Source organism: Ooceraea biroi, chromosome 2, assembly GCF_003672135.1.
Source record: "Ooceraea biroi isolate clonal line C1 chromosome 2, Obir_v5.4, whole genome shotgun sequence".
Taxonomy (NCBI): Eukaryota; Metazoa; Arthropoda; class Insecta; order Hymenoptera; family Formicidae; genus Ooceraea; species Ooceraea biroi.
In genome coordinates, this window is record NC_039507.1 from 11,229,308 (window position 1) to 11,301,396 (window position 72,089).

At 38.2% G+C, this 72,089-nt stretch overlaps 2 protein-coding genes and 1 pseudogene across 2 annotated transcripts; 2 read left to right on the forward strand and 1 right to left on the reverse strand.

The window, feature by feature from the left end:
• The first annotated feature begins 21,525 nt into the window (after window positions 1–21,525).
• Window positions 21,526–22,149, forward strand: LOC113563665 (extensin-like). The gene has a single exon (XM_026975598.1). It carries the CDS (start codon window positions 21,526–21,528, stop codon window positions 22,147–22,149), a length of 624 nt encoding a protein of 207 aa, XP_026831399.1.
• A 581-nt stretch (window positions 22,150–22,730) lies between these two features.
• LOC105287002 lies at window positions 22,731–24,065 on the forward strand (annotated as a pseudogene).
• A 19,703-nt stretch (window positions 24,066–43,768) lies between these two features.
• Window positions 43,769–46,528, reverse strand: LOC113563666 (golgin subfamily A member 6-like protein 22). Its single transcript, XM_026975599.1, has 2 exons — window positions 46,046–46,528; window positions 43,769–43,885 (listed from the first exon to the last, which is right to left on the reverse strand). Exons 1-2 carry the CDS (start codon window positions 46,526–46,528, stop codon window positions 43,769–43,771), a joined length of 600 nt encoding a protein of 199 aa, XP_026831400.1.
• Window positions 46,529–72,089: the final 25,561 nt, after the last annotated feature.

Sequence of the window (72,089 nt, forward strand, 5' to 3'; positions counted from 1 at the left end):
TGACAAACAAAAGCAAAATGACGAAATGTAAATATTGATAGTTCCCTACATTATGTTATAGCAGTGTATGATTTATTGTGTCCAGGGCAAAACGTAACAATATTGAATAATAAATTTTTTACAAAAGAATTGAGCACAATTTTTATTATTTCATACTTTCTTCATTTAAATACTTTGAAAATGCTTTGATTTTTCTGCATTTAATATTCTATTTGCTTGTTAACAAAATAGTTATACTAATAAATTCAATTTGTTGAAAGGTGTATGATTTATTTTGTCCAGCACTGTAGATAATACTAGATGTAACCGGGAATCAAAGCTACGTTCTTTGCGCTCAAAGATTTCGCGTCATGAAAAAAGCGATGGTCATGATTTAGCAGTTCAGATCAAAGAAAAAAGCGAAGAAAAGAATATTGAAAAGAAAATTCAAGTTTTATCGCAAAAAACCGTTGACAATGTTCACGACTCAGTAGAACAGCATATAGCGTAGCTAAGAAGAAGAGAGCGTACATCGAATACGAAGAAATTGTGAAAGTGCAAAAATTGAATGGCTTGGATCTTGGAATCTCTCTACATTTATGGAAAACGGGTATAAGAATGATAGATTTTATTGCTGACGAAATGCGACGACGGCTTGTGGAATGTTTAATCACGGCAGATGCGAAATTTAGTGTGCTTAGTGATATGTCAACTACATTATCAAATAAAAGTGTATTAATTTTGTACTTACTTTCGTTTTTCGACACGAACGAGCCCATTTATACATTTTTCGACTTAATCGAATTAAACTACCAAAATGCAGAATGCATTGCGAAAGTTATCTGGAATTGCTTCGAAAAACATAGTCTTCCCGAAAAATTTGTTATAAAGAACATGATCGCGCTTGCTACTGATGGAGCTAGTGTGATGATTGGTAAGAAAGCAGGTGTCGTGACTAAAATTCGGGAAAAAATTCCTGGACTATTCACCTGGCATTGCATGTCACATCGCTTAGAACTCTCAATAAATGATGTTAGAAAAGATGTTGGAGGTGTAAATCGTTTTATATCTTTTATGGATAAATTGTATTCGTTTTATTCAATGTCGCCGAAAAATGCACGAGCATTGCATGAAATATCCGTTGCACTTGGCCTGCAATTTAACAAAATTGGACGAGTACTAGGAATCAGATGGCTATCGAGCAACTTTTGAACAGTTAAAGCTGTTTGGACATCCTGTGGCGCAGCTATCGCTACGCCACGGTGGTCGTACACGGCAGCTAACGCTCGCGACGCCTGCGGCCCCGCGAACCGCCATACGCGAGCCTCCACCGAGCGCCACTGCCCCACCGAGCACTGCGACCCCCGAACCACGGGTCCGGGGGTATATAAGCGCGAGCCGCGAGACCACCGGCACCATTCCTCGGCCAAAGCTCTTCGACTCTGGCCTTCCTAAGCCTGCACGTTGACCAGCTACTCCGCCTAAGCCTGCACGTTGAGCAGCCAACCCGCCTAAGTCTGCATGCTGAGCAGCAACTCCTAAGTCTGCGTGTTGAATAGTACTCCGGCCGAGCCTGCATGCTGAACAGCACGTCCACCTAAGCCTGCACGTTGAGCAGCACACTCCGCTAAGTCTGCGTGTTGAGCAACACTCCGCTTAAGCCTGCATGATGAGCAGCAAGCCGACCGCCTAGCCGTGACTCCGATTCCGCGACTCCGATTCCGTGACTCTGATTCCGCGATTCCGCTTCAGCGACTCCGCTTTAACACTTAGTTTAAGATCAACCGCGTCTTCCGAGTCTCCGCAACTCCACCGCCTAGTGATAAGCCTCCGCGTACATGTACAACCAATATATAACAGAATATATTGATTACTTTTTCCTAAACCGGCTATCAATTCACTAAACCCCTCTGTCGCCACGATTTCACCGACTCTGGGTACCTCGCGAGCTGTCCGCTCACTCGAAGCACGTTACAAATGGCGCCCGAACAGGGACCTCGGCGACAGGAATAGTGAACTGATATGCCAAACTGACATACCGAGACCGGCTGGATTCACCGACTGACGAAAGCCGAATTAGAAACCGAATTGGCCAACCGACCGACGGGAACCGAGACACGTTACGGGAACGACTCCTCGCGTTCTGGCTGGAGAATAGCACCACGCGACACAATCCCGCCGGGGCTGGGGAAACCATGGCCCAAGAGAGACCCGCCACACTATTGGACACGTATGGAAATGGGGATGTCAATTCGATGGTCGAAATGGGGTGGCGTTCTTCGAACGGCTAGAGGACCTCCGAACCGGCTACGGTATGACCTGTCAACAGCTTCTGACATGCCTGCCGCTCCTGTTCAAAGACCAGGCGCTACTATGGTACCGCAACAACCGGGAGGACTGGCGCAACTGGGGAGATTTTGAGGCCTGTTTCCGAGCATATTACGCTCCAGCCACCACCCCCTTTGAACTCGAGGAAGAGATAGCGCGACAAAAACAAGGGCCCTCCGAAGCCACCCCAGACTACGTGACGACCATACAAACACTGATGCGCCGACACAAGGGCATGACCGAGACAACGCGTCTAGAGAGGATATATCACAACCTCCGGCCCGAATATAAACTGTATGCCCGGCGAACGGACTTCACCACGTTGCCGGAGCTGCTAGCCCGCACCGATGAGTACGAACGAGTCCGAGGGGAGGAGCGAATGGGTCCAAGCAAGTCAACCGCCGACCGCCGGGCGGCTGACAAGCCCCTAGCCGCAGTATCCGCCACGTACAACACCAAGGATTGTTGTTGGAATTGTGGTCAGCGAGGTCACACCAGACGGTTTTGTAAGCGGGCCGCCAAGAAATTCTGCTCCCAGTGTGGGAAGGAAGGCGTACTTACCCGCGACTGTCACGGGACGGGAAACGCCCGACCGTCCGAGGCCGGCGGGAGTGGTGCTCGGGCCGACAACGCCAACTCCCCGCAGTAAGGCCATCACTACGACGCCGCAAAGAAAACAGGCCACATGTGCGGGTACGACTAGCCGGAGAGTACCACCGGGCCCTGCTAGACACGGGGGCTCTCGTACATGTCTGAAGAGATGGCACAACGCCTCCGCCATCGCGGGCACGAGCAACCCATTCACACCACCGCCCGACTAGCCGACGGGCGCATTCGGAGCATTCAGGTGAAACTCCGCATCTGGGCCCAAGTTGGATCCTATCAGGGGAAACACGACTTCTTGGTGCTGCCCGGACTGCGGCCCACCTATCATCCTCAGGATGGACCTGCTAACCAAGGCAGGATTCTCGTGGGACTTCACCGGCCCGGGCACCGCCGTGGAGGCGATCGAAGATTCCACCGGGATCGCGACCTGCAACCCCGACCAGCAGAGGCAGCTCGAGGCCCTGCTTCAAGAATACCTGCCACAATTTGAGAAAATTGCCGGACCCACCGACCGCGCCGAACACCATATCCGTCTGGAAGAGGGGCACTACCCTATTCGACAGAGATACCGCACGTACAATCCTGCCATGCAGGAAATAATCGACAAGGAAATCGACGCAATGCTAGCCGAAGGCTGCATTGAACGCGCCAGCAGTCCGTGGAACTCCGGCATAGTCCTCGCCAAAAGAAGGACGGGCGATACCGCTTCTGTATAGACTTCCGCCGCTTGAACGCAGTAACCAGACGCGACGCATACCCCTTGCCACCGATACAACATATCCTGGATCAGCTCCAAGAGGCACGATATTTATCCACCATTGACCTCCGCAACGGATACTGGCAGGTGCCACTCCATCCAAGCAGTCGACCACTGACCGCGTTCGCCATACCTGGGCGAGGGCAGTTTCAGTTCAGGGTAATGCCGTTCGGCCTGCATTCCGCCCCCGCAACGTTCCAACGTCTGCTAGACGAGGTCATTGGTCCCGACATGAAACCCCGGGCCTTCGCCTACCTGGATGATATCGTGATCCTCGGAAGGACGTTTGAAGAACATCTTGAGAATCTGCGCGAAGTACTTCTCCAGGCGGGACTCCGGATCAACATCGACAAGTGCCACTTCGCCCGGGACAGTCTCCGGTACCTCGGCATATCGTCGACCAAGACGGCTTGAGAACCGACCCGGAAAAAGTACGGACCATCACGGAATTCCCCACTCCGAGCATCTAAGGGAATTGCGACGGTTCCTCGGAGTCGCCTCGTAGTACCGGCGATTTGTGCTCAACATCAATTAAGTCAAAATCAATTAAGTGAACAATTTAATATAAAAGGAAATAAGGTGTTTAACCCAAATATATTAAGAAAAGAATAAATCGTTAATTAATTATGAAATACAAAGTAATATTACACATTGGTAATTACATTCGATAAGTAAGGGAATTATTGAATTTATTTAAAGCGAATATTTTATGTTTACTGAGCATTAATTTAAGTATATAATTATTACGGCATGGTTTATAGATTTCTGTTGAATGGGCTTTGGGCGAGATGGTAAGGTATTTTTGAACGAACACCACTATAATGTAAGCACAGTTAGGTATGAGTGGGGTGGGCCATATTATAGGTGTGGTATTTTCTTTAGAGAATGAAGTGATTGGGTTATAGTTGAGAAATTTCTTGGTTTATAGTTATATTTTTAATTTGAGATCTCTATTATTATGTTATTTAGGTTGGTGAGTATATAATGAATTGTTAGGGTGGTAGGTTCTGTTTTATTATGTATCATGTGTGAACCGCGGGAGCGAGCCGAAATAGTTGCATTGTAATCTGGCTTGGGGTTTTAGTAGATACCAGCGCAATGTGTAGTGTAGGGTGTTGTGTGCAGGGTGACACGTGTGACACGGATTTTATATGTCTTATGTATATTTGCGTTTTAGGGCCTTATTCGCTGCTGGACTGATGTATTCTTGGGGGGGGTGAGAGACAAGTTGATTTGGTTGGTGCAGATGTTTATAAGTTTGAGTGTGAGGAGTGGATCTTGTGAACGTGAATGCAAGTGTGTTAGTATTGAGTTTGTGACGGTTTACATTGTTAGTGTGAAGTGTTCTTGGATTCGGAGAGTAATTGATTTCTACTATATTAATTTCGTGGTATCGTATGATTATTATTGGTTGGAGCGGGTCTGAGGCTGTGTGATGGTTATTTTAAGTTCGGGCGAGTGGAATGCTCGAGTGTCTTATTAATGTATGGGTTATTGGATAGGCGGTCGGTACGAGCGAGTATGAGAGTAGCATGTATATTTGTGAAATGCGTGTATAGAGTGTGGTGTAGAGAGGTATATGTGAGATCATTTGTGTTGAGGTGTGTCATGTTGACTTAGTAATTTTTGGAAGTTATGCTATTTTTGAGATGTAGAGGTGAGCTGTGGAGCGAGACAGGAGGCGGTTGGAGGTGAGGCGGTAATTGGGGTTAATTGTAGAATTGATGTTGAAGAGCTGGTGCGGACGGAGATATTATGTGTCTGAGTGATGACTAGTATTTTATAACGATGTCAGGTTTGACTTGTTCGGTTCACCTTTGATTGATAATTAATTTTTTTCCAATTGGATCCTTTTAACATAGATCAAGAGTGGTGGTTAGTGATGAGGTGTCGGAGCATAGGGAGTATCGGATTGCTGTGCTAGAGGGTTCTATATGCTGTGCCATGTTGATTTTCGGAGAAGAGCTTCCGGTTGAGTGTGAGAGGACAGCGATAACAGAGTGGAGCGGAGGAGGTGAGTGGTGTGTGTGAGGCTGAGAATTTTCTCATGTTGGAGAGTGCTTATCGCGGCAGGAATTGGTATTCGTGTTTCTTTGTGTTGTTAAGGCGTTGGACTCACTGTTGCGTTGAGCTCATAGTTCGTCCTCCCTACTAGAGCGTGTCAGCGGCGTTGTGACGAGCTTGAGAGTCTGACGCGATTTAATAGTCTTTCTCGAGTCCACCGTGATGATGTCTCGTGCGGATTATAGCGGTGAAGGTAAACCTATGTGAGTTTAGATTGGGCGTAGTAGGTCCTCTGCGTGAGCTGTTATTTTTTAGTATTGTGTTGGTCTTAGTTGGATTGAGCCGTGTTGAGGTGCCCTACTGATTATGTTGGGTCAATCCGTGTCTGCGTGCAGCTGCAGGAGCCTGGGTCCCCACGCGATCGATGAGAGTTTTTGAGTATCAGTGTTACGTGGGATGCAGCGAGCCGAGAGAAGAGACATCTAGTTTCTTTTGTCACGGACGAGCCCTTTGTGTGAAAAGGACCGTGGTTTGAGTACCACGTGTACGCGTCGTTGTTGTTGGACGTTAGCGAGCGTGTGGTCTCAGGTAGCTACGACCTTACTTTTAATTAATTAGTGATGGAGCTCGCTAGTCGTAGCTAAAGTTTCGTGCTGAACTAAGGCGTAAAAGGTATATATTCCGTCAGAGAGCCAGGTGAGTTTGAGTGATGTGGAGCGTTATACGTGCTGCGATTGGTGTACTTCTATTTGTTCGTGTGTGTGTGCGTGTCTACAAGTCGATCAAGTCTCGTCCTGACGTGCTGAGGGTTAGATTTTGTGCGTACAGCGTCTTTGTGAGGTAGAGGTGGTATTTCTAGAATTCATTTTATGAGCCGTTGCGCGTTGCTCGTAGTGGGAGCGTTTAGGGTGGTGGGTAGGCTGAGTTTTCTATCATTTAGGTGGCGATCAGGTGAAGTGTTTGACGAGAGTGGTATAGAAGTCTTCGCATTACATGTGATTGTACATCTTACGATGTACTTTGTATATGATTTGGTTCGAAGTTTATTAGAGGTGAGTTGTCGAGACGGTTACTTTTCGCGTGTCGGCTGTGAGGGTTCAGATTTTTTGTGACATCTGTGGCGTAATAGTAGTGTAGATGTATTCAGTATATGATAACCACCCTATATTGGGATAGTTTGGGGGTTATTGGTGGTAGGTGGACGCTTGTGCTAGTTGAGTTATCGCTGTTCGTGTATGTGTGTGAGTGTAGATTTACTTTGATTAATTTGATTGTTCATTAAATATACCCTTCAATTATTATTGTTTAATCATTGAGAATAAGTTAGTGTTACTACAGTTGCAATTAACCATAATTTAACTTAACTTTTGTTCAGAATCGCTCGCCAGCGTAAATTCGCAGCGAAGCGTCATCCTATATTGAATATATAGTGCATGAATGCATTAATTATATCAATTTTATTTGTGCGAGGCATACCCATTTATTTCAATTATATTTAAAGCGTTAAATCGCTTTTTCCCTTTTGATACCATTAACAGCGACTTCATTCGCTGTGAGTTATCCTTTGAAAACAGTCGAGAGCGAACATTCGCTTCCATACCTGTCATATACCACGGCGTGTATAGCCCATTTTCTCATCCTTTAGCTCGGTATACGAACATATATGCCTCATTACACAATTAAGTCGTATTTAATATTTAAGTGAATTAAAATCAAATCATACCATTATTTGAAGGATAATTCGATTATAAACATTAATTTAACATTTGCATTACAAGTTTATTACATTTGTGTACTTAAATCAAGTGAGCATGGTAAAAAGTTCGACTCACACTAGTGACAATAGTACGACTTACGCTAGTGACAATTACGATAGTGACAATTACGCTAGTGACAATTACGATAGTGACAATTACGCTAGTGACAATATTAAGGAATTGCTGACTTACCATAAGGCAGTGCACGGTGAATTAATAATTTTAATCTTGGTTACAGTATATCACTAACAAGATTTAAGTTTAATAAATTACATAATTTTCGTTTATTGTATTGTTAAGCACGAACATAGATTCATTCGTCTGACCAATTCCTTATGTATACTACGTCTGACCAAATCATTATATATTCTACCTGATACATTCAATTTAGTCACAGGAGGTATATTTTATTTAATTACCAAATAAAGCATTACGAAATAATGAATAACAGTTAATAACGAATTACAATCTATATTAATTTGTTTTAAATCATTATTTATTCTTCAACTCCATCACGTGTATGAGCATAAAAGTGCTCGTCTCCTTACTTTGTGTTACATTCCACTTAAAGAAAGGCATAGTAACCTGCCTACTTTTTCTTTGAGATATTTTATTTTATCAATCCTTTGCATATGAGCATTATTATTGCTCATCCTTTTCATTTTTCATTAGCAAGAGCGAAGTGACGCCCTTATTTCCATATTATTCCACTGTCATACACTACACAGCGACATAACGCTGTGAATTTCTTTTCAATATTTTCCTATTCTTATACCATAATTTTGTTGAAGAAATAAAAGAGATAATAATTTAAATTTATTTTTCATTTATTAATTAATAGGGAGATACCAAGTTACAATCAATATTGATTACAATATTTTCCTTTTGACAATCACAATTTTATCACCGTAAGAGTTAATCGCAAGCTCTCTCCATTCCCGGGTAAAGTCGGTGTATGCAGATTGACCCATAATCAAAAGAGAGCACCTGAAATCAAATCACCTGAGGGATAGATTTGGGACAGGTACCTGATCGTCTACATTCTCACTTCCCCGGACGTGACACAATAATGCTTTTGGGCAGCCGGGGCGATGGTCTTCGTGATGCCGAGGTATCGGCGTCGTGGTACTCGTACAACACCTGGGGCCGTATTGGCTGCGGAACGCACAGTTTCCATGCCGTCCTCGTCGTCCAGAGAGTGTCGCTCGTGTATGTGTCGATACAGCTTCCCGTTGCGGACGGCGTAATCCGGCCGTTTCTCTGGCGTGTCCTGCGTTTCTCCCTACATTTGTTGGTACCACCGACAGGGCGGCTCCGGTCCTAGGGCGGCGAGGTCGTCGTCGGGATCTTCCTCCTCGTCGAGTGGTTGCCGAGAGAGTGCGTCCGGAACGGTGTTGCTGGTTCCCTTCCGGTATTGCACTCTAAGTCGTGTTGTTGGAGGGCGACTGACCATCAGGCAGTCGTCCGGTCGGGTGTCCAGTGTTCGGAGTCAGCGGAGCGAAAAGTGGTCCGTGACGACCGTGAATCGGTAGCCCTCCAGGTACGGACGCATCTTCTCTATTCCCCAGACGACGGCTAGGCACTCCTTCTCGGTGGCCGAGTAGTTCCGTTCAGCCGGTCGCAGCGTGCGGCTGCATATGCCACGACCCTTACCTACTCTTCTACTTCCTGGGTCAACACGGCGCCGATCTCGGCATCGCTGGCGTCGGTCTAAAGCGTGAAGGGCTTGGAGAAGTCCGGGCATCGAAGTACGGGTGCGGTGGCGAGCTGGTGTTTGATGGTGTGGAACGCGTGTTCTTGTTCCTCTCTCCACGCCCACCGTGTCTTTTTTCGGAGTAGCTGGTTCAATGGTGCGGCTACCGTGGCGATGTTGAGCACAAATCGCCGGTACTACGAGGCGACTCCGAGGAACCGTCGCAATTCCCTTAGATTGCTCGGAGTGGGAAATTCCGTGATGGTCGTACTTTTTCCGGGTCGGTTCTCAAGCCGTCTTGGTCGACGATATGCCCGAGGTACCGGAGACTGTCCCGGGCGAAGTGGCACTTGTCGATGTTGATCCGGAGTCCCGCCTGGAGAAGTACTTCGCGCAGATTCTCAAGATGTTCTTCAAACGTCCTTCCGAGGATCACGATATCATCCAGGTAGGCGAAGGCCCGGGGGTTTCATGTCGGGACAATGACCTCGTCTAGCAGACGTTGGAACGTTGCGGGGGCGGAATGCAGGCCGAACGGCATTACCCTGAACTGAAACTGCCCTCGCCCAGGTATGGCGAACGCGGTCAGTGGTCGACTGCTTGGATGGAGTGGCACCTGCCAGTATCCGTTGCGGAGGTCAATGGTGGATAAATATCGTGCCTCTTGGAGCTGATCCAGGATATGTTGTATCGGTGGCAAGGGGTATGCGTCGCGTCTGGTTACTGCGTTCAAGCGGCGGAAGTCTATACAGAAGCGGTATCGCCCGTCCTTTTTTTGGCGAGGACTATGCCGGAGTTCCACGGACTGCTGGCGCGTTCAATGCAGCCTTCGGCTAGCATTGGCGTCGATTTCCTTGTCGATTATTTCCTGCATGGCAGGATTGTACGTGCGGTATCTCTGTCGAATAGGGTAGTGCCCCTCTTCCAGACGGATATGGTGTTCGGCGCGGTCGGTGGGTCCGGCAATTTTCTCAAATTGTGGCAGGTATTCTTGAAGCAGGGCCTCGAGCTGCCTCTGCTGGTCGGGGTTGCAGGTCGCGATCCCGGTGGAATCTTCGATCGCCTCCACGGCGGTGCCCGGGCCGGTGAAGTCCCACGAGAATCCTGCCTTGGTTAGCAGGTCCATCCTGAGGATGATAGGTGGGCCGCAGTCCGGGCAGCACCAAGAAGTCGTGTTTCCCCTGATAGGATCCAACTTGGGCCCAGATGCGGAGTTTCACCTGAATGCTCCGAATGCGCCCGTCGGCTAGTCGGGCGGTGGTGTGAATGGGTTGCTCGTGCCCGCGATGGCGGAGGCGTTGTGCCATCTCTTCAGACATGTACGAGAGCCCCGTGTCTAGCAGGGCCCGGTGGTACTTCCGGCTAGTCGTACCCGCACATGTGGCCTGTTTTTTTTGCGGCGTCGTAGTGATGGCCTTACTGCGGGGAGTTGGCGTTGTCGGCCGAGCACCACTCCCGCCGCCCCTCGGACGGTCGGGCGTTCCCGTCCCGTGACAGTCGCGGGTAAGTACGCCTTCCTTCCCACACTGGGAGCAGAATTTCTTGGCGGCCCGCTTACAAAACCGTCTGGTGTGACCTCGCTGACCACAATTCCAACAACAATCCTTGGTGTTGTACGTGGCGGATACTGCGGCTAGGGGCTTGTCAGCCGCCCGGCGGTCGGCGGTTGACTTGCTTGGACCCATTCGCTCTCCCTCGGACTCGTTCGTACTCATCGGTGCGGGCTAGCAGCTCCGGCAACGTGGTGAAGTCCGTTCGCCGGGCATACAGTTTATATTCGGGCCGGAGGTTGTGATATATCCTCTCTAGACGCGTTGTCTCGGTCATGCCCTTGTGTCGGCGCATCAGTGTTTGTATGGTCGTCACGTAGTCTGGGGTGGCTTCGGAGGGCCTTGTTTTTGTCGCGCTATCTCTTCCTCGAGTTCAAAGGGGGTGGTGGCTGGAGCGTAATATGCTCGGAAACAGGCCTCAAAATCTCCCCAGTTGCGCCAGTCCTCCGGTTGTTGCGGTACCATAGTAGCGCCTGGTCTTTGAACAGGAGCGGCAGGCATGTCAGAAGCTGTTGACAGGTCATACCGTAGCCGGTTCGGAGGTCCTCTAGCCGTTCGAAGAACGCCACCCATTTCGACCATCGAATTGACATCCCCATTTCCATACGTGTCCAATAGTGTGGCGGGTCTCTCTTGGGCCATGGTTTCCCCAGCCCCGGCGGGATTGTGTCGCGTGGTGCTATTCTCCAGCCAGAACGCGAGGAGTCGTTCCCGTAACGTGTCTCGGTTCCCGTCGGTCGGTTGGCCAATTCGGTTTCTAATTCGGCTTTCGTCAGTCGGTGAATCCAGCCGGTCTCGGTATGTCAGTTTGGCATATCAGTTACTATCCTCCCTTGTCGCCACGATTTCACCGACTCTGGGTACCTCGCGAGCTGTCCGCTCACTCGAAGCACGTTACAAATGGCGCCCGAACAGGGACCTCGGCGACAGGAATAGTGAACTGATATGCCAAACTGACATACCGAGACCGGCTGGATTCACCGACTGACGAAAGCCGAATTAGAAACCGAATTGGCCAACCGACCGACGGGAACCGAGACACGTTACGGGAACGACTCCTCGCGTTCTGGCTGGAGAATAGCACCACGCGACACAATCCCGCCGGGGCTGGGGAACCATGGCCCAAGAGAGACCCGCCACACTATTGGACACGTATGGAAATGGGGATGTCAATTCGATGGTCGAAATGGGGTGGCGTTCTTCGAACGGCTAGAGGACCTCCGAACCGGCTACGGTATGACCTGTCAACAGCTTCTGACATGCCTGCCGCTCCTGTTCAAAGACCAGGCGCTACTATGGTACCGCAACAACCGGGAGGACTGGCGCAACTGGGGAGATTTTGAGGCCTGTTTCCGAGCATATTACGCTCCAGCCACCACCCCCTTTGAACTCGAGGAAGAGATAGCGCGACAAAAACAAGGGCCCTCCGAAGCCACCCCAGACTACGTGACGACCATACAAACACTGATGCGCCGACACAAGGGCATGACCGAGACAACGCGTCTAGAGAGGATATATCACAACCTCCGGCCCGAATATAAACTGTATGCCCGGCGAACGGACTTCACCACGTTGCCGGAGCTGCTAGCCCGCACCGATGAGTACGAACGAGTCCGAGGGGAGGAGCGAATGGGTCCAAGCAAGTCAACCGCCGACCGCCGGGCGGCTGACAAGCCCCTAGCCGCAGTATCCGCCACGTACAACACCAAGGATTGTTGTTGGAATTGTGGTCAGCGAGGTCACACCAGACGGTTTTGTAAGCGGGCCGCCAAGAAATTCTGCTCCCAGTGTGGGAAGGAAGGCGTACTTACCCGCGACTGTCACGGGACGGGAAACGCCCGACCGTCCGAGGCCGGCGGGAGTGGTGCTCGGGCCGACAACGCCAACTCCCCGCAGTAAGGCCATCACTACGACGCCGCAAAGAAAACAGGCCACATGTGCGGGTACGACTAGCCGGAGAGTACCACCGGGCCCTGCTAGACACGGGGGCTCTCGTACATGTCTGAAGAGATGGCACAACGCCTCCGCCATCGCGGGCACGAGCAACCCATTCACACCACCGCCCGACTAGCCGACGGGCGCATTCGGAGCATTCAGGTGAAACTCCGCATCTGGGCCCAAGTTGGATCCTATCAGGGGAAACACGACTTCTTGGTGCTGCCCGGACTGCGGCCCACCTATCATCCTCAGGATGGACCTGCTAACCAAGGCAGGATTCTCGTGGGACTTCACCGGCCCGGGCACCGCCGTGGAGGCGATCGAAGATTCCACCGGGATCGCGACCTGCAACCCCGACCAGCAGAGGCAGCTCGAGGCCCTGCTTCAAGAATACCTGCCACAATTTGAGAAAATTGCCGGACCCACCGACCGCGCCGAACACCATATCCGTCTGGAAGAGGGGCACTACCCTATTCGACAGAGATACCGCACGTACAATCCTGCCATGCAGGAAATAATCGACAAGGAAATCGACGCAATGCTAGCCGAAGGCTGCATTGAACGCGCCAGCAGTCCGTGGAACTCCGGCATAGTCCTCGCCAAAAAGAAGGACGGGCGATACCGCTTCTGTATAGACTTCCGCCGCTTGAACGCAGTAACCAGACGCGACGCATACCCCTTGCCACCGATACAACATATCCTGGATCAGCTCCAAGAGGCACGATATTTATCCACCATTGACCTCCGCAACGGATACTGGCAGGTGCCACTCCATCCAAGCAGTCGACCACTGACCGCGTTCGCCATACCTGGGCGAGGGCAGTTTCAGTTCAGGGTAATGCCGTTCGGCCTGCATTCCGCCCCCGCAACGTTCCAACGTCTGCTAGACGAGGTCATTGGTCCCGACATGAAACCCCCGGGCCTTCGCCTACCTGGATGATATCGTGATCCTCGGAAGGACGTTTGAAGAACATCTTGAGAATCTGCGCGAAGTACTTCTCCAGGCGGGACTCCGGATCAACATCGACAAGTGCCACTTCGCCCGGGACAGTCTCCGGTACCTCGGGCATATCGTCGACCAAGACGGCTTGAGAACCGACCCGGAAAAAGTACGGACCATCACGGAATTCCCCACTCCGAGCAATCTAAGGGAATTGCGACGGTTCCTCGGAGTCGCCTCGTAGTACCGGCGATTTGTGCTCAACATCGCCACGGTAGCCGCACCATTGAACCAGCTACTCCGAAAAAAGACACGGTGGGCGTGGAGAGAGGAACAAGAACACGCGTTCCACACCATCAAACACCAGCTCGCCACCGCACCCGTACTTCGATGCCCGGACTTCTCCAAGCCCTTCACGCTTCAGACCGACGCCAGCGATGCCGAGATCGGCGCCGTGTTGACCCAGGAAGTAGAAGAGTAGGTAAGGGTCGTGGCATATGCCAGCCGCACGCTGCGACCGGCTGAACGGAACTACTCGGCCACCGAGAAGGAGTGCCTAGCCGTCGTCTGGGGAATAGAGAAGATGCGTCCGTACCTGGAGGGCTACCGATTCACGGTCGTCACGGACCACTTTTCGCTCCGCTGACTCCGAACACTGGAACACCCGACCGGACGACTGGCCTGATGGTCAGTCGCCCTCCAACAACACGACTTTGAGGTGCAATACCGGAAGGGAACCAGCAACACCGTTCCGGACGCACTCTCTCGGCAACCACTCGACGAGGAGGAAGATCCCGACGACGACCTCGCCGCCCTAGGACCGGAGCCGCCCTGTCGGTGGTACCAACAAATGTAGGGAGAAACGCAGGACACGCCAGAGAAACGGCCGGATTACGCCGTCCGCAACGGGAAGCTGTATCGACACATACACGAGCGACACTCTCTGGACGACGAGGACGGCATGGAAACTGTGCGTTCCGCAGCCAATACGGCCCCAGGTGTTGTACGAGTACCACGACGCCGGATACCTCGGCATCACGAAGACCATCGCCCGGCTGGCCCAAAAGCATTATTGTGTCACGTCCGGGGAAGTGAGAATGTAGACGATCAGGTACCTGTCCCAAATCTATCCCTCAGGTGATTTGATTTCAGGTGCTCTCTTTTGATTATGGGTCAATCTGCATACACCGACTTTACCCGGGAATGGAGAGAGCTTGCGATTAACTCTTACGGTGATAAAATTGTGATTGTCAAAAGGAAAATATTGTAATCAATATTGATTGTAACTTGGTATCTCCCTATTAATTAATAAATGAAAAATAAATTTAAATTATTATCTCTTTTATTTCTTCAACAAAATTATGGTATAAGAATAGGAAAATATTGAAAAGAAATTCACAGCGTAATGTCGCTGTGTAGTGTATGACAGTGGAATAATATGGAAATAAGGGCGTCACTTCGCTCTTGCTAATGGAAAAATGAAAAGGATGAGCAATAATAATGCTCATATGCAAAGGATTGATAAAATAAAATATCTCAAAAGAAAAGTAGGCAGGTTACTATGCCTTTCTTTAAGTGGAATGTAACACAAAGTAAGGAGAGGAGCACTTTTATGCTCATACACGGTGATGGAGTTGAAGAATAAAATAATGATTTAAAACAAATTAATATAGATTGTAATTCGTTATTAACTGTTATTCATAATTTCGTAATGCTTTATTTGGTAATTAAATAAAATATACCTCCTGTGACTAAATTGAATGTATCAGGTAGAATATATAATGATTTGGTCAGACGTAGTATACATAAGGAATTGGTCAGACGAATGAATCTATGTTCGTGCTTAACAATACAATAAACGAAAATTATGTAATTTATTAAACTTAAATCTTGTTAGTGATATACTGTAACCAAGATTAAAATTATTAATTCACCGTGCACTGCCTTATGGTAAGTCAGCAATTCCTTAATATTGTTACTAGCGTAATTGTCACTAGCGTAATTGTCACTAGCGTAATTGTCACTAGCGTAAGTCGTACTATTGTCACTAGAGTGAGTTATTAAACTTAAATCTTGTTAGTGATATACTGTAACCACAATTAAAGTTATTAATTCACCGTGCACTGCCTTATGGTAAGTCAGCAATTCCTTAATATTGTCACTAGCGTAATTGTCACTATCGTAATTGTCACTAGCGTAATTGTCACTATCGTAATTGTCACTAGCGTAAGTCGTACTATTGTCACTAGTGTGAGTCGAACTTTTTACCATGCTCACTTGATTTAAGTACACAAATGTAATAAACTTGTAATGCAAATGTTAAATTAATGTTTATAATCGAATTATCCTTCAAATAATGGTATGATTTGATTTTAATTCACTTAAATATTAAATACGACTTAATTGTGTAATGAGGCATATATGTTCGTATACCGAGCTAAAGGATGAGAAAATGGCGGCTATACACGCCGTGGTATATGACAGGTATGGAAGCGAATGTTCGCTCTCGACTGTTTTCAAAGGATAACTCACAGCGAATGAAGTCGCTGTTAATGGTATTCAAAAGGGAAAAAGCGATTTAACGCTTTAAATATAATTGAAATAAATGGGTATGCCTCGCACAAATAAATTGATATAATTAATGCATTCATGCACTATATATTCAATATAGGATGACGCTTCGCTGCGAATTTACGCTGGCGAGCGATTCTGAACAAAAGTTAAAGTTAAATTATGGTTAATTGCAACTGTAGTAACACTAACATTATTCTCAATGATTAAACAATAATAATTGAAGGGTATATTTAATGAACAATCAAATTAATCAAAAGTTTATTACTAAAATCAAGTGTAATATAGAAGTTAATTACAATATGAATATATGTGTTACTTGATATAATTTTATTCGCAAATGTCATATAAATCTGAACCCTCAGGCCAGTAATTGTTTCACAACTAATTATAAATCGAAAATATTAAGTAACTGTAAGTGTAATAATGTATTGAAGCTTTATAAATCTGTCAAAATTTGTAGTATGTATATGGAGTACAAGTATAACGTTCCATAAGAGCAGCGAGTATAAAATAATTAAATAAATCTACTCACAAGCGTTCGCACAAATCTAACCCTCAGGTCAGGAAGCACTTGATGATGTAGCAGCAAAAGAATAAGTCAATCAGACTTTGGTAATAACTCAAACTTCACTGGCTCTACGTTATATTTTACGCTTAGTTAGCGAATTTACGCTAGCTAGCGACTCCAATAATTAATTAAAAGTAAGTGTAGTCTAAAAGGGTCGTCAAAAAGGTACAGTGTAAAAAGGTTTTTACAAAAGGTGTGTACAAAAGGTGTGAGTGTTTTCTCTGGCTGCTGCATCACGTTATATACTCAAAAATTATGATGCGTGGGGACAGGGTCCCTGTAGCTCGAGAAGGGATTACAATAAGTGGGGACGCTACGGTTAAAGCAAAAACTAAAATAGTAGGGAGGCTCTGCCCACTTAACTCATTGGTTCTTCGTTTTCGAAGCTTCTTATGGTGGGATCGAAAACTTAAGTGGTGGGATTGGTCTCACGGTGCGTCTAGTGGGGACGATGAGCTCAACGGTGAGCTCAACGCTTACAAAAGATAAACGTATTTTGACGCGTAAGTTCAACATGAAATTCTCAGTACAGAATTATCGCTCATCTGTTATGCTTTTTAATCAACCGGAGTTTCTCCGAATCAAATGGCAGCTGCAACTTCCTGCCGATATGTCTTGCTCGAGATATCTATTCAACCTTTGATTAAGACAGCGGTCTTGGATTATTATTTCAATCAGGTGCCGACAAGTAACCGTCTTTTACAATTAGTCATCATGAAATAATATTCCTTCGTGAATTTAAATCTTCATTCCCTTGTTACTTAACGTTGTGTTCACTGTCTTATTCAAAATGATATTCAAATAATTCTGTAATGCTCACAAATTTAATTCTTAAAATTATAACGCTTGACATATGCATTTTATATGCTCGTAGTCTTATGCATAAATTATTATAAGACCCTGCATACGTCGACTTAATAATATAACGCACTCAGTTAAATAATAATCATCGTAAATTATTGTGAAATCAATTATTGGTATCATGAGCCTTTAATAATGTAATTAAATCATCTAAAATTATTATTTCAAGATTCCATTCTAATAAACTTATAAAATCTCACTCAACCAATAATTGTCTTATATATATAGGGATGCCTATATATATAGATATACACGTGTATGTACTTGCACGTCTATTCTTTGGTTATTATAAAATTAGTAATAAAGCAACTATTGGTGTGCCGGGTTTAATATTATAATTAAACCGTATAGAATTATTATTCCAATAAAATATTAGTCTTAATTAATTCATAAAATTTTAAATAACCAATAATTCTTTTATGGGTTATATGCACATATATAAGTGTGTTCGTATATGGTGTTGTTAATATACTTAATTATTAACAGATTAAATGCGTAATAATTATATACTTAAATTAATGCTCAGTAACATAAAATATTCCTTTAAATAAATTCAATAATCCTTACTATGAATGTAATACCATGTGTAATATACTTTTATTCATAATTAATTAACGATTTATTCTTTTCTTAATATTTTTGGGTTAAACACCTTATTTCCTTTTATATTAAATTGTTCACTAATTGATTTTGACTTTAATTGCTTTTAACTTTGTAACTTCTAAACTATTAATCTTTCATTAAAACTTTCTACACTATAAATATTGAAAAATAACGCTGATTTGTTTAACAAATAGTGACTTTGCAATTTTGTGGTTTCTCAATGATCCCGTGGTGCGATAAGAAAAATTTCATCACAGGTACCATCAGCCTAGCTAAAAATGATGATTCCCAAAAGTTGTTGGTCACTTCCGTAAAAATGATTATTTTCAAAATCTGAGGTCCCTATTAGTTTTCTCTTATGACCTAGATGCTTCAATATAATTATAACAAATTATTTCCTTACGGTTCAAATTTTAGACCCAAAACATTTAGTAAAATTTTATTGCAATTTCGTAACTTTAAATACGTACTTCTTTTTGACTAAGATTGTAGACAAATATTCTACATTCTTTTACTTATAAAATGTTTCTCCTTTTATGTTATAAAAATAATATTAATTTTTCTATACGATAAATCACTTCAAATGTGGTAATACAATTTACTACACTCACAAAACTATTTCATTGTATAATAAAATTAATTCCAAAATTTACTCCTTTAATTGTTATTAATAACAACTTATGACCTTGTACAACAATCAACACCAAATGTCTCCGTAAATTATAATAACTATCAAAGCTACACCGTCACTTAATAAAACTCAATTCCGCCGGCATTATTTTTACTCTTGTCTTAAATAACTAATTGATTTTTCCTGTTTTTATATAATAACCGACCTTATTGGTTTTAACGAAAATTTCCTACTTGCAAAGGACTTTACTATAGTATATTAAAATCCATTTCAAATCCATTTGTTTCTTTGTTATAAAAAATAATTAAATATTTTATCCTGTCAAGAACCCAAATGTATTAAGCCAAATTTGTAATACTTATCAATGGCCATATAACCATATAATAAGATATATTTCCAAACCAATTCTTTCAATTATTACAACTAACATTAATACTTTTTATATAATAAGCAATATGAAATTTCTCAATGGTTTTGCTATACCTACAAAACTTTCATGGTATTACAATTCAAACGATCTTAAATATTATCAATCTTGTAATATTATATTATAAATCTATCAAATTGTTAATGATAAATGTTTCAAAATTATTTTATTTAACTGCTAGAGTATATAAAACTGTTTTTATATATTTTACTGATTTTATGTATGTTTTTGTGTTTTTACGTTTTAGATAATGTATATATATATATATATATATATATATATATATATATATACGTGACTATATTTATTAAATAAATCTATCATAAAGCATAATAACTAAGTTATACATATATATTGTTTTTGTGCTTTTAATATTTTCTTTTCCCTTTATATATGTTAATATTATTACTTCATATATTTTTATATTAAAACTAGTATCAAGCTAAAGCTTTTAACATAATAAATGTGTTGGTTAGGTTGCTAAGTAAATAATATTCTTGGTTAGATTAATAACAGACTACTGTACGTAAGCCCGTGGTTAATAATAAGTAATGAAGCAAAAATGGTAAGTATCAATGGCGCTCAAAAATAACTATCAGCGGTTATACATTAATAATTAATATTGCAAATAAAAAAATTAAAAATGGGTGTGAGGTGGACGTCAGGACGTCACATTACAATTCAAACGATCTTAAATATTACCATTCTCATAATATTATAAATATTATAAATTTATCGAATTATTAATAAATGTTTCAAAATTATTTTATTTAACTGCTAGAGTATATAAAACTGTTTTTATATATTTTACTGATTTTATGTATGTTTTTGTGCTTTTATGTTTCAGAAAATATATATATATATATATATATATACGTGACTAAATTAATTAAATAAATCTATCATAAAGCATATAACTAAGTTATACATATATATTGTTTTTGTGCTTTTAATATTTTCTTTTCCTTTTATATATGTTAATATTATTACTTCATAAATTTTTATATTAAAACTAGTATCAAGCTAAAGCTTTTAACATAATAAATGTGTCGGTTAGGTTGCTAAGTAAATAATATTCTTGGTTAGGTTAATAACAGACTACTGTACGTAAGCCTGTGGTTAATAATAAGTAGTGAAGCAAAAATGGTAAGTATCAATGGCGCTCAAAAATATCTATCAGTGGTTATACATTAATAATTAATATTGCAAATAAAAAAAATTAAAAATGGGTGTGAGGTGGATGTCAGGACGTCACAATTAGCCAGAAATACTCCGGGAAGCCACCTGCTATGTCCGCCGGTGCCAGAGTTGTCAAGCGCACAAAGTCCAGCAACAGGCACCGGCTGGACTCATGCATCACCGCTTGACTACCGAGCCCGGTCACACTATCGCTACCGACCTGATTGGGCCGCTGCCTCGATCCTCTAGGGGACACGCTTGGGCCATCGTGACCCAGGATGTCTTTAGCAAATGGCTGGAGGTCAAGCTACTCCAAACCGCCACCGCCGCCGCCGTCAGCACCGCCATCGAGGAATGGATATATCGGCACGGATGTCCCAAGACCATAATCTCCGATAACAGAAGACAATTCATGAGCAGAAAGTTCGAGAACACGATGAAACGACTGCGGATCCACCACCAACGCACGCCTCCGTACGCTCCTCAATGCAATCCGGTGGAACGCGCCAACCGCACACTAAAAACAATGATCGCGCAGTTCGTCGGGGCCAATCACCGAGCCTGGGATCGCCGATTGCCCGAACTGGTGTTCGCAGCAAACACCGCCGTACATGAAGGCACCGGATACACCCCGGCCTTCTTGACCTATGGACAGGAGCTGCCGACCCCCGGAAGCGTACGACTGGAACACGAGGACGAGGACGAGGGGGAAGCCGAACCGCACCCCGACAGACAGCCCCGAGCTAAGCGGCTCGGACGTATGCGAGACGCATACCAAATAACCACCCTCCGGCAACAAGAGGCCACCGAGCGGCAGGGCCGTTATTACAACTTGCGACGCCGCGACTGGCGGCCGGAAGCCGGGGACGCGGTCATGAAGTGCGAGCATCCGCTATCCAACGCCGCAGAAAATTTCGCGGGTAAACTCGCGCCGAAATACACCGGCCCATATATGGTGCGAAGAATTGTATCGCCGGTTATCGTACAGCTTGAAGAAAACGGTCGGAATCTCGGGAATGTACACATCAAAGACCTCAAGAAGTACGGACAAGGGTAAACAAACCGCGATACCAGGGGCAAAACAAACCCCACGCGGCGCGAATGCCACGCGGCGCCGGCAGTACGTTGTCATGAGCCGACGAGAGCACGAGCAAGCACGGGCCGTGGCCAGTCAGGCCGTGCGTCCCGCTTATTCGCCACCAAAAGAGGCAACCAGCAGACCACCTATCAACCGGCCGTGGTACCCCCGGTCCCGGCAGGATAAGTTGTGCGCCGCTTTAGAAACGCCGCCACCACCGAGCCGGCCCGGAATGCGGTCAAGCAGACTGGACAGCGCGCAATCAGCCGCGCCGCCAGAACACCGGGCGCCCTTAACACCAGCCCAATTTCGAACCGAGATGGAGGCCCTGTTTGGGCAGTTCTCCGACTCCGACTTCGATATGGACCTCGGAGTAATCGAGGAGCCGAGACCACCTACCCCGTCGGCAAATCCGGCCGCAACGGGCACGACGCAGCCGCCACCGCCACCGACACAGCCGCTACCACCGCCGAACCGGGCACGACCGTCGACCCCGGCCTCAACATCATCAGCTATCCGAGGGCTCGCCAGCCCCCGGATCCCGTACGACGTCGCCGACCGCCTCCGACCGGAACAAAAGTACAGACACCGGGATCCGAAGACCGGGCAAACGTTCCTGCTACACCGCCGCCCGCAGGGAGAACTAATCTTCCGACCAGTCCGCCGGAGGGATTAAAGATCGTTTTTTTTCTTCTTCTTTTTCTCTCCTCATCATTATGTATATAATATTTTCTCTCTTTTCTTTTGCATTACATTATCTTTCGGATTTCATGTCGGGTTATTATTATTGTTTCGTTTATTAGTACTATCGTTCTGTGCTTTCTTTGTTGAACATACCCTGTATCATTAGTGTATATATATACGTTTAGCACACATTATTGGGTGCTTTCCAATTGCTTGACACAAACGTACACAGGAAGGCACAAAGTGTAGCGATGTGCACGATTCAATTGGAACAAACTGTGTACGATGTGTACCACAGTATCTATAGCGTGTCCCTGCCTTGGTATTTTTTAATTCATGGTAATAGAAAAGTGACTAGAAAGATAACATAACCAAACAAAGCGGTAGAAATCCAACTGTATGAGGTATGTGTAATTTGCGTATTAAAGAATTTTTGATTTATTTTGATTGTGCCAGAGAAAGAAACATCAATATGTATAATAATTGTTTAGAATTTTTATAGCAAAATCTACCTACTATTATTATATTATTTATATTATTTAATTTTTTCACAGATATAACATTAAAAATAAAATGTTACAACAAGAAGACAAAATAATCATAACGACTACGGCAGATTTGTCATCCAGTTCCGCTAATACCAGTAGTTCATGTTCTAGTCTGTTCGACAGTATTAGTGAGATAAACAATTCTTATTCAATTCTAAATGAATCTTCATCTTTCTCAAGCGAAGAAGCTGAAGATGATATACTGTTTTCATTATTTCAACTTCTCATGCAAGGAAAGAGACGCACCAAAATTCAAGGCTTCCTTGATACTGTCCATTTATATAGCGATACTCTATTCAAGGAGCACTTTAGATTACAGCGACGTACGGTATATCTTCAAATAGGTACATATATAAATATAGTGTGTATTATTTACATTTTTTAAAATGCATGTGTCATGTGCATGTGCATTCGTTTTTATATTTGCAGATATGCTGCAGCAGAGTGATTTTATCCCATCTCATTCTTTTGTATGCGTAAAATCTCTGCTGAGTGGAATTTTCTTATATTTCTTTGGTATGTCGCAAATATTGAGCCATTACGAACCTTGGGAGATAGATTTGATGTATTTATATCCTCGATTTTTCGTGTAATACGTCGTGTTGTGGAATGGCTGTTATCAAGACTGGACGAAGAAATAAAGTGGCCACAGGGAAATGATGTCATTCTCGTGACAGCTCAAAAATTTGAGGCAAAACGAGGTATTCAAAAATGTATCGGCGCAATTGACTGTACGCATATTGCAATTCGACAGCCTGTTGATCACCCTAGAGACTATTGCAATCAAAAAAGGTTTTTCTCTATCGTGTTACAAGGTGTTGTAAATGCAGATATGAAGTTCACGAATATTTACTATGGAGAACCAGGTTCGCTGCACGATGCGCGTGTTTTAAGAAGATCGTTACTTTATGATACTGCTCAAAATGAGATGGAAAGCATTTTCCCTAATGAAACATGTATAATAGGAGATTCAGCCTATCCATTGTTACCATGGCTTGTACCGCCATTTAGAGATAACGGACATTTAACCGTACAACAGTCTCAATTTAATTTCTTGCACTCTTCAACACGGATGTCAATAGAGAGAGCATTTGGTTATATGAAAGGACGTTTTCGTCGTTTGAAATTTTTAGAATTACTTGATATTCAATTCATTCCAAAATTAATAACAGCCATTTTTGTTATGCATAACATTGCGATAAAAGAAAATGATGAGAACGAATTCTTTTTTGCTGACAATGACTCTCTTGTAGATAATGGCGCGAATGACAATGAAATTATCAATTTACATGTTAATAGAAATAGGAATGCAATAAGAGACCGAAGAATGCAGATGTTCCGCGAGCTGTTTCCAGAATAGATATAAACGAGAGAAGAGTATGATAGTCGCGTGTATTTTTATAATTTTATATATTTTATATTTCTGTTTACCTTTTACTTAAATAAAACTAAGAACAAATAAACATTTGTATACTTTGATAAATATGGTATTTTTATTTATTTCTGCCACAGCCTTTACAAATATTATTTGTATTACTTATTCTCTATATTGTATCTCTATATAAAATTTAATATTTTGGTGTCTGAAGGAATTTATCTTTATTATCATTAAGAGTACGCTTAATAACTTACACTTCCACATCTTAATTACTTTATTATAAAAAGTGATATGGTAAACAAGTTTCAGTATCTATATTAATTTAAATATATAATGTTACTCTAACTTAGAATGTTTAAGAATATTTTTACTGTATTACTTCTGCGATATTATATCCCGCACAAGTCATATGAAATTGAGTCCCGGTTAAATCGACTGATGTTCTTATATTTTGTTAGCTTATGATCTGATTAACATGATATGTATGACATAATTTTATAAATGATTTATGCGGGGTACTTTGATTATATTTTATGAAACAAAAAATAAAAGTCTTCAGAGCAGACAAGAACAAAAACATACACGTACTCATTTTCAATGAAACAATGTTTTATAACATTAAATATACTTCTTATTTCTTAAATAATTATCACAATTTTTAAAAATAAAATGAAATAAGAACATCAATGTCGCATACTGTCAAATGGGATGAATCAAGATCACCCGAGGCGATCAAAACCGTCATTAAAGAATTTGCCAAAAGTTTTTTCACTCAAGTTGCTTTTTTGTGCGGTACTTACATATGTGGAACATACAGTTGTTTCTGTGCTTGATAATGCTATCTTTTCAAGAGCTTGATTATTTTTACTCGACCTCCTGTCTGCTTTTAGCGGATCTTCAGAAATTCGTTTCTTAGCACTGTTGGTACTTATAGTGCTTGATGTGCTCGGTGAAGAACTTGGTGTCTCGCTTTGCGCCATTGATAGCATAGTTGATTTCGATTTATTTTTAGCAAAGGTTGACGATATTGTACTTTGGCCTTGTATCGTTCTCCGATCACCAAGAATATTTTCCATATGATCGAAAAATTTAAATGTCATGGCACCAGTACCAGTTTTTTTACTGTTGTCAATGCATTCTTTATATTTTCGAATAAGTGTATTAAATTTCCATCTCACTTGGTCTGTGGAAAACTATAATTTCAAAATATAATCAAAATTAGCAAAGATGTACATATCGCTGAGTATCCTGTCACTTGCCATTGTGTCACCAGAGTATATTTTTCAAAATTACACATACATTTCGATATTTGTTTTGTATGTTAAATACAATATGTAATAATGCATTCTATATATGTACTTTTAGAAGTATGAAATAGATAAAACGGGTATAAAAAATTATGTGTAATTTAGAACAATTTATCCCAAGCAAGTGATAGAATTAAGGTCTGAGGGTGTACAAAGTATAATTTATATGTTATTACATTTTCATGTAAATGAAATGCTCAAAGACATCACATTTACATGAAAACGACTGGAAAGACATTTTTGCAACAATACCAAGTATAAAGATCAAGACGTTAATGTATATTTAATAGAGTCATAAAAAATTTTTTATAGGTATTTGGGGAAGCGAGGTATTAAAAGTATGTACCTTATAACCAAGCTCTGAAAGCTCATCAGCTATTGATGTTCATACTTTCCCTCTCTTAACAGGATGATCAAGATCTTCCTTTTTCGTTTCGTAACAGGTAATTAATGCTAGCGTGCTGTTATCTGTCCACATAGCAGCTGCAATGACAAAACAATTGACATATATGTCAGTGATCAGATCATATTTAGAAATCTGTGAAAAGTAAATTATTACTTATTACTTATGTCAGTTCCATAATTTGTCTCAATAACTTAGTATGCAGTAGTTTTTCTAATTATTTTGTCCATTTTTAATGTGCCACACTATTTGCGTAAAACAACCTCTAAATTTATGAAGTAAAGCTCTGAAGCAACCATGAAACAAATCATTCATAAATATAATAAATGAAATAGAAATAATTTACCAATCTTGTTAGACTTTTTAGTAGACTTTGGAGAAGTATGTTGAGGGATATACGGATCTTACTTTGTATCACCACCATCATCAAAGGTGTCAATACTATATTGATTGAATTGTTCGTCATTTAAAATGTCATCATCACTCAAACAATAAATGATGCCTTTACCCGAATAAATAGTTTTTCCTTCAAAGCAGATATGGTTAGATAATTCTTCATTATCAGACATCACTAATGAACATGCTGCACACATGAAACTCGAGTAATCAGTCTGTAAAAATAGTTCAAAATAAAATCATTATTAACATACACACATACACACATATAAAATATATAAAGGAAAGTTCCCGATTATGAGGTACCATATCGATTTTGCCGAATGTAAGGAAATCTATAGGCAGAATTTAAAAATGTAATACGTTATCTTGAAGAGAATTTAATAAGCTTTAGGTTGGTGAAATGAAAAATCTAATTTAAATATTACTTTTTCTGAAAATTAAAAAAATTTGAAAAAAGAGCTTTACGCAAGATCGAGAAAGTGTGCTCAGACGTATATGTTAATAACTATTGCGAATTTCGAAAAATAGTATTTGACTTTTCTTCTCGGTTTACTCCTATCTACCTGTACTTTTCGTCTGAGTCACTTTATTTCGGACACCCTGTATACGCTCGGTCATAGGTTATGTATATCTCATACGTTATGTGTATATGAATTTGTGTGTTTGAACGTCCCGCGCAATGTATGTGCTTGTGTGACGTCCTGACGTCCGCCTCACACCCATTTTTAATTTTTTTTTATTTGCAATATTAATTATTAATGTATAACCACTGATAGTTATTTTTGAGCGCCATTGATACTTACCATTTTTGCTTCACTACTTATTATTAACCACAGGCTTACGTACAGTAGTCTGTTATTAACATAACCAAGAATATTATTTACTTAGCAACCTAACCGACACATTTATTATATTAAAAGCTTTAGCTTGATACTAGTTTTAATATAAAAATATATGAAGTAATAATATTAACATATATAAAGGGAAAAGAAAATATTAAAAGCACAAAAACAGTATATATGTATAACTTAGTTATTATGCTTTATGATAGATTTATTTAATTAATATAGTCACGTATATATATATTATCTAAAACGTAAAAACACAAAAACATACATAAAATCAGTAAAATATATAAAAACAGTTTTATATGTTCAAGCAGTTAAATAAAATAATTTTGAAACATTTATCATTAATAATTTGATAGATTTATACTATAATATTACGAGATTGGTAATATTTAAGATTGTTTGAATTGTAATACCATGAAGGTTTTTGTAGGTGTAGCAAAACCATTGAGCTACTTAATATTGTTTATTATATAAAAAGTATTAATGTGAGTTGTAATAATTGAAAGAATTGGTTTGGAAATATATCTTATTATATGGTTATATAGCCATTGATAAGTATTACAAATTTGGCTTAATACATTTGGGTTCTTGACAGGATAAAATATTTAATTATTTTTTATAACAAAGAAACAAATGGATTTGAAATGGATTTTATTATACTATAGTAAAGTCCTTTGCAAGTAGGTAATTTTCGGTAAAACCAATAGGGTCGGTTATTATATAAAAACGGGAAAAATCAATTAGTTATTTAAGACAAGAGTAAAAATAATGCCAGCGGAATTGAGTTTTATTAAGTGACGGTGTAGCTTTGATAGTTATTATAATTTACGGAGACATTTGGTGTTGATTGTTGTACAAGGTTATAAGTTGTCATTAATAACAATTAAAAAGGTAAATTTTTGAATTAATTTTATTATACAATGAAATAGTTTTTGTGAGTGTAGTAAATTGTATTACCACATTTGAAATGATTTATCGTATAAAAAATTAAAGATTATTTTATTAACATAAAAGGAGAAACATTTTATAAGTAAAAGAATGTAGAATATTCGTCTACAATCTTAGTCAAAAAGAAGTACGTATTTAAAGTTACGAAATTGCAATAAAATTTTACTAAATTTTTTGGGTCTAAAATTTGAACCGTAAGGAAATAATTTGTTATAATTATATTGAAGCATCTAGGTCATAAGAGAAAACTAATAGGGACCTCAGATTTTGAAAATAATCATTTTTACGGAAGTGACCAACAACTTTTGGGAATCATCATTTTTAGCTAGGCTGATGGTACCTGTGATGAAATTTTTCTTATCGCACCACGGGATCATTGAGAAACCACAAAAATTGCAAAGTCACTATTTGTTAAACAAATCAGTGTTATTTTTCAATATTTATAGTGTAGAAAGTTTTAATGAAATATTAATAGTTTAGAAGTTACAAAGTTAAAAACAATTAAAGTGAAAATCAATTAGTGAACAATTTAATATAAAAGGAAATAAGTTGTTTAACCCAAAAATATTAAGAAAAGAATAAATCGTTAATTAATTATGAATAAAAGTATATTACACATGGTATTACATTCATAGTAAGGATTATTGAATTTATTTAATGGAATATTTTATGTTACTGAGCATTAATTTAAGTATATAATTATTACGCATTTAATCTGTTAATAATTAAGTATATTAACAACACCATATACGAACACACTTATATATGTGCATATAACCCATAAAAGAATTATTGGTTATTTAAGATTTTATGAATTAACTAAGACTAATATTGTATTGGAATAATAATTTTATACGGTTTAATTATAATATTAAACCCGGCACACCAATAGTTGCTTTATTACTAATTTTATAATAACCAAAGAATAGACGTGCAAGTACATACACGTGTATATCTATATATATAGGCATCCCTATAACTATAAGACAATTATTGGTTGAGTGAGATTTTATAAGTTTATTAGAATGGTATATTGAAATAATAATTTTAGATGATTTAATTACATTATTAAAGGCTCACGATACCAATAATTGATTTCACAATAATTAATAATGATTATTATTTCACTAAGTGCGTTATATTATTAAGTAGACGTATGCAAGGTCTTATAATAATTCATGCATAAGACTAGGAGCATATAAAATGCATATGTCAAGCGTTATAATTTTAAGAATTAAATTTGTGAGCATTACAGAATTATTTGAATATTAATTTGAATAAGACAGTGAACATAGCGTTAAGTAACAAAGGAATGAAGATTTAAATTCACGAAGGAATATTATTTCATGATGACTAATTGTAAAAGACGGTGACTTGTCGGCACCTGATTGAAATAATAATCCAAGACCGCTGTCTTAATCAAAGGTTGAATAGATATCTCGAGCAAGACATATCGGCAGGAAGTTGCAGCTGCCATTTGATTCGGAGAAACTCCGGTTGATTAAAAAGCATAACAAATGAGCGATAATTCTGTACTGAGAACTTCATGTTGAACTTACGCGTCAAAATACGTTTATCTTTTGTAAGCGTTGAGCTCACCGTTGAGTTCATCGTCCCCACTAGACGCACCGTGAGACCAATCCCACCACTTAAGTTTTCGATCCCACCATAAGAAGCTTCGAAAACGAAGAACCAATGAGTTAAGTGGGCAGAGCCTCCCTACTATTTTAGTTTTTGCTTTAACCGTAGCGTCCCCACTTATTGTAATCCCTTCTCGAGCTACAGGGACCCTGTCCCCACGCATCATAATTTTCGAGTATATAACGTGATGCAGCAGCCAGAGAATCACCTTTGTACTTAACACTTTTAATTATAATTACTAACTTACTATTGGAGTCGCTAGCTAGCGTAAATTCGCTAACTAAGCGTAAAATATAACGTAGAGCCAGTGAAGTTTGAGTTATTACCAAAGTCTGATTGACTTATTCTTTTGCTGCTACATCATCAAGTGCTTCCTGACCTGAGGGTTAGATTTGTGCGAACGCTTGTGAGTAGATTTATTTAATTATTTTATACTCGCTGCTCTTATGGAACGTTATACTTGTACTCCATATACATACTACACATTTTGACAGATTTATAAAGTTTCAATACATTATTATATTTACAGTTACTTAATATTTTCGAATTATAATTAGTTGTGAAACAATTACTGGCCTGAGGGTTCAGATTTATATGACATTTGCGAATAAAATTATTTCAAGTAACACATATATTCATATTGTAACCAACTTCTATATTACACTTGAATTTAGTAATAAACTTTTGATTAATTTAATTGTTCATTAAATATACCCTTCAATTATTATTGTTTAATCATTGAGAATAATGTTAGTGGTACAACAGTTGCAATTAACCATAATTTAACTTTAACTTTTGTTCAGAATCGCTCGCCAGCGTAAATTCGCAGCGAAGCGTCATCCTATATTGAATATATAGTGCATGAATGCATTAATTATATCAATTTATTTGTGCGAGGCATACCCATTTATTTCAATTATATTTAAAGCGTTAAATCGCTTTTTCCCTTTTGAATACCATTAACAGCGACTTCATTCGCTGTGAGTTATCCTTTGAAAACAGTCGAGAGCGAACATTCGCTTCCATACCTGTCATATACCACGGCGTGTATAGCCGCCATTTTCTCATCCTTTAGCTCGGTATACGAACATATATGCCTCATTACACAATTAAGTCGTAATTAATATTTAAGTGAATTAAAATCAAATCATACCATTATTTGAAGGATAATTCGATTATAAACATTAATTAACATTTGCATTACAAGTTTATTACATTTGTGTACTTAAATCAAGTGAGCATGGTAAAAAGTTCGACTCACACTAGTGACAATAGTAGACTTACGCTAGTGACAATTACGATATGAAATACCTAGTGACAATTACGATAGTGACAATTACGCTAGTGACAATATTAAGGAATTGCTGACTTACCATAAGGCAGTGCACGGTGAATTAATAATTTAATTTGGTTACAGTATATCACTAACAAGATTTAAGTTTAATTACATATATTAAGCACGAAATAATTATTCGACAATTCTATGTATACTCTTATATGTGACGTCCTGACGTCCACCTCACACCCATTTTTAATTTTTTTTATTTACAATATTAATTATTAATGTATAACCGCTGATAGTTATTTTTGAGTGTTATTGATACTTACCATTTTTGCTTCACTACTTATTATTAACCACAGGCTTACGTACAGTAGTCTGTTATTGACCTAACCAAGAATATTATTTACTTAGCAACCTAACCGACACATATATTATGTTAAAAGCTTTAGCTTGATACTAGTTTTAATATAAAAATATATGAAGTAATTATATTAACATATATAAAGGGAAAAGAAAATATTAAAAGGACAAAAACAATATATATGTATAACTTAGTTATTATGCTTTATGATAGATTTATTTAATTAATTTAGTCACGTATATATATATATATATATATATATTTTCTGAAACATAAAACACAAAAACATACATAAAATCAGTAAAATATATAAAAACAGTTTTACATACTCTAGCAGTTAAATAAAATAATTTTGAAACATTTATCATTAATAATTTGATAGATTTATAATATAATATTACGAGATTGGTAATATTTAAGATCGTTTGAACTGTAATACCATGAAGGTTTTTATAGGTGTAGCAAAACCATTGAGCTACTTAATATTGTTTATTATATAAAAAGTATTAATGTTAGTTGTAATAATTGAAAGAATTATTTAAAAATATATCTTATTATATGGTTATATAGCCATTGATAAGTATTACAAATTTGGCTTAATACATTTGGGTTCTTGACAGGATAAAATATTTAATTATTTTTATAACAAAGAAACAAATGGATTTGAAATGGATTTTATTATACTATAGTAAAGTCCTTTGCAAGTAGGTAATTTTCGTTAAAACCAATAGGGTCGGTTATTATATAAAAACGGGAAAAATCAATTAGTTATTTAAGACAAGAGTAAAAATAATGCCGGCGGAATTGAGTTTTATTAAGTGACGGTGTAGCTTTGATAGTTATTATAATTTACGGAGACATTTGGTGTTGATTGTTGTACAAGGTCATAAGTTGTTATTAATAACAATTAAAGGAGTAAATTTTGGAATTAATTTTATTATACAATGAAATAGTTTTGTGAGTGTAGTAAATTGTATTACCACATTTGAAGTGATTTATCGTATAGAAAAATTAATATTATTTTTATAACATAAAAGGAGAAACATTTTATAAGTAAAAGAATGTAGAATATTTGTCTACAATCTTAGTCAAAAGAAGTACGTATTTAAATTTGCGAAATTGCAATAAAATTTTACTAAATTTTTTGGGTCTAAAATTTGAACCGTAAGGAAATAATTTGTTATAATTATATTGAAGCATCTAGGTCATAAGAGGAAACTAATAGGGACCTCAGATTTTGAAAATAATCATTTTTACGGAAGTGACCAACAACTTTTGGGAATCATCATTTTTAGCTAGGCTGATGGTACCTGTGATGAAATTTTTCTTATCGCACCACGGGATCATTGAGAAACCACAAAATTGCAAAGTCACTATTTGTTAAACAAATCAGCGTTATTTTTCAATATTTATAGTGTAGAAAGTTTTAATGAAATATTAATAGTTTAGAAGTTACAAAGTTAAAAACAATTAAAGTGAAAATCAATTAGTGAACAATTTAATATAAAAGGAAATAAGTTGTTTAACCCAAAAATATTAAGAAAAGAATAAATCGTTAATTAATTATGAATAAAAGTATATTACACATGGTATTACATTCATAGTAAGGATTATTGAATTTATTTAATGGAATATTTTATGTTACTGAGCATTAATTTAAGTATATAATTATTACGCATTTAATCTGTTAATAATTAAGTATATTAACAACACCATATACGAACACACTTATATATGTGCATATAACCCATAAAAGAATTATTGGTTATTTAAGATTTTATGAATTAATTAAGACTAATATTGTATTGGAATAATAATTTTATACGGTTTAATTATAATATTAAACCCGGCACACCAATAGTTGCTTTATTACTAATTTTATAATAACCAAAGAATAGACGTGCAAGTACATACACGTGTATATCTATATATATAGGCATCCCTATATATATAAGACAATTATTGGTTGAGTGAGATTTTATAAGTTTATTAGAATGGAATCTTGAAATAATAATTTTAGATGATTTAATTACATTATTAAAGGCTCATGATACCAATAATTGATTTTACAATAATTTATAATGATTATTATTTCACTGAGTGCGTTATATTATTAAGTAGACGTATGCAGGGTCTTATAATAATTCATGCATAAGACTACGAGCATATAAAATGCATATGTCAAGCGTTATAATTTTAAGAATTAAATTTGTGAGCATTACAGAATTATTTGAATATTAATTTGAATAAGACAGTGAACACAGCGTTAAGTAACAAAGGAATAAAGATTTAAATTCACGAAGGAATATTATTTCATGATGACTAATTGTAAAAGACGGTGACTTGTCGGCACCTGATTGAAATAATAATCCAAGACCGCTGTCTTAATCAAAGGTTGAATAGATATCTCGAGCAAGACATATCGGCAGGAAGTTGCAGCTGCCATTTGATTCGGAGAAACTCCGGTTGATTAAAAAGCATAACAGATGAGCGATAATTCTGTACTGCGAATTTCATGTTGAACTTACGCGTCAAAATACGTTTATCTTTTGTAAGCGTTGAGCTCACCGTTGAGCTCATCGTCCCCACTAGACGCACCGTGAGACCAATCCCACCACTTAAGTTTTCGATCCCACCATAAGAATCTTCGAAAACGAAGAACCAATGAGTTAAGTGGGCAGAGCCTCCCTACTATTTTAGTTTTTGCTTTAACCGTAGCGTCCCCACTTATTGTAATCCCTTCTCGAGCTACAGGGACCCTGTCCCCACGCATCATAATTTTGAGTATATAACGTGATGCAGCAGCCAGAGAATAGACTCACACTTTTTACACACACCTTTTACACTTTGACGACCTTTAGACTACACTTACTTTTAATTAATTATTGGAGTCGCTAGCTAGCGTAAATTCGCTAACTAAGCGTAAAATATAACGTAGAGCCAGTGAAGTTTGAGTTATTACCAAAGTCTGATTGACTTATTCTTTTGCTGCTACATCATCAAGTGCTTCCTGACCTGAGGGTTAGATTTGTGCGAACGCTTGTGAGTAGATTTATTTAATTATTTTATACTCGCTGCTCTTATGGAACGTTATACTTGTACTCCATATACATACTACACATTTTGACAGATTTATAAAGTTTCAATACATTATTACACTTACAGTTACTTAATATTTTCGATTTATAATTAGTTGTGAAACAATTACTGGCCTGAGGGTTCAGATTTATATGACATTTGCGAATAAAATTATTTCAAGTAACACATATATTCATATTGTAACCAACTTCTATATTACACTTGAATTTAGTAATAAACTTTTGATTAATTTAATTGTTCATTAAATATACCCTTCAATTATTATTGTTTAATCATTGAGAATAATGTTAGTGGTACAACAGTTGCAATTAACCATAATTTAACTTTAACTTTTGTTCAGAATCGCTCGCCAGCGTAAATTCGCAGCGAAGCGTCATCCTATATTGAATATATAGTGCATGAATGCATTAATTATATCAATTTATTTGTGCGAGGCATACCCATTTATTTCAATTATATTAAAAGCGTTAATCGCTTTTTCCTTTGAATACCATTAACAGCGACTTCATTCGCTGTGAGTTATCCTTTGAAAACAGTCGAGAGCGAACATTCGCTTCCATACCTGTCATATACCACGGCGTGTATAGCCGCCATTTTCTCATCCTTTAGCTCGGTATACGAACATATATGCCTCATTACACAATTAAGTCGTATTTAATATTTAAGTGAATTAAAATCAAATCATACCATTATTTGAAGGATAATTCGATTATAAACATTAATTTAACATTTGCATTACAAGTTTATTACATTTGTGTACTTAAATCAAGTGAGCATGGTAAAAAGTTCGACTCACACTAGTGACAATAGTACGACTTACGCTAGTGACAATTACGATAGTGACAATTACGCTAGTGACAATATTAAGGAATTGCTGACTTACCATAAGGCAGTGCACGGTGAATTAATAACTTTAATTGTGGTTACAGTATATCACTAACAAGATTTAAGTTTAATAACTCACTCTAGTGACAATAGTACGACTTACGCTAGTGACAATTACGCTAGTGACAATTACGCTAGTGACAATATTAAGGAATTGCTGACTTACCATAAGGCAGTGCACGGTGAATTAATAATTTTAATCTTGGTTACAGTATATCACTAACAAGATTTAAGTTTAATAAATTACATAATTTTCGTTTATTGTATTGTTAAGCACGAACATAGATTCATTCGTCTGACCAATTCCTTATGTATACTACGTCTGACCAAATCATTATATATTCTACCTGATACATTCAATTTAGTCACAGGAGGTATATTTTATTTAATTACCAAATAAAGCATTACGAAATTATGAATAACAGTTAATAACGAATTAGAATCTATATTAATTTGTTTTAAATCATTATTTTATTCTTCAACTCCATCACCGTGTATGAGCATAAAAGTGCTCGTCTCCTTACTTTGTGTTACATTCCACTTAAAGAAAGGCATAGTAACCTGCCTACTTTTCTTTTGAGATATTTTATTTTATCAATCCTTTGCATATGAGCATTATTATTGCTCATCCTTTTCATTTTTCCATTAGTAAGAGCGAAGCGACGCCCTTATTTCCATATTATACCACTGTCATACACTACACAGCGACATTACGCTGTGATTTTCTTTTCAATATTTTCCTATTCTTATACCATAATTTTGTTGAAGAAATAAGAGAGATAATAATTTAAATTCAGTTTTCATATATTAGATAATAGAGAGATATCAAGTTACAATCAATATTGATTACAATATTTTCCTTTTGACAATCACAATTTCATCACCGTAAGAGTTAATCGCAAGCTCTCTCCATTCCCGGGTAAAGTCGGTGTATGCAGATTGACCCATAATCAAAAGAGAGCACCTGAAATCAAATCACCTGAGGGATAGATTTGGGACAGGTACCTGATCGTCTACATTCTCACTTCCCCGGACGTGACACTACATCTCTTACAATTATTATTTTAATAAATATTTCTTAACATGTACTATTTACAAGTTATTTAGATTTATCATTTCAATTGCAACGCTTTGTACATATGCTTTGATTAATACATAAAACATGTTGAATACTATTTGTATATATTTCAGAAGCTGTTGGTATGTCATATAAAGAAATAACAGAAATCGAATTTGCTGAATATGCCTCTAAATGGCACAAGCTACTGTAAGAATTGTAAGGCAAAAGAAAGAAGAAAAGCTTTTAGATTAACATTTAATATCAATGACTATTATACGCGCAACGAAAGAGAAAGTAATTTTTATTTTTGTTTTATACATATAGTTTATTTATTAATAACAATGACTATTGTACGCGCAACCAAAGAGAAATTAATTGTTATTTTTGTTTTATACAATACGTATAGTTGATTAACCCCTTCGGCGGCATTGACGCCATATGGAGCGAAAAATGTATGTGTCCATGTCGGCATTGACGCCATATGGCGTCCTTGTATTTTTTTCGATTGATTGGGCCGATCTTCATAAAACTTAGTACCCAAAAGCTTTTTGGGTTGCTGAATACGAATCCATAGTTAAAATTTCAAAATTCTTAATAACGGATCCAATATGGCGATCAAATATAATCATAAAATCAAAATTTGTTCGGAATGTTATTAAATCTGATATCTAAGGGTTTTTGGGACTGATGAATACGAACCTCAGATCACAATTCCAAAATTCAAAATGGCGGACCCAATATTGCGGTCAAAAAAGCAAAATCTATCTGAGTGTTATGAAAACTGGTATCCAAGAATTTTTTCAGTCGTTGAATTTGAGATACAAAATTGCAAAATTCAAAATGTCGAACCCAATGAAATGACACAAAATAAATAAAAACTTGTTTCATTAAGTTTTTGGATGCATCTTTCCAAAGATAGTTTGGGTTCCCAATTCTAAGATACAAATACTTGTCAGTTTTTCAATTGTTCTTAGATAGATTTGGTGTTTTGACCACCATATTGGATCCGCCATTTTGAATTATGAAATTTTGTATCAAATTCGTATTCAGTGGCTCAAAAACCCTTTAGATACCAGTTTTCATAACAAATAGATAGATTTTGGTTTTTTGACCGCCATATTGGATCGGCCATTTTGAATTATGAAATTTTGTACCTCAAATTCATATTTCGCGAGCCAAAAAATCCCTAAATACAAGGTGTCTTTAAGATCCGATTACTTTTTTTTGGGTGCCACCAGGGGCACAAACAGTGATATTCTGTTTGCCGCTGAAGGGGTTAATAGCAATGACTATTGTACGCGCAACCAAAGAGAAATTAATTATTTTGTTTTATATATATATATATATACGTATAGTTTATTAATAACAATGTCGTCAATTGTACGCGCAAATAACGATCTTTCTATGTATTACATTTATGCATATTATTTTATACGTCTTATTAGAAATAAATAAATATGTATTATAATTCAAACTATTTTATTTTTAGTTAAAATGCAGAATAATTTTTAATATGTATTTACACCATAATTTAGTATAACTTTAAATCATGCAATTATATCGTTATAAAACTTTGGATCCATGCGTTTTGCAGTGTAATTTTGTATATTGAGATTATTATGAAATATACACACACGTGCCAGTGTGTGTGTGTTTGTGTGTGTAGGCATAATAATCTTAACATATAAAAGCATATAAAATTAAACCATTTTAAAACGCATGGATCCAAAGTTTTACAACGGTATAATTTTATGATTTAAAGTTATACTAAACAAACATTGTAATAATGTGTATATATATATGTGTGTATGTATATATACATACATACATACATACATATACAGGGTGTTTCAGAGCGACCGTATCAGGCTTTCTTCGAACAATATGCATTTTCATGAAAAATGTTTTATACAAAAGTTGTAGGGTTTTAAGTGGCGCATTACGTAGTAGTATTGGTATAACCTTGAATGGCATTGTTAAAGATACATGAAGGTCACCTTCAATTTCTTTAATGGAACCCCCCTTTTTTATTGCATATTCTGATTTCCCGTCGAAAAGTAAGTAACTTTTGTTCGAAACATTGTTTTTAAAAACGCCCTCCTTATCCAGAACACTTAGGTTCAATCTTTGGCGGACCAATGATAATAACTCGCTTTATAACAGACACTGAAGTTGTTTGTTAGTATTTTCCTGTTTACCGTCAGCATTAGCATTACGTAGTAGTATTGGTATGAATGACCTTGAATGACGTTGTTACAGTTACGTGAAGGTCACCTTCACTTTCTTAAATGAAAATCCTAATTTTTCATTGCATATTCTTGTAGCTGACCTTGAGAGCTTTACAAAACATTATAATAAAATATTTCTTTGTTAAATACTTTTCTAGTTATGAGGCCTGAAAGTTACAGTACCGCCGGCATTAGCATTACCCAAGGTGTACCGCGTGGAGGTTGCACGGTCAGATTTACACCTCGTGTGTGCGTGTATGTGTATGCGTGCGTGCGTGCATGTGCGTGCGTGCGTGCGTGCGTGTGTGTGTGTACGCGTGTGCTTTAGTTGAAGAAGTGTTCAAATTGATCTCCGTCTGTTGCTTGACAATGGCCTAGCCGTAGATAAAAATTATTTAAAACACACACACACACACGCACAGCAGAGAGGGTTTGGAGTCATTAAATACTACGGGAGTGACGAACCGTGGGGTCCTTATCTCTGCTGTGTGCCCCCCAACACACGCGCGCGCGAGGTGTGAATCCGACCGTGTAACTTCCACGCGGTACACCTTGGGTAATGCTAATGCCGGCGGTACTGTAACTTTCAGGCCTCATAACTAGAAAAGTATTTAACAAAGAAATATTTTATTATAATGTTTTGTAAAGCTCTCAAGGTCAGCTACAAGAATATGCAATGAAAAATTAGGATTTTCATTTAAGAAAGTGAAAGTGACCTTCACGTAACTGTAACAACGTCATTCAAGGTCATTCATACCAATACTACTACGTAATGCTAATGCTGACGGTAAACAGGAAAATACTAACAAACAACTTCAGTGTCTGTTATAAAGCGAGTTATTATCATTGGTCCGCCAAAGATTGAACCTAAGTGTTCTGGATAAGGAGGGCGTTTTTAAAAACAATGTTTCGAACAAAAGTTACTTACTTTTCGACGGGAAATCAGAATATGCAATAAAAAAGGGGGATTCCATTTAAGAAATTGAAGGTGACCTTCATGTATCTTTAACAATGCCATTCAAGGTTATACCAATACTACTACGTAATGCGCCACTTAAAACCCTACAACTTTTGTATAAAACATTTTTCATGAAAATGCATATTGTTCGAAGAAAGCCTGATACGGTCGCTCTGAAACACCCTATATACAGGGTGATTCAGAATAACCACTTGTCCTTAAAGGAGCATATTCCTAATGGTATTCTGAGACGATTTTTCCTTTGGCAAAAGTTTGTTCGAAGCTTAGGTTTTAAGTTATAAGGAGAAATAGTTAGCGTATGACGGGTCGCGTAGAGAAGATGAGCAGGGATGGCGCAACGTACTGTTAGACGCGGGTGCTTACGTGAGGCGCCCGCTGCGATCAGCTGATGCACGCATACGTAGGACCTGTATACAATGAAATTCACACAACACACACACACACACACACACACACACACCACACACTTAAATATTAATCTTAGGTTAAAAGTAGCATATTTAAAATACGTGTGAGAGAGGGAGAGGAAGAGGAAGAGGAAGAGGGGGGAGAGACAGAGAGAGATAGAGAGAGAACATGTTCCACATGTTTAAACGTGTACACGCACGTACCATCGTATGTAGCGATCAGCTGTTGTTCCCACAATGAGAAAGATCCATCCAGTAATTAAGGTCCAGTAATTAAGTAGAAGTGTTTCTTCTTTTCTTCTTCATTGTTTGACGTTCAACACACTGACACATTCTATTCACTCACTTGATCGATAGAACGAAGAATGTATTAACGAATCGATCAGTTAATCACTATAAATCACTATCGATTACTACTAATCATTCGGCGCGTAACAATTATTTGAAGAAAGAAACACGTGTTTTCGCGACGAACACACAACACATGTTTACGCGATGATAGTGAGCAGTCGACTGATTTTATTGTTTATTGTGTGGTAACACTGTTGAATGCGTAATTGGTTGAAAAGACGTGTTTCTTTCTTCAAATAATTGTCACGCGCCGAATGATTAGTAGTGATCGATAGTGATTTATAGTGTTTAACTGATCGATTCGTTAATACATTCCTCGTTCTATCGATCAAGTGAGTGAATAGAATGTGTCAGTGTGTTGAACGTCAAACAATGAAGAAGAAAAGAAGAAACACTTCTACTTAATTACTGGACCTTAATTACTGGATGGATCTTTCTCATTGTGGGAACAACAGCTGATCGCTACATACGATGGTACGTGCGTGTACACGTTTAAACATGTGGAACATGTTCTCTCTCTATCTCTCTCTGTCTCCCCCCCCTCTTCCTCTTCCTCTTCCTCTCCCTCTCTCACACGTATTTTAAATATGCTACTTTTAACCTAAGATTAATATTTAAGTGTGTGGTGTGTGTGTGTGTGTGTTGTGTGAATTTCATTGTATACAGGTCCTACGTATGCGTGCATCAGCTGATCGCAGCGGGCGCCTCACGTAAGCACCCTCGTCTAACAGTACGTTGCGCCATCCCTGCTCATCTTCTCTACGCGACCCGTCATACGCTAACTATTTCTCCTTATAACTTAAAAACTAAGCTTCGGACAAACTTTTGCCAAAGGAAAAGTCGTCTCAGAATACCATTAGGAACATGCTCCTTTAAGGACAAGTGGTTATTCTGAATCACCCTGTATACACAATGTACAGGGTGTATCTGAATGGTCTGTACAAACTTTGGGAATAAATTCCAGGGACCTAAACAAACAGAAAATGCCCTATTAACATAGGGTCGGAAACGCTTAATTCTGGAGTTATGACGATTCGAAATTTTACTACAATGGCTGGAAAAACTATTACGTCAAATCGCAAAGGAGTTACAAACTATGTTTACTTATTTCCTCGGTTTTGCCACTGACATATCAGGACAGTACATTTGCTAGAACAAATATTCGAAATGGCCCTCGTTAGATTCCAAGCAAGCCTGCGCACGTCGCCGCATTGACTGGCGAACCCGTTGGAAAATACCTGGTGTGTTATGGATGATGTCGTAGCCGTTCACGATCCGCTGGCGAAGAGTTGCAACATCCGGTACTGGGGTAGAATAAACAAGTGTTTTCAAATACCCCCAGAAGAAGAAATCCAAGGGATTCATATCAGGCGAGCGTGCTGGCCACGGTATTAGTCCTCCCCGACCTATCCATCGATCAGGATAGGTGGTATTTAGGAGTTCTCTAGTAGCTCGGCTGAAATGTGATGGTGCACCGTCATGCATGTACCACATTCTTTGTCGTACAGGCAATAGCACAACCTCTAGGAGCCCTGGAAGTTGGTTTTCTAAGAAGTCGCGATAAGCTTCGCCATTTAGTCTTGCTGGTAGAAAATACGGCCCAATCAAGTGATCGCCGATAATTCCTGCCCAAACATTCAGGCTGAATTGCTGCTGATACCGAGATTGCACAATACTCTCTCCCTTCTCCACCTCCTCCAGCAACAGCCTGTTTCTAGTATTTTAGTTGATTGAAAGTATCCTGCGTATGCAAATCTCGTTTGTAGGCCTACTTTAAAAACATGAATGCGTATTCATTTGAAGAACTGGCGAATATCCATCTGGTGTATGGCCATGCCGGTGGAAATGGACGGTTAGCCATTCGAATGTACCGAGAAACTTTTCCAGGCCGCCGAACTCCAAACCACCAAACGTTCGCAGCAGTTGATCGGCGATTACGGGAAACTGGGCAATTCAGGCCAGTAACAGCCAACTATGGTGTTTCAAGAATTGTTCGAACACCTGATGTTGAGGAGAGAATCCTAGATCGAGTTAACGACAATCCCAGCAGCAATACAAGAAAAATTGCGTCCATGGAACATGTATCTCATATGACCGTATGGAGGGTTATGCATGAGCAACTACTGCATCCGTATCATTTGCAGAGAGTCCAGAGACTCTCGCCAGCAGATTTTCCAGCAAGATTGGTGTTTTCTCAATGGTTCTTAGAGCAGTGTATGGATCCGGATTTTGATTCTTCTTTGCTTTTTACGGATGAAGCTGGTTTTAACAGGAATGGAATAATTAATTTTCATAACAATCACCTCTGGGCAGAAGAAAATCCTCACGGTATTGTGCAATCTCGGCATCAGCAACAATTCAGCCTGAATGTTTGGGTAGGAATTATCGGTGATCACTTGATTGGGCCGTATTTTCTACCAGCAAGACTAAATGGCGAAGCTTATCGCGACTTCTTAGAAAACCAACTTCCAGGGCTTCTAGAGGATGTTCTATTTGCCTGTACGACAAAGAATGTGGTACATGCATGACGGTGCACCATCACATTTCAGCCGAGCCACTAGAGAACTTCTAAATATCACCTATCCTGATCGATGGATAGGTCGGGGAGGACCAATACCGTGGCCAGCACGCTCGCCTGACATGAATCCATTGGATTTCTTCTTCTGGGGATATTTGAAAACACTTGTTTATTCTAACCCAGTACAGGATGTTGCACCACTTCGCCAGCGGATCGTGAACGGCTGCGACCTCATCCGTAACACACCAGGTATTTTCCAACGGGTTCGCCAGTTAATGCGGCGACGTGCGCATGCTTGCTTGGAATCTAACGGGGGCCATTTCGAATATTTGTTCTAGCAAATGTACTGTCCTGATAAGTCCGTGGCAAAACCGAGGAAATAAGTAAACATAGTTTGTAACTCCTTTGCGATTTAACGTAATAGTTTTTCCAGCCATTGTAGTAAAACTTCGAATCGTCATAACTTCAGAATTAAGCGTTTCCGACCCTATGTTAATAGGGCATTTTCTGTTTGTTTAGGTCCCTGGAATTTATTCCCAAAGTTTGTACAGACCATTCAGTTACACCCTGTATATTGCACAAACATTTTATTTATTGCATATGCAATAATTGCAGACATTGCAATGTAACATTGCAATAATTGCATATATATTATATTGCAATGTTGCTGCAATGTTATATTGCAATATTTCTGCAAGCGGACATTTTATTGTTGCTGCAATGTCATAGCAACCTTGCAGCAATATTTCGCAATGTTTCTGCAATGTTGCAATATTGCAGGAAAATATTACTGCAATGTTGCTGCAATATTTTTGTGCTGTATGGGTGATTTAATTTTCATAATGTTTTTTATGATATATACATTGCTATCTCTTAAAAGACAACAATTGTCACGTTTATTTATTCCGTATGTTTAATGAATACACGTTTCATGCAAATTATTTACAATAGGGCCATCTCTATGAGTTATGGATGCACGAATAGTATTTGAATATTTCGTTTCTTCAAGTGTGGTATAGGCATCTTGTTCATGTAAACGTTTTCATAAGTTGTTGAAAATGTTGGTGAGGTTTCCGAATAAGACTACGAAATTGTGGCATGTAATTTTCAAAATCGAATGCTGAAAATGAATGCAAAGGTCCTAAAGTTTTTACATCAGTGCTTAAATGAAGAAGACCATGAACATTATATAAAAGAAATTCTGATCCATATATATCTTGGCATAAAATGACAAACTTTTGGAGTGCTACTTGAGCAAATGAAATATGATCATCTGTAGAACTTTCTGACAAAAGTATTCGAATAGCACAACTTAATAACAAAAAATGTACATAAACATTTTGCCTATACCGGACATTATTACAGAACCAGTATATAAAAGAAACATACGACACTCTGTTGGTTTAAAAGTTTTATACTGTATATCTTTTGCATTAGATAATCTTCCAGATAATATATTAATTTGCCTACCAGATAATTTTGATATCGCATAACTTCCTTCTAACAAAGCAGTAATAATCATTTTGTCACTCCAAGTAAAACTGTGCATATAAGTGTAAGTGCATATATTCGAAAAGCACTTGTGGATACTAATCCTATTGGAAGAGCAGACAGCGGACTTTCACCTCTGTGATGTTCTTCAGCTAAACACATTTTATATTCTTCATCTCTTCTTGTTCGTTATTAATACCAGGAAATGTCATTGTTCTCGGTAATCAAATTCCTTTTACTTTACATTTAGAACAAGCATTTAAACTCATTTGTCCTTGGCAAGGTCCGTAGATGAACAAAAGACAATAGAGAAGGTCTTCGCATGGGCGCCATTTTGGATCCACGAAGTGAGACAAATATATATTGTTTCTCACTCTAACTTACTGCACCAATACATTTAAGTCCACCACTACATTTATGCAAACAACATCTGTACGATAGTGGCCGCCATATTGGGGCCAATGTTATGAAGAGAGTGCGAAGACCTTCTCTATACCATCTCCCCTTCATCTACGGACTTTGGTCCTTGGTGGTTCAAAATAAAGGAACGAGCTGGAGCATTGCAATAAAACTTCTAATTCTAACAGAAATTATCTGGTTTTTAATATTTATACCTCTATTTTGTATGATATAAATTTTACAATTGACAATATCTTCAGAATTTTGTTTTATACTTTCTGTACGTATTGTGAAACTGTTACATGCAATTTTATCATCATCTCTATAATCACAAGTTAAATTATGATTCATATTTATATATGTATTTATTAATGCTTCCCTCAGGATTGCATGTCTTCCAGGGTACATCACGGACCCTGCTCCGCTTACATATATTCTCACTATTCACATCTACTCTTTCACCCTTCCCCTTTTTATTCACAATACATTACTCTACTATCCCTGGCCTTTTTACGACCTCACAATATCTCTAACCTATCTCCCTCCCCCTTGTCCTTCCCCTTCTTCCTTTCCTCATGTCTCTCCTCTGTCTTCTTTCCTCCTTCTTTCCTTCCTTGCTTCCATCTACTCTCCTCCTTTTCGTCTTCCTCCTTGCTTCCCTTTCTTCTCCTTTCCTTCCCCTTTCTCTCCTCCTTTTCCTGTAACACAAACTCATTATATCTTTTCTCTATTCTCTCCCTTCATTCCTTCCCCTCTCCCTTCTCTTTCTTCTTCTTTCCTCTCCCTTTCCCAACCTCTTCTTTACCACATCCTGCTCCTCCATATCCCATACCCATTCCTCCCCCTCTATCATTATCCTCCTGTTCTCCACCTTTACCTAACCTAACCTAACCTTCTTTCCCCCTAGCTCTCTCTATCTTCGCTCTCTCCATCAACCTCCACCTTATCTTTCTCTCTTCCATCGTTAAATCTTCATCTATTCCTACACCCCATCTTCTCCATGCTTCCTCTCCTTTCTCCATCAGATCTTTCTTATCCCCCCTCTTCTTCATCTCGACTATCAATGTTCACTTTCCTCCTTCCCCCCTCCTCTCTTCTATCACCCCTATCCCTGCCTCTCTCCCTAACAACTCCTCTATCATTTCCTCCACTACCATCTTCCTTTCTCTCGTGTACTCTCCCTCTATTCCCCTCCATAATACTTTGTTTTCCCTCCTCTCCCTTCTCTCTTTCCTCTTTTTTCCTCCTCTCCCTTTCCCCCTGCTCCCTATCCTCACTCCTTTTCTTCTCTCTCTCCTCTAACCTCTTTCCTATCTCCTCTCTCTCTCTTCTCTCCTCCTCACTCTTTTCTACCTCCTTCCACCACTCTTCCTCCTCACCACCCACTGCTTCTCCTTTCTCTATCACCTTCTCCCCCTCTTCTTTCTCTTCCCAACATTCCACTCCACTCTCCTTTACCCCTTCTCCTATTTTCCCCTCCTCTTCCATCTTTTCCATCTCTTCACTTTTCTTCTCCATCTCCCTCCTCCACATCTCCTCTTCTCTTCTTCTTCTTTCTTCTTTCTCTTCTTCATCCCTCCCTTCTGCTTCTCCTTCCTTTACTTCCTCCTCTCTTTTCTGACTCATCTCCGCCTCACCACTCCTCCTTTCTTCCTTTCTCCTCACTTCCGTCCTGCTTCCTTCCGCTTCTTTTAACCTCTCTTCTTTATCCGTCTCCTTCTCTCCTTTCCCCCCTTCCTTCCTTCCTTCCAGCATCACCATCATTTTCTCCATCATCCCCATCATCCTATCCATCATCTCTTTAACCTCTTCTCTGAACTTCTCTTCTCCTTCCATTCTCGTTCCTCTGTCACACCTTTCCACTACCTTTTCTACATATGCTTCTTCGGCCACTTGCCTACCATTGATCCGCCTTCACTTTCCAACCTCGATCCTAACCTCCTGCCGTCCTCTTCCGGGATCTGTTCCTACTACATCCGTCTTCCTCCATTGATCACTCCTTCGATTTCTAGTCTCGATCCTCTGTTCCTGTCGCCCTCTTCCGAGCTCTGCCCCTATCTCCTCCTTCCTGTTTTACCTACTATCCTTCCTTGCGCTCTTCCTTCTTACGTAATCATTTCCATTCTCCTAACCTTTCTTTCTTCTGCAATCCTAATACTCTTCCACTCTTACTCCTCTTCTCCTTCTCTCTTACTTCTCTTCCATGCCTCTTATCTCCTCTACTCTTTCTTTCATTTCTCTCCACTCCTTCTATATCCATCACTTTATCTTCCCGATCTCTCCTTTCTTTCGTCGCACAGCCTGACCCCTCTCATTTCCTTCCGATTTTTCTCTTCTCCTCCTCCATTATTTTCCTCTCCTCCATATCTCCTACTCCTCCACCCTTTCTCCTTTTCTTCTTCTCCTATCACCTTATCTCTCCTATTTCTCCTTTTCTTTTGTAGCACTATTCCACACATCCCACCTTATTCTCCGCCATCGCTAGGCCTCCGATTCATATTTATATCTTGATTTTTATTTTTATCTAAATACAATTCATTTCTGTCCAGTGGCATTTGTTATACTGTTACTTTCATTTTCGACATCGATTTCAGAATTTTCCATATCAAAATTCTTGTTATGCTTCAGACGCATTAATGTGGTATTCCATGCACAAAATTATATAAGTGCATGTCAGTATATATTTTTTTTAATATACGTTGTAGACATGAAATATAAAATATAAAAATGATATATATGTTAGTACAAGATAAAGACTCGTCACACCACACGCAACCGATTCTCCGTTCTCGCACGGTCTTACTCTCACGGGGTCTCTCGCTAGACTCTTCACTCATCGATTCTGCCGTTCGGTTCTGCAACTCTTTCTTTGTCATCTTATAACATCCGCATCGCTCGATTAGATAAAACGCTTTTTGGAATTCACTCTCTCTCTCACTCCTTCACTCGCAGTCTCATCTTACAATTACTCACTGCGACGCTATGCGTTCGCGGCTTACGTCATGACGCATCGCTCTCTGGTGCTTCGCCGACTTACTTATACTCGATATACATATGGTAGCCCTACATTAATGCTAATTTCCTTCTTTTATATGATGCACTGAATTCTCTGCAATACCTTTTGTACTTCGACATTCTAAAATTTCCTTTCGAATCAAGTTTTAATATTAAAGTTGTAAATATATAAAGTTGTAAATAAATATATATCTAGCACAAAATATTACATATTAAGCACGAATATATTCAATAAATAATATATTTTGGTTCAGATTGTTGGTTGTATTGAAGTAAGTCTTTTTCCTCTTTCAATTTATTTTTACAGTTTATTTTATTTACTCCCTCTCTCCCTCTCCCTCTCTCCCTCTTCGAGTAAGAAGGGAGTAACGAGGCTCTGTGAAAATCGTGATCATTTGGGTGGTTATACGTGGTCTGTCCAATAAATACGCGAACTGAGATACTAGGGTGGCCTTGAGGTGATATTTGGCCACGTGCATTGGCTGTTGGCGGGGGATCCACTGGAGCGTCAGCAACCGTCAGACCGTCGAGGCAAGCTTACAGCTAGAAGTGAGATTGTTTGTTGTGGCGCCCGTTTTTTGCGTTTGCCGACAATGGAGATTGATGAACAGATGGAACAACGACTCAACATTAAATTTTTGGTGAAACTTGGGAAAAACTCTCAGGAAATTCATGCAATGTTGAGGGCTGTTTATGGAGATAACGCACTAAAGAAAACAGCTCTTTTCAAGTGGATCAAGCGTTCCAGTGAGGGCCGTAAAGACTGCAAGGATGAGGCAAGGCCAGGACGACCTTCGACCTCCTGTGTTCATGAGAACATCGAACGTGTGCGGTCTCTTGTGCTTTCCAATCGCTGAATCACTGTCCGAATGATTGCTGATGAACTGAATTTGGGAAAATCGTCTGTGCACATGATTCTAACAGAACATTTGGGGTTGAAAAAATTGTGTGCAAAAATCGTCCCAAAGTTGCTGACAGCTGACCAAAAGCTGAGAAGGACCCAATGCTGCACCGACTAGAAAAACTCCGCTCAAACTTTCCGTTTCCTTGAAAGGGTCATCACTGGTGATGAATCATAGTTCTACGAGTACGACATCGAGCTGAAATCACAGAGCAAGGAGTGGAAGACAAAAGATAAACCACGAACGAAAAAATCTCGAAAAAGCTGATCAAAAATCAAGGTTATGCTACTCGTTTTTTTGACATTCATGGTGTTGTCCACCATGAATTTCTTCCGGAAGGACAAACAGTAAATGATGCCTTCTACGTAGAGAGGTTCTCAAGCGCTTGAGGGATCGTGTGCGTCGTGTGCGACCAAATTTGTGTGATGGTGATGGATCGCTGTGCATCACAATAATGCACCTGCACATTCAGCAGTGATTGTCCGCGAGTTTCTGGCCAGAAATGCGATCAGCACGCTAGATCACCCTCCCTACTTACCAGACTTAGCCCCCTGCGATTTCTTTTTGTTCCCGAAATGCAAAATGGTCATGCGGGGGCGGCAGTGGGACGATGTGGAGACGATAAAACGTGAAACGACGAGGCAGCTGAAGAGCCTGACTTCTGAGGACTTTCAAGGATGTTTTGAACAATGGAAACGGAGATGGGACAAGTGTATTGCTACAAATGGGGAGTATTTTGAAGGGGATAAGATTGATTTACCCTAAATTTTGTAAAATAAAGTGTTTATGACCTCAGTTCGCGTATTTATTGGACAGACCACGTATATTCCAAATAAAAGCGAATGTTATACCAAGTATAAGATAAACAGTTGGTGAGTGTCGGTGATCATTGGTGTGTCGAGGCTTGCTGATTTGAGACCGTGAAGACGGAATTTCGCTAAGGATTACGACGCGTGGACAACGGATGATCAGTGGCGCTGCCGTGGGTGTTGATAACGAGGGATATCGTAAACAGCTAATCAGTTCCCTCTGCGGATGGTATATCGATCGGTATTATCGAAAGATCGATACCGACTATGCGGAGTACAGGTGCTCGGCATGCAAGAAGGATGGAAAGACCACTGCAATACAATGTAGGAAATGTAGGAAGTTCTTCTTCTACCCTGGATGCTTGAGCAAGCATATAATATATAATAAGAACCAAGAACTCGTGAAATGCGAGGGCCCATTTGAAGAGATAAAAGTCGAGGGTGAGGAAAAAATGAAAAGGACTACAGCAGAGGGAAGCGGTAGAGAGACGATGAGTGCTACAGGAACTTCGGGAGCAATAGCAGCGAATAAACTAACTGGATATGAAAATTGATTGGTTGGTGAAAACAATAAAGGAGTGGAAGGATGAGATGGCGTGTAAGAGAGAAATTAAATCAATGGTTGAGGAAATAGTCAGAAATGAACTGAAAAGTATTAAAGAAGAATTGGAAATACTCGAGGAAAGTATACATCTGAGAATGGAAGTGAAGACAAGTAATACACAGAAGAGTTATGCGGCTGCAGCGGCGAAGAAGAAAAAAGAGAGCATAATAATAGTGAAACCAAAGAAGCATAAAGAAAATGAAGATACGAGGAAACAAGTAAAAGATAGAATTGATATAACAAATATGGCAGTGGGTATAACAAAACTCAGAAAGAGAAATAATGGAACGTTGATTATGGGATGCGACAGTGCAAGTGGGATGGAGAAGTTAAAGGCCACTGTACAGGACAAAATGGGTAGTGACTACGATATAAAGGAACCTAGAGGAATTAAGCCCAAAATGAAAGTAATTAATATAGGTGAGGAAGAAATGGCATTAGAAGAAGGAAGTTTAATTGAAATAATTATGAAACAGAATAAGATCGATGGTACTAAAGAAGGATTTTATATGAAGTTGATTAAGAAGATTACTAAGGAAGGAAGTAAAGAACACAGGCAACTTAGAAGAGGAATGATAAACGGTTCCTTGCTTCTTGAAATGGACGAAGAAACACATGAACTAATACTTAGAAGAGAAAAAATAAACATAGGATGGAAAAAATGCTTGGTACTTAATTATTTCGACGTCAAAAGGTGCTTTAAATGCTGGAGCTTCTACCATATTGCCAAAAATTGCACACGTCAAGAGATATGCCACAAATGTGCCGGTGAACATAAAATAAGCGAATGTAAGACGACGAAGAGGAGATGCGTGAATTGTATGCATAAAATGAAAACATACAACCTGAGGATAAGCGATGAACATGATGCATTAAGTAAGGACTGTCCAACGTATCTAAAGACGATTGAGGAGGCGAAGAAGAGGATCGTAGGAGACTTGGAATGACAACTACAGAAGGAACGAGAATCGATCGTGTACACAAATGCGCAGAGTCTATTGACACATAAGGATGAGATACAATATATGGTATTGAGGAAAATAAACCCCGCAATATTAGCATTGTCAGAAACTAGATTAATATCGGATATAGATGATAGTGAAATTAATATACCAGGATATAATGTAATTAGATGTGTTGCGGAAAACAGGATGACAGGTGTTATTTTATACGTAAGAAGCATTATTAAATATGAAATATCTGCAGTAAGGAAAATTGTGGCAAACTGTTGGTGTATAGTCTTAGAAATACGTGATAATATATATAGAGGAAGAATTATAGTAATATATCACTCACCGAGTGCACCGGAGGGTGATTTCATAAGATTTGTAGAGGATCTAGTGGAAGTGTGACGTCCTGACGTCCACCTCACACCCATTTTTAATTTTTTTATTTGCAATATGTATAACCGCTGATAGTTATTTTTGAGCGCCATTGATACTTACCATTTTTGCTTCACTACTTATTATTAACCACAGGCTTACGTACAGTAGTCTGTTATTAACCTAACCAAGAATATTATTTACTTAGCAACATAACCGACACATTTATTATGTTAAAAGCTTTAGCTTGATACTAGTTTTAATATAAAAATATATGAAGTAATAATATTAACATATATAAAGGGAAAAGAAAATATTAACACCACAAAAACAATATATATGTATACCTTAGTTATTATGCTTTATGATAAATTTATTTAATTAATATAGTCACGTATCTATATATATATATTATCTAAAACGTAAAAACACAAAAACATACATAAAATCAGTAAAATATATAAAAACAGTTTTATATGTTCAAGCAGTTAAATAAAATAAGTTTGAAACATTTATCATTAATAATTTGATAGATTTATATAATATAATATTTAAGATCGTTTGAATTGTAATACCATGAAGTTTTTGTAGGTATAGCAAAACCATTGAGAAATTTAATATTGTTTATTATATAAAAAGTATTAATGTGAGTTGTAATAATTGAAAGAAATGGTTTGGAAATATATCTTATTATATGGTTATATAGCCATTGATAAGTATTACAAATTTGGCTTAATACATTTGGGTTATTGACAGGATAAAATATTTAATTATTTTTAATAACAAAGAAACAAATTGATTTGAAATGGATTTTATTATACTATAGTAAAGTCCTTTGCAAGTAGGTAATTTTCGTTAAAACCAATAGGGTCGGTTATTATATAAAAACGGGAAAAATCAATTAGTTATTTAAGACAAGAGTAAAATTAATGACGGCGGAATTGAGTTTTATTAAGTGACAGCGTAGCTTTGACAGTTATTATAATTTACGGAGACATTTGGTGTTGATTGTTGTACAAGGTCATAAGTTGTCATTAATAACAATTAAAGCAGTAAACTTTGGAATTAATTTTACAATGATAAATTATACAATGAAATAGTTTTTGTGAGTGCAGTAAATTGTATTCCCACATTTGAAGTGATTTATCGTATAGAAAAATTAATATTATTTTATTAACATAAAAGGAGAAACATTTTATGAGTAAAAGAATGTAGAATATTTGTCTACAATCTTAGTAAAAAAGAAGTACGTATTTAAAGTTACGAAATTGCAATAAAATTTTACTAAATGTTTTGGGTCTAAAATTTGAACCGTAAGGAAATAATTTGTTATAATTATATTGAAGCATCTAGGTCATAAGAGAAAACTAATAGGGACCTCAGATTTTGAAAATAATCATTTTTACGGAAGTGACCAACAACTTTTGGGAATCTTCATTTTTAGCTAGGCTGATGGTACCTGTGATGAAATTTTTCTTATCGCACCACGGGATCATTGAGAAACCACAAAAATTGCAAAGTCACTATTTGTTAAACAAATCAGCGTTATTTTTCAATATTTATAGTGTAGAAAGTTTTAATGAAATATTAATAGTTTAGAAGTTACAAAGTTAAAAACAATTAAAGTCAAAATCAATTAGTGAACAATTTAATATAAAAGGAAATAAGTTGGTTAACCCAAAAATATTAAGAAAAGAATAAATCGTTAATTAATTATGAATAAAAGTATATTACACATGGTATTACATTTATAGTAAGGATTATTGAATTTATTTAATGGAATATTTTATGTTACTGAGCATTAATTTAAATATATATTAATTACGCATTTAATCCGTTAATAATTAAGTATATTAACCATATCATATACGAACACACTTATATAGGTGCGTATACCCATAAAAGAATTATTGGTTATTTAAGATTTTATGAATAAATTAAGACTAATATTGTATGGAATAATAATTTTATATGGTTTAATTATAATATTAAGCCCGGCACACCAATAGTTGCTTTATTAATAATTTTATAATAACCAAAGAATAGACGTGCAAGTACATACACGTGTATATCTATATATAAATAGGCATCCCTATAACTATAAGACAATTATTGGTTGAGTGAGATTTTATAAGTTTATTAGAATGGTATCTTGAAATAATAATTTTAGATGATTTAATTACATTATTAAAGGCTCATGATACCAATAATTGATTTTACAATAATTTATCAATGATTATTATTTCAGCTGAGTGCGTTATATTATTAAGTAGACGTATGCAGGGTCTTATAATAATTCATGCATAAGACTAGAGCATATAAATGCATATGTCAAGCGTTATAATTTTAAGAATTAAATTTGTGAGCATTACAGAATTATTTAATATTAATTTGAATAAGACAGTGAACACAGCGTTAAGTAACAAAGAATAAAGATTTAATTCACGAAGGAATATTATTTATGGGTGACTAATTGTAAAAGACGGTGACTTGTCGGCACTGATTGAAATAATAATCAAGACGTGTCTTATCAAGGTTGTAGATATCTCGAGTAAGATATATCGGCAGAAGGTGGCGTGCAATTTGGATTCGGAGAACTCCGGTTGATTAAAAAGTATACACAGATGAGCGATAATTCTGTATGAGAATTTAATGTTGAAATTACACGTCAAAATACGTTTATCTTTTCTAAGCGTTGAGCTCACCGTTGAAGCTATGTCCACTAGACGAACCGTGAGACCAATTCACCAACTTAAGTTTTTCGAATCCCACATAAAGAAGCTTTCGAAAAACGAAGAACCATGAGTTAAGTGGCGAGCTCAACCTAATGCTACTTTTAGTTTTTGCTTTACCTGTAGCCAATCCCCACTATATTCGTAATATAACCGATTTCTCGCAGTAAACGGGACAGCTCCTGTCCCCACGCATCATTAATTTTCCCGAGTATTAAACCAGTGATGCAGGCAGCCAGAATTCGACAACTCTTAGACTTCTTTTTACACTTGACTTTAGACTACTTTTTACACTACACACTTTTTAGACACTTTAATACTCACATTAACGGAACTACTAAATTTAGGAGTGTAGCTAGCGCAAATTCGCGTAACTAGACGTAAAATATAACGTAGAGCCAATGAATGAGTTTTACCCGTTTGAGTCTGATATGACTTATTCTTTTGTGCTAGAGCATCCATCAAGTGCTTCCTGACTGAGAGTTAGATGAATGTAGGAAGTTCTTCTTCTACCCTGGATGCTTGAGCAAGCATATAATATATAATAAGAACCAAGAACTCGTGAAATGCGAGGGCCATTTGAAGAGATAAAAGTCGAGGGTGAGGAAAAATGAAAAGGACTAAGCAGAGGGAAGCGGTAGAGAGACGATGAGTGCTACAGGAACTTCGGGAGCAATAGCAGCGAATAAACTAACTGGATATGAAAATTGATTGGTTGGTGAAAACAATAAAGGAGTGGAAGGATGAGATGGCGTGTAAGAGAATTAAATCAATGGTTGAGGAATAGTCAGAATGAACTGAAAAGTATTAAAGAGAATTGGAAATACTCGAGGAAAGTATACATCTGAGAATGGAAGTGAAGACAAGTAATACACAGAAGAGTTATGCGGCTGCAGCGGCGAAGAGAAAAAGAGAGCATAATAATAGTGAAACCAAAGAAGCATAAAGAAAATGAAGATACGAGGAAACAAGTAAAGATAGAATTGATATAACAATATGGCAGTGGGTATAACAAAACTCAGAAAGAGAAATAATGGAACGTTGATTATGGATGCGACAGTGCAAGTGGGATGGAGAAGTTAAAGGCCACTGTACAGGACAAAATGGGTAGTGACTACGATATAAAGGAACCTAGAGGAATTAAGCCCAAAATGAAGTAATTAATATAGGTGAGGAAGAAATGGCATTAGAAGAAGGAAGTTTAATTGAAATAATTATGAAACAGAATAAGATCGATGGTACTAAAGAAGGATTTTATATGAAGTTGATTAGAGATTACTAAGGAAGGAAGTAAAGAACACAGGCAACTTAGAGAGGAATGATAAACGGTTCCTTGCTTCTTGAAATGGACGAAGAACACATGAACTAATACTTAGAAGAGAAAAATAAACATAGGATGGAAAAATGCTTGGTACTTAATTATTTCGACGTCAAAAGGTGCTTTAAATGCTGGAGCTTCTACCATATTGCCAAAAATTGCACACGTCAAGAGATATGCCACAAATGTGCCGGTGAACATAAAATAAGCGAATGTAAGACGACGAAGAGGAGATGCGTGAATTGTATGCATAAAATGAAAACATACAACCTGAGGATAAGCGATGAACATGATGCATTAAGTAAGGACTGTCCAACGTATCTAAAGACGATTGAGGAGGCGAAGAAGAGGATCGTAGGAGACTTGGAATGACAACTACAGAAGGAACGAGAATCGATCGTGTACACAAATGCGCAGAGTCTATTGGCACATAAGGATGAGATACAATATATGGTATTGAGGAAAATAAACCCCGCAATATTAGCATTGTCAGAAACTAGATTAATATCGGATATAGATGATAGTGAAATTAATATACCAGGATATAATGTAATTAGATGTGTTGCGGAAAACAGGATGACAGGTGTTATTTTATACGTAAGAAGCATTATTAAATATGAAATATCTGCAGTAAGGAAAATTGTGGCAAACTGTTGGTGTATAGTCTTAGAAATACGTGATAATATATATAGAGGAAGAATTATAGTAATATATCACTCACCGAGTGCACCGGAGGGTGATTTCATAAGATTTGTAGAGGATCTAGTGGAAGTGTGACGTCCTGACGTCCACCTCACACCCATTTTTAATTTTTTTATTTGCAATATTAATTATTAATGTATAACCGCTGATAGCTTTTTTTGAGCGCCATTGATACTTACAATTTTTGCTTCACTACTTATTATTAACCACAGGCTTACATACAGTAGTCTGTTATTAACCTAACCAAGAATATTATTTACTTAGCAACCTAACCGACACATTTATTATGTTAAAAGCTTTAGCTTGATACTAGTTTTAATATAAAAATATATGAAGTAATAATATTAACATATATAAAAGGAAAAGAAAATATTAAAAGCACAAAAACAATATATATGTATAACTTAGTTATATGCTTTATGATAGATTTATTTAATTAATATAGTCACGTATATATATATATATTTTTTTTGAAACATAAAAACACAAAAACATACATAAAATCAGTAAAATATATAAAAACAGTTTTATATACTCTAGCAGTTAAATAAAATAACTTTGAAACATTTATCATTAACAATGTGATAGATTTATAATATAATATTTAAGATCGTTTGAATTGTAATACCATGAAAGTTTTTGTAGGTATAGCAAAACCATTGAGAAATTTTATATTGCTTATTATATAAAAAGTATTAATGTGAGTTGTAATAATTGAAAGAATTGGTTTGGAAATATATCTTATTATATGGTTATATGGCCATTAATAAGTATTACAAATTTGGCTTAATACATTTGGGTTCTTGACAGGATAAAATATTTAATTATTTTTTATAACAAAGAAACAACTGGATTTGAAATGGATTTTATTATACTATAGTAAAGTCCTTTGCAAGTAGGTAATTTTCGTTAAAACCAATAGGGTCGGTTATTATATAAAAACAGGAAAAATCAATTAGTTATTTAAGACAAGAGTAAAAATAATGCCGGCGGAATTGAGTTTTATTAAGTGACGGTGTAGCTTTGATAGTTATCATAATTTACGGAGACATTTGGTGTTGATTGTTATACAAGGTCATAAGTTGTCATTAATAACAATTAAAGGAGTAAATTTTGGAATAAATTTTATTATACAATGAAATAGTTTTTGTGAGTGTAGTAAATTGTATTACTACTTTTGAAGTGATTTATCGTATAAAAAAATAAAGATTATTTTTATAACATAAAAGGAGAAACATTTTATAAGTAAATGAATGTAGAATATTTGTCTACAATCTTAGTCAAAAAGAAGTACGTATTTAAAGTTACGAAATTGCAATAAAATTTAACTAAATTTGTTGGGTCTAAAATTTGAACCGTAAGGAAATAATTTGTTATAATTATATTGAAGCATCTAGGTCATAAGAGGAAACTAATAGGGACCTCAGATTTTGAAAATAATCATTTTTACGGAACTGACCAACAACTTTTGGGAATCATCATTTTTAGCTAGGCTGATGGTACCTGTGATGAAATTTTTCTTATCGCACCACGGGATCATTGAGAAACCACAAAAATTGCAAAGTCACTATTTGTTAAACAAATCAGCGTTATTTTTCAATATTTATAGTGTAGAAAGTTTTAATGAAATATTAATAGTTTAGAAGTTACAAAGTTAAAAACAATTAAAGTCAAAATCAATTAGTGAACAATTTAATATAAAAGGAAATAAGTTGTTTAACCCAAAAATATTAAGAAAAGAATAAATCGTTAATTAATTATGAATAAAAGTATATTACACATGGTATTACATTCATAGTAAGGATTATTGAATTTATTTAAAGGAATATTTTATGTTACTGAGCATTAATTTATGTATATAATTATTACGCATTTAATCCGTTAATAATTAAGTATATTAACCATATCATATACGAACACACTTATATAGGTGCGTATACCCATAAAACAATTATTGGTTATTTAAGATTTTATGAATAAATTAAGACTAATATTGTATTGGAATAATAATTTTATACGGTTTAATTATAATATTAAACCCGGCACACCAATAGTTGCTTTATTACTAATTTTATAATAACCAAAGAATAGACGTGCAAGTACATACACGTGTATATCTATATATATAGGCATCCCTATAACTATAAGACAATTATTGGTTGAGTGAGATTTTATAAGTTTATTAGAATGGTATCTTGAAATAATAATTTTAAATGATTTAATTACATTATTAAAGGCTCATAATACCAATAATTGACTTTACAATAATTTACAATGATTATTATTCAGCTGAGTGCGTTATATTATTAAGTAGACGTATGCAGGGTCTTATAATAATTCATGCATAAGACTAGGAGCATATAAAATGCATATGTCAAGCGTTATAATTTTAAGAATTAAATTTGTGAGCATTACAGAATTATTTAAATATTAATTTGAATAAGACAGTGAACACAGCGTTAAGTAACAAAGGAATAAAGATTTAAATTCACGAAGGAATATTATTTCATGGTGACTAATTGTAAAAGACGGTGACTTGTCGGCACCTGATTGAAATAATAATCCAAGACCGCTGTCTTAATCAAAGGTTGAATAGATATCTCGAGTAAGATATATCGGCAGGAAGGTGCAGCTGCCATTTGATTCGGAGAAACTCCGGTTGATTAAAAAGTATAACAGATGAGCGATAATTCTGTACTGAGAACTTTATGTTGAACTTACACGTCAAAATACGTTTATCTTTTCTAAGCGTTGAGCTCACCGTTGAGCTCATCGTCCCCACTAGACGCACCGTGAGACCAATCCCACCACTTAAGTTTTCGATCCCACCATAAGAAGCTTCGAAAACGAAGAACCAATGAGTTAAGTGGGCAGAGCCTCCCTACTATTTTAGTTTTTGCTTTAACCGTAGCATCCCCACTTATTGTAATCCCTTCTCGAGCTACAGGGACCCTGTCCCCACGCATCATAATTTTCGAGTATATAACGTGATGCAGCAGCCAGAGAATCGACACTCTTAGACTCTCTTTTTTACACTTGACTTAGACTCTTTTTACACTACACTTTTTAACACTTTAATTCACCTTACGACTACTATTGGAGTCGCTAGCTAGCGCAAATTCGCTAACTAAGCGTAAAATATAACGTAGAGCCAGTGAAGTTCGAGTTATTACCGAAGTCTGATTGACTTATTCTTTTGCTGCTACATCATCAAGTGCTTCCTGACCTGAGGGTTAGATCTGTGCGAACGCTTGTGAGTAGATTCGTCTCATTATTTTATACTCGCTGCTCTTATGGACGTTATACTTGTACTCCATATACATACTACACATTTTGACAGATTTATAAAGCTTCAATACATTATTACACTTACAGTTACTTAATATTTTTGATTTATAATTAGTTGTGAAACAATTACTGGCCTGAGGGTTCAGATTTATATAACATTTGCGAATAAAATTATGTCAAGTAACACATATATTCATATTGTAACCAACTTCTATATTACACTTGATTTTAGTAATAAACTTTTGATTAATTTGATTGTTCATTAAATATACCCTTCAATTATTATTGTTTAATCATTGAGAATAATGTTAGTGGTATAACAGTTGCAAATAATCATATTTCAACTTTAACTTTCGTTCAGAATCGCTCGCCAGCGTAAATTCGCAGCGAAGCGTCATCCTATATTGAATATATAGTGCATGAATGCATTAATTATTTCAATTTATTTGTGCGAGGCGTACCCATTTATTTCAATTATATTAAAAGCGTTAATTCGCTTTTTCCCTTTGAATACCATTAACAGCGACTTCATTCGCTGTGATTTATCCTTTTGAAAACATTCGAGGGCGAACATTCGCTTCCATACCTGTCATATACCACGGCGTGTATAACCGCCATTTTCTCATGCTTTAGCGCGGTATAAGAACATATATGCCTCATTACACAATTAAGTCGCATTTAATATTTAAGTGAATTAAAATCAAATCATACCATTATTTGAAGGATAATTCGATTATAAACATTAATTTAACATTTGCATTTCAAGTTTATTACATTTGTGTACTTAAATCAAGTGAGCATGGTAAAAAGTTCGACTTACACTAGTGACAATAGTACCACTTACGCTAGTGACAATTACGCTAGTGACAATATTAGGGAATTGCTGACTTACCATAAGGCAGTGCATGGTGAATTAATAACTTTAATTGTGGTTACAGTATATCACTAACAAGATTTAAGTTTAATAAATTACGTAATTTTCGTTTATTGTATTGTTAAGCACGAACATAGATTCATTCTTCTGACCAATTCCTTATGCATACTACGTCTGACCATTTCATTATACATTCTACCTGATATATTCAATTTAGTCACAGGAGGTATATTTTATTTAATTAACAAATAAAGCATTACGAAATTATGAATAATAATTAATAACGAATTAGAATCAATATTAATTTGTTTTAAATCACTATTGTATTCTTCTACTCCATCACCGTGTATGAGCATAAAAGTGCCCGTCTCCTTACCTTGTGTTACATTCCACTTATAAAGTAAGGCATAGTAACCTGCCTACTTTTCTTTTGAGATATTTTATTTTATTCAATCCTTTGCATATGAGCATTATTATTGCTCATCCTTTTCATTTTTCCATTAGTAGGAGCGAAGTGACGCCCTTATTTTCATATTATACCACTGTCATACACTACACAGCGACATTACGCTGTGATTTTCTTTTCAATATTTTCCTATTCTTATACCATAATTTTGTTGAAGAATTAAATAATAATTTAAAATCATTTTTCATTTATTAAATAATAGGGAGATACCAAGTTACAATCAATATTGGTTACAATATTTTCATTTTGACAATCACAATTTCATCACCGTAAGAGTTAATCGCAAGCTCTCTCCATTCCCGGGTAAAGTCGGTGTATGCAGATTGACCCATAATCAAAAGAGAGCACCTGAAATCAAATCACCTGAGGGATAGATTTGGGACAGGTACCTGTGTCACGTCCGGGGAAGTGAGAATGTAGACGATCAGGTACCTGTCCCAAATCTATCCCTCAGGTGATTTGATTTCAGGTGCTCTCTGTTGATTATGGGTCAATCTGCATACACCGACTTTACCCGGGAATGGAGAGAGCTTGCGATTAACTCTTACGGTGATGAAATTGTGATTGTCAAAATGAAAATATTGTAACCAATATTGATTGTAACTTGGTATCTCCCTATTATCTAATAAATGAAAACTGAATTTAAATTATTATCTCTTTTAATTCTTCAACAAAATTATGGTATAAAAATAGGAAAATATTGAAAAGAAAATCATAGCGTAATGTCGCTGTGTAGTGTGTGACAGTAGTATAATATGGAAATAAGGCGTCACTTCGCTCTTACTAATGGAAAAATGAAAAGGATGAGCAATAATAATGCTCATATGCAAAGGATTGAATAAAATAAAATATCTCAAAAGAAAAGTAGGCAGGTTACTATGCCTTTCTTTATAAGTGGAATGTAACACAAGGTAAGGAGACGGGCACTTTTATGCTCATACACGGTGATGGAGTAGAAGAATAAAATAATGATTTAAAACAAATTAATATAGATTCTAATTCGTTATTAACTGTTATTCATAATTTCGTAATGCTTTATTTGGTAATTAAATAAAATATACCTCCTGTGACTAAATTGAATATATCAGGTAGAATGTATAATGAAATGGTCAGACGTAGAATACATAAGTAATTGGTCAGACGAATGAATCTATGTTCGTGCTTAACAATACAATAAACGAAAATTATGTAATTTATTAAACTTAAATATTGTTAGTGATATACTGTAACCACAATTAAAGTTATTAATTCACCATGCACTGCCTTATGGTAAGTCAGCAATTCCTTAATATTGTCACTAGCGTAATTGTCACTAGCGTAAGTCGTACTATTGTCACTAGTGTAAGTCGAACTTTTTACCATGCTCACTTGATTTAAGTACACAAATGTAATAAACTTGTAATGCAAATGTTAAATTAATGTTTATAATCGAATTATCCTTCAAATAATGGTATGATTTGATTTTAATTCACTTAAATATTAAATGCGACTTAATTGTGTAATGAGGCATATATGTTCTTATACCGAGCTAAAGCATGAGAAAATGGCGGTTATACACGCCGTGGTATATGACAGGTATGGAAGCGAATGTTCGCCCTCGAATGTTTTCAAAAGGATAAATCACAGCGAATGAAGTCGCTGTTAATGGTATTCAAAGGGAAAAAGCGAATTAACGCTTTTAATATAATTGAAATAAATGGGTATGCCTCGCACAAATAAATTGAAATAATTAATGCATTCATGCACTATATATTCAATATAGGATGACGCTTCGCTGCGAATTTACGCTGGCGAGCGATTCTGAACAAAAGTTAAAGTTAAATTATGTTTAATTGCAACTGTTGTACCACTAACATTATTCTCAATGATTAATACAATAATAATTGAAGGGTATATTTAATGAACAATCAAATTAATCAAAGTTTTATTACTAAAATCAAGTGTAATATAGAAGTTGGTTACAATATGAATATATGTGTTACTTGAAATAATTTTATTCGCAAATGTCATATAAATCTGAACCCTCGGGCCAGTAATTGCTTCACAAATAATGTTTCTCCTTTTATGTTATAAAAATAATCTTTATTTTTCTATACGATAAATTACTTCAAATATAGTAATACAATTTACTATACTCACAAAAACTATTTCATTGTATAATAAAAGTAATTCCAAAATTTACTCCTTTAATTGTTATTAATGACAACTTATAACCTTACACAACAATCAACACCAAATGTCTCCGTAAATTATAATAACTGTCAAAGCTACGCTGTCACTTAATAAAACTCAATTCCGCCGTCATTAATTTTACTCTTGTCTTAAATAACTAATTGATTTTTCCCGTTTTTATATAATAACCGACCCTATTGGTTTTAACGAAAATTACCTACTTGCAAAGGACTTTACTATAGTATAATAAAATCCATTTCAAATCAATTTGTTTCTTTGTTATTAAAAATAATTAAATATTTTATCCTGTCAATAACCCAAATGTATTAAGCCAAATTTGTAATACTTATCAATGGCTATATAACCATATAATAAGATATATTTCCAAACCAATTCTTTCAATTATTACAACTCACATTAATACTTTTTATATAATAAACAATATTAAATATCTCAATGGTTTTGCTATACCTACAAAAACCTTCATGGTATTACAATTCAAACGATCTTAAATATTACCAATCTCGTAATAGTATATTATAAATCTATCAAATTATTAATGATAAATGTTTCAAACTTATTTTATTTAACTGCTTGAACATATAAAACTGTTTTTATATATTTTACTGATTTTATGTATGTTTTTGTGTTTTTACGTTTTAGATAATATATATATATAGATACGTGACTATATTAATTAAATAAATTTATCATAAAGCATAATAACTAAGGTATACATATATATTGTTTTTGTGGTGTTAATATTTTCTTTTCCCTTTATATATGTTAATATTATTACTTCATATATTTTTATATTAAAACTAGTATCAAGCTAAAGCTTTTAACATAATAAATGTGTCGGTTAGGTTGCTAAGTAAATAATATTCTTGGTTAGGTTAATAACAGACTACTGTACGTAAGCCTGTGGTTAATAATAAGTAGTGAAGCAAAAATGGTAAGTATCAATGGCGCTCAAAAATAACTAACAGCGGTTATACATTAATAATTAATATTGCAAATAAAAAAATTAAAAATGGGTGTGAGGTGGACGTCAGGACGTCACAATTGCAAATAAAAAAATTAAAAATGGGTGTGAGGTGGACGTCAGGACGTCACAGAAGCATCTGGTTGGATTGAAGTTGATGATGTGAAAATTAGAAAAACGCAATGGCCTAGAAATGCTAATGATGTTTATATCTTCTTTTTACAGAAAGTTAAAAATAATAAAAATAAACAAGTAGTATAAAAAATATCAATGGTTTAATATCGGATATGATATCTATATTTATTCATGTTCAAGATAACTCTAATAATTATATAATTATAACTCAATATTTTTGGATGTAATTTTATCTATATATAATTTTTTACTGTTTTCTTTCTTCACACTGAAAGAGGATCGTCGTATTTTACAAACTGAAAATACGACGGGAGTGGCGGGCCTTCTTACAAAATCTAATAATGATTTTACCAGTCCTAAAAAAAGAAATGATATCTCACAAAAATTACCTTTTTTAAAAAAAGGGAAAAAAGGCGCTAAGTACACGTGCCAGTCGCACCCAACCACCCTCTCGTGTGCGCCACCTTGTAGTGGTGAGAGGGCTCCCTGCTCCGATGATCCGTAGAGGCAGTACCTTTGGTCTTCGGGCCATCGAGGAAGCCACCGCGAGGAGGAGCAGGATCTAAGAGCGCACAGCCCCTAGTCATAGGGGGCACGGAGCCCGGCGACTCTGATAGGGACTTAACATCAGTCCCAATCGTCGATAGGAGATGCCGACCTCGACTTCAAACGCCCGGTGGCACGGCACTGTCAGGGAAGGAGTTCTATCCTCCCTCCGTGCAACGAGGAAAGAAAACCTCGTTAAAAAACCCCATCCAGACCGGAACCCTTCTTGGACGGGAGGCGATCCCTGCTGGGGTCGTTGACTGCTCCTGGAGGGCCGGGGGTCCCTGCTGGGACTGCGAGGAAGGAAAACCTCTAAAAAACCCGTGTACACCGGAATCCTCTGTGACGCAAACTCCATCTTGCTCCAGAGGACCGGGGACCAAAGGTGTAGCCGGCGGCAGCGAGGAGGAAACCTCTATAAAAACGACTCAGGGGCTATGTTCTTCGGAGCATAGTACGGGTTTGGCATACCCGAGGGACCCAGCCACGGTATGAATGGTTGTATGAATGTGTGTGTGAGTGTGTGTAGGGAAGGGCCCCAGTTGACCCATCGCGGATATTCCCTGTAGACTAGCCAAGGGGGGAGTAGAGGGCCCCCCGACCGTGCCGATCGTTGCTGACCAGGTACCAGGCCTCTTTTCCCCGAGGGGTTGGGCGGTGCGCTCAGTGCCTCGGGGCTAATGTGAAACGTGGGAGCCCGCCGGCTGGACCGCTGGGGGCTTGCCCCTGGCAATCGGGCCGGCGGGGGCGGACTGTAGTGGGTTACCGTCAGCGACGGGCGGAGGTTCGGAGCCAATGCGGGGGTTGAAGCGACTGTGTCGGGCGCGTGGGTGAGGGAGCGCCTAGCCAGTGTCTCCCTATAACCGTGTGGCGTCAGGCGGGCGTGGTATTGGCGCCGTCCGGGCTGGGGCTGGGCAGGACCCTGTTCGGATCGGGGCTCGCGCAGCTCCCGTCGGACGTTAAGTCCCACAATTTTACTTCGGGGGCCGGCTTCTCCAGTAACCCCATAATTTCGGCCTTTGGTGGGGATAGGGTTGGCTCCCTGAAAACCGCTTCTCGGTTGCCCCACCCTTTTTTAGGGTTCAATTTACGGGGGGAAAGTTCCCCACTGCGGTAGGGGCGCCATGATGGCCGAACCCCAAGAATTATAATATGCAACATGGATAACGTCACAATTTCTTTGGGGGAATCTGGGGGGAGTAGGGTGCGGAGGCGTCTGGGCGGGAGGTGGAAAAGGGGCTTCGGAGAGACCCGGGGTGGTGTCGGACGTGGAGATGGGGGTCTCGTTGAGGTCCATATTGGACTCGACGGGAGCCCCCGCCTCCGCGACCAATAGTCGCCGGCCAGAGGGCCGGAGGAGGGCGAGGCGCCAAACGGCCAGGAGGGGTGGGGCGTGCGGGCGGTCGAGTGCTCGGGCCAGCCGGGAAAGTTCCCCGGCAGGCTCGATCTACTCGACGCAAGGGGAGGTGACGTCTCTGCCGGGGGACATCGACACCGACCCGTCCTTGGCCGGGGGCGCAGGCGAGAAGAAAAGGAAGCGCGGTAAGCCCCCCCCCCCACGGGGGAGTACGTGGGGCTGGCGAAGGCCAAACGCCGCCTTAGGGAGAAAGAGCGGCTGTCGCAGGAGTGGGAGCGAGAGAAAGAATTTCTCGAATTCATTCCAGCGCCAGCCGACAGGAGGGAACGGGACTCACGGAATGCCCAAATTGAGAAGTTTCGATGGTGTCCGTCGCCCGACATATCGGCTCGGATGATGGAATACCTCCAGACTGTGACCAAGGTGGCCAAGACGTCGGGCCACCTGCAGAGAACCTACGTGAAGGCCCTGCGGGAGGCTGCGGCGAGCATCAGGGCGGCGTTCTCCGTGGTCGCCGAGAGGAAAGGCGCAGGAGCCTCCCCGATCGGCGAGGAGAATGCGGCCCTGAGGAGGGAGGTGAGGTCCCTCAGGTCGCAGATTGGCGAACTGAGGGACACCATTGAGCTCCTTAAAAGAGCGGGGGCGGGATCGTCGAGGAGGGCTGGCCTCCGGGAAGGGGAGGAAGCCCTATGGCTCCCTCCCCCGCCTGGGGACGGAGGAGAGGGGCCGCAGAGTCCGCCGAGGCACACCAGAGCCTCGGAGAGGGGTCGTAGGAGAGAGACCACCCTGCCGAAGGGGGAGGTCTTCCTGCTGAAAGGGAGGACCTCCTGGCCGCCATAGAGACCAGAATTATGGCCTCCTTGGGGGCTATGGTCTCGCGAGTGGTCGTGGAGGCGCTGGCCCCCTTGACGAGAGGAGGAGAGAGGCCCAGTCAGGAGCCATCCCCGCCCGCTCGGCCAGAGAAGCCGGACGGGAGGAGCGGGAAAGGAAAGAAGAGTAAAAAGGAGAGCGAGAGCGGGAGGGGAGCACCTCCCGCCCGTGACCCCCCTCTGGTTGAGCCACAAACCGCCTCGGACGTGGTTGGCCCACCTCTTCTTCAACAACGGCCAGAGGAGAGGAGCAGCAATGGTCGCGGGCAGTGGGGAGAAAGGCAGGCGGGAATCCAGCCACTCCACAAGGAGTCCCTGAGGGTAAGGGCAAACCCACGATGGGCAAACCCGCTCCAGGCAGAGGGATTAGCGGAGGGGGACAAATCCGCGAAGGGCAAACCCTGGCCGCCCAGCAGCCGACCCGGCACAGGAGAGCCCAAGCCTCCCAAGCCTCCCAAAATGGCGACGGTGGTTATCACCAGAAACCGGATCACGGTGCCGTTTTCCCCACTCCAAGCATGTGCTAGCGGCCGAGCGCCGCGAGAAGCAGTACCGTCACTGCGCCAGTCTAAGGGGGGCATCGTCGCGTAGAATGCAAAAATATCTATACAGGGTGTCCCATAACTCTTCATTAATATTTCAGAGGGTGAATGAGGGTTGAATATTGAACAAAAAGTTCCTTTTCCGATTTTGGCTCAGACCATTATTTACCGAGTCATTAACAGTTAAAGTTGTCTAATCAGACGGCGCGTGGTCGGAGTACGCAGAGGCGTAGCGTGTTGTGGGACCCCTCGCGCTTATCGTATCTTTCCTCGGTTAAAATTCTCTTTTAATTTTTCTTATCTTTTTATGACAAATAAATCAATAAATTCTTACAACAATTCTTATAACAAATAAATCAATAAATCGATAGACAAATAAATAAATGAATAAAAAATAAATAAAAATAAATACAGAAATGTATCCAATTTTTAATATTAGTTTAATTATGTTATAATTATGTTCCCAGTAAGCAAAATGTTCGCAGCCTGCCTGCAGGCTGGCAACAGATTCGATCAGAAACCCACACCAGAACCATAGTCATCTGTGTCCGCATTAAGCTTTTGTTTTGGCGGCAGAGACCGTAGAACAGAACCTGACAACAGATTGTCGACAGAATCTGTATAAAACATAACTGGACAACAGCGCCACGCAGATCCTGCTCGGTTTCTGCCGTCAATCTGTTGAGTTATATTAGCAGGCTCTGCTCGGTTTCTGCCGACTATCTGCTGTCTAGTTATGTGAGCAGATATTGTTGTATTTCTGCTGACATACTGACAACATTATTTGTTATATCAGTTCCTGTATGCAGTCTGCAGTCTTTCTGCCTTCAAAATTTGTTGCGGGTATTTGACGAAAATCTGTTCTAACAGACTTGGCTATCTGGGTTATAAGTATTTAATTATGTATTAATTTTTTCTGAATTATGTGTCATACATGATATGATATGATATGCAATATTTTCTGTTTTGTAGCCCTAAAAAGGACTAATATTAAAAATTGGATACATTTCTGTATTTATTTTTATTTATTTTTTATTCATTTATTTATTTGTCTATCGATTTATTGATTTATTTGTTATAAGAATTGTTGTAAGAATTTATTGATTTATTTGTCATAAAAAGATAAAAAAATTAAAAGAGAATTTTAACCGAGGAAAGATACGATAAGCGCGAGGGGTCCCACAGCACGCTACGCCTCTGCGTACTCCGACCGCGCGTCGTCTGATTAGACAACTTTAACTGTTAATAACTCGGTAAATAATGGTCTGAGCCAAAATCGGAAAAGGAACTTTTTGTTCAATATTCAACCCTCATTCACCCTCTGAAATATTAATGAAGAGTTATGGGACACCCTGTATACTAAAAATATCTATATAATAAATATATACATGTATATATAGTTATAAAATAAAATATATAATATAAGAATATTGTTGTAAATAAATTTCTCAATTTTTTATCACACATTTCAGTGTGGAAAAAATACAAAAAATATAAAGACAGAAAAAGATTAAGAATTATAGAATGTAGAAGAATTATAGAAGTAACAGTATACTGTAGATGTAGTATACTAATTATAGAAGTAACAGTATACTGTAGATGTAGTATACTAATTATAGAAGTAACAGTATACTTTTATAATTCTTCTACATTCTATAATTCTTAATCTTTTTCTGTCTTTATATTCTTTGTATGTTTTCCAGACTGAAATCTGTGACAAAAAATTGAGAAATTTATTTACAACAATATTCTTATATTATATATTTTATTTTATAACTATATATACAGGGTGGTCCACTTAAATCGATCATCTTAGATATTTCACTTGTTTTTGATGATACGAAAAAATATCTAAGGAAAAAGTTGCACCGTTCGAAGGGGCTATCATGATGACAGAACAACAATGTTTTCAAGGCTATTTTTTTCGGAGATTCAAAGGTCAAGATAATTTTTTTAAATGGAACTACATATTTTTGTTTGCGTAGTTTTATAGTCAACATCGAGAGGAGTTCAGCGACCTATGACAACATGACCTTTAAATGATCTTGAACGCGGGAAACAGAAAAATCAAACTTTATGCTCTTCAACACAAAAATTTATTTAAGGAGGTGTTCGAAATGATGTCCTCCGACTTCAATACATTTTCTAATGCTCCATGGACGTTCTACTTATCGAAGCCACCTTAGATTTTCGATGGTCCAATAGTTCATATTTCTTCTATTTACTTGTCCATGGTTAGTGAACATTGATTCATCGGTAAACACTCTCATGTTCTGGAATTCAATGGAATGTAAGATTGAAATAATTCCATACATGTATTGTGTGCGTGTGTGTATGTGTATGTAAATATTTATGATCGTGAAATGCTTTTGCAGTTCAGTTCATTTCCTGAGCTTCTCGATATCAGAGTTTAAATATGACTGATTATACGAAAGAGGAAAGAATAGAAATGCTTCTTATTTACGGTGAAAGCGGAAGAAGTTCTACAGAGGCGCAGAGAATGTACAATCACATTTGATGAAATGGAGACTGTTGAAATCGAATACGAAGAAGATAGTGACTTTGAAGATCCATCATCTTCCAACAATCCCATTTTATTTGGTCAAGATGATCTCGATGATCTTGTGCGTGATTTGGGTCTTCCAAAAGATTCATCTGAAGTATTAGCCTCAAGACTCAAAGAAAGAAATATGTTATTACCCGGAACTAAAATTTCTGTATACCGTAATAGGGAAAATGCTTATTTGGAATATTTCACGCAGGACGAGAACCTTGTTTATTGTAAAGATGTTAGAGGACTCATCAATGAATTCAAACCTGGTTTATATGATGCAGACAAGTGGCGGTTATTTATAGATTCCTCAAAAGCGAGTCTCAAAGCAGTCTTACTGCATAACGGTAATAAATATGCCGAGATTCCACTCGCTCACTCTACTACATTGAGCAAATCGTATAAAACTTTAAAGTATCTTCTCGAGAAAATTGATTATAACGAACATAACTGGTTCCTTTGTGGTGACTTTAAAGTGATTAATATGATATTAGGTTTACAATCGGGTTTTATCAAGTATCCTTGCTTTCTTTGCGAGTGGGATAGTTGTGCTCGTGACAAACATTGGGTTCAAAAAATTGAAAACAATTTCCATTTCAATAAACCTTCTTCGACAATTTCGTGTCATTATATTCGCGCGGATTAGTGTTAGCTAGTAAATAATATGAGTTGCTATGAAATTGCTACTTGCAGTTGTAACGCGTAGCGGTTAATAGGTGTAGCATCTCACGCAGTCAGTGTTTGTTACGGGTTCGATCCCTGGTCCATATATCTTTCTTTTTTATTATATTGTTAAGTGTCCGGGCAGCCTTCGCTCGTCACACGCTTCCGCTCACTCACTCGCTAACACTCGCGCACACGCCGAAATAACACTCGCGTATTTAAGAACGTACGTAAGACTTTATTCTAATAGCGCTTTACAAGAAATTCGCAATATATTCGAGAGCGGTTTTCGTCACGTCTAGCTGTCACGACAACTGATCTTCGATTCGTCGTTCCGTCTTGTTTATTTTCTCCCCTGGAGACCGCGTCGCGTGGAAACTCGCGTCTTCTGCTCAGCAGCCGACTCTCAGCTGAGACGACCGGCAGCATCGTACCGGGTGACCAACCCGGACACAACAATATAATGTACCTATTATGCTAATATGAAAGGAATATTTGTTATATTATACGAATTTTATTTTAATCATGTATTACATGCTACATATTTTCATTTATAAATGAAGCAATACTTTATCACATAAATATAAGGAATGAAATTGAAACATGGACGCGATATAGAGAAAGTCGCAAGACAAGAGATAGCGGCAGCATTGAAAAAAGAAATTGCACCATGTGGATTGTTCATTGATTATGAAAATCCATGTTTGAGTGCTTCTCCTGACGGACTTATCGATGAAAACGGTCTGGTGGAGATCAAATGTCCTTCCTCAGCTGAGAATTTGACAGCTGATGAGGCTATACAGAAACTTCTATACAGAAGTTGCCTCAACTAAAGACCGTGTTTGATAAGAAAAACCTAGATAAAATGAATCGGAATCACCGATTCTTTTTTCAGGTTCAAGGTGAATTGAACATTACACGGCGACAGTATTGCATCTTTGTTGTGTGGACGCCGAAAAGCTTCAAAACAGTGCATGTCAACAGAGACGATGTTTTTTTGGAAAGAGCAAATACTACCTTCCCTAACACGTTTCTATAATGATTGCATGCTGCCGGAGATATTGGACAGTCGCTACAATAGGCACATGCCAATACGAAATCCGGAATACATTATTGAGGCTATGAAGGCTAAAGATGCATGTAAAAAAATTAATAGTTCACGAATTTAGCGAGATATCCGTAGAAAAGATAAATCTGCTGAACAGATCAGTCCAGCATCATCTGACGATGTTTCTCTTCTTGAGGAGCAAGATGATGATTGCATCATAATCAGTCATTCCTAGCAAGAATTGACTGATAAAGATGCGAAGAAATTTAAAAAAGTTCTGGACGACACAATCCCTCCTCTCTCTTTGTTGAAGCAGAATATTTTACCTCTGCACAGCAAAGTGAACGACGAATCGCTCGATCGATTTTTACGCGTCTTCAGAGAGACTTCTGCTTTTGAAACGCAAAGCGTGCAGTACTTGGAATTTCCTCACCTCATTGACGTTAGTATTAGTGACAAGAGCATTCGAATAATTGGAGGAAATTGTACCGATCACT

Excerpts from the sequence above, each read along its gene's own strand:
- LOC113563665 (XM_026975598.1), top strand. The coding sequence starts at position 21,526 with ATGAGCCGACGAGAGCACGAGCAAGCACGGGCCGTGGCCAGTCAGGCC.
- LOC113563666 (XM_026975599.1), bottom strand. The coding sequence starts at position 46,528 with ATGGAAGGAGAAGAGAAGTTCAGAGAAGAGGTTAAAGAGATGATGGAT. Across the intron at positions 43,886-46,045 it reads AGGAAGAGTGGTGGAAGGAG|TCTTATTCGGAAACCTCACC; the intron begins GTAGAAAAGAGT and ends ACAATTTCGTAG.